This window comes from Leptodactylus fuscus, chromosome 6, assembly GCF_031893055.1.
Source record: "Leptodactylus fuscus isolate aLepFus1 chromosome 6, aLepFus1.hap2, whole genome shotgun sequence".
NCBI classification, from domain to species: Eukaryota; Metazoa; Chordata; class Amphibia; order Anura; family Leptodactylidae; genus Leptodactylus; species Leptodactylus fuscus.
In genome coordinates this window covers 522,926-595,014 of record NC_134270.1, presented here as the reverse complement: position 1 = coordinate 595,014, position 72,089 = coordinate 522,926, and the positions used below count along the sequence as shown (strand labels likewise).

General features: G+C 46.7%; 2 non-coding genes and 1 pseudogene across 2 annotated transcripts; all 3 read left to right on the top strand.

Annotated features, from left to right (window-relative positions):
• Positions 1–33,989: 33,989 nt before the first annotated feature.
• LOC142210888 (U2 spliceosomal RNA) lies at positions 33,990–34,183 on the top strand. Its single transcript, XR_012717018.1, has one exon. It is a non-coding gene; the product is annotated as a U2 spliceosomal RNA (small nuclear RNA).
• A 7,806-nt stretch (positions 34,184–41,989) lies between these two features.
• LOC142210879 (U2 spliceosomal RNA) lies at positions 41,990–42,164 on the top strand (annotated as a pseudogene).
• An 11,269-nt stretch (positions 42,165–53,433) lies between these two features.
• On the top strand, positions 53,434–53,619 carry LOC142210908 (U2 spliceosomal RNA). The gene has a single exon (XR_012717033.1). It is a non-coding gene; the product is annotated as a U2 spliceosomal RNA (small nuclear RNA).
• Positions 53,620–72,089: the final 18,470 nt, after the last annotated feature.

Here is a 72,089-nt window from a genome sequence, read left to right as displayed (position 1 = left end):
TTTGTGAGTCTGAAAGTGATGTGAGGAGGGTAAGATTGTTGGTGAATGTGTTTTGTTTGGTTTCGTGCTTTAAGGTTAATTGGGAGAAATCCGAGTACAAGGGTTTCTTTTTTCCTAGCCGGATAGCGGATGATGACTTAAAAGATGCAGGGGAGGATATCAAAATACTGGGAGTGAGGTTCGACCCCGAATTAAAGGGGCGTAAAACGTGGGAGGAGATTGGAGGTAGAATAGGGAAAAAATTGGGGTTATGGCGGCTGAGAGATCTCACGTACAGGGGGAGGTTGCTAGTAGTCAAAAGTGTAATACTCCCGATAATTCTGTACGCGGCATTAGTTTTCCCGCCGAGTGACAGAGTGGTTAGCAAACTTATAAGGGTTCTATGTATCTTCTTCTGGGGGAGTGCAATAGAGAAGGCGAGGAGGGATGTTTTATACAGGGACAGAAAACTGGGCGGACAAGGTTTTCCTGACCTTAGGGTCTTTATAGGGACAAATTTGATGTTCTTTTGGTTACATATGGTTGAAAGGCAGACGAAAGTGGGTTACATGGTGCGATACTTGTCCGGATCCTGTCTGAGAAGGATGGGATGGTGGACAGGGGATGCGAGTAGGCCTGTCGCCTTTGTGAGCGCGCCATGGTATCTGGGTGTGGAGAAATTTATGGCAGAACGTGGTTTGTGCGTGCTTGGAAAAGACGCGTGTGCCAAAAATAAAAAACTGGTAAAACAACATTGCAGTGTTCGGATCATGTGCTCGATCGATGGGCTGAACGCGGAGAAAATCAAAAAAGCGTGGTATGAGGTGGAGAAACCTGGGCCTAGAAATAGGCAACGCGACTTGAATTGGATGGCTGCACATAACATCGTACCAGTAAGAAGTGTGCAGTACAGAAAGGGTCTGGTGCCGTCCGCCCAGTGCCCTTATGCGGGGTGTGGTGGGAATGAAGACCTAAAGCACATGCTGTGGGGATGCATGAAAGCACGAGCAGTATGGACAAAGGTAAACAAGTTGTGTAAGAAATTGGCTGGTGTGGAGTGCGTGTCTTTTATGTTTGTCTTGTTCGGACTAGTGAGTGTGGGAGGTGTGAATGATAGAGTATTGTGGTTGTTGTTGTGTTGCGTGAAAGAGGTGCTGTGGGATGTGAGGAACTTGTATGTGTACCGGCAAGAAGATGTGAGTGTGGATGATTGCATAAATATGATTTTGGACAAACTAAACTTCTACTACTTAGTTGACGGACGAAACGGTCTAGATGCCGAGGGGGTTTGGAAACGCCTGAAATGGCGTGACTGGCTGGAATAAAAGCTTGCGTTTCTTTTGCAACATGTACTGACTTATTTAAGTTGTAACCCCCTGAAATAATAAAGATTATTATATGCACATTCAGCAATGATGGAGACTGATGCCTCATTTTATGAGGTACATTGAGTGTTATTGGTCTGAGCTGACTTGTTTAAAAAAAAAAAAAAAAAAAAAAAAATTACTATTATTATATCTTACTATACTATACTATTACTATTGCAGTATCTCCAGGACCGGTGCACCCCTCCTAATTCAGTTGAAAAATAGAAAAAAACTTATTCTTTCCTTGTGCTGCTTGCTGGCATTTCAATGTCTTGCAACAAATAAGAAGAATTACATGAGAGTTCTTTTTTATTTAATTTTTTTTTTCTTTCAAGAATTTGTCATTTTTCCTTTTTTTTTTCAAATTTAATTTATTTTTTTTGTTTCCTCCTCTTCTTATTTCGCAGTGCTTGTTGCCCTCTTGTGGCTGCCTGCTTGCTCCGGAGACAGACTGACATGCAGGCAGGGTTTATGCAGATTTGCAGCAAGCGCTGTGCATCGCTGAGTGACAGTAGTGGCAACTGGATTTGATCTGTTTCGCTATACAAGAGGAACATTCTTCGTACGGTTTCGGAAATTCTCTCCGTCTAGCATTTTTTGGACTTGCTTCGATGACGACAAAAATGTACCAAGCAGACAGCGATGTACTGAGAAGTGTAGAGGTGGGGCCGTGGGCCCTACTGTGATGCCAAACCCGTTGGCTATCACCCTGTTCACCTTTTGGTGCAGACCTCACACACCAGAGGGGATGCCGGGTGACTGGAGCGGAGGGCGGATCGTAATACCGGAGGGAGGATCAACGGAGTAGGGGGCTCGCCCCTACATCTACACACGCTTCAAAAACGCAAGTAGTGCCTTGGGCACATTTGAATAGAAAATGGAATACAGAAGGTTCACAATTAGATTCACCTTTACGAAGGAGTATGTTGTGCCTGAATTAGCTCTTGAACATGTGGTAGAAAAAATCCTGCTGGGACTATCAGAAGTTGACTTGGAACAAGTGTTTTGTATCCAGAATTTCATTAAGAGCATGAAAAGCATTGATGTTTCTTTCTACTACGAGCCATATTGTTTAAAGATTTACCAAAGGTTGATTGCTAAGGACAACAGCCCCCATTTTCGGGACATTATCATGAAGCCTCTATTTTCTCAAGGGGACAAGCTCATCACTGTTATGTTGTACAACCCATTTGTGCCAGTTGAGATTGTTAAAGCTTTCCTGGGCCGGTACTGTTCCAAAGTAAAACCTGTGAATGTGGCCAGGAACAAATATAAAATTTATGATGGCTTTGCGAAGTATCGCTGCACGCTGAGAGGGGACCCCCAAGGGATAGGGGGCGTAAAACACCCCCCTGCGAACTTCTCCGTAGGTGGAAATGGGGGCTACTTATTCTACCAGGGGATGCCGGAATACTGTAGGCAGTGTGGCGACTATGGCCATATCAAGGAAAACTGCACCAGTCCGGTGCGATGCCGCAACTGCGGAGAAAGCGGCCACGTGGCGGGGTCCTGCCCTGCGGGCAGACGGTGTGACATCTGTGGGTCAGCAACGCACACCGTTCGCAAATGCCCTAAAACCAACGAGGATGTCGTGGCAGGACTGGCGGAGGGCGTGGACGTCTTTGTTCCGGAGGCCGCTCCCAAAACATATGCCGCGGCTGTCCGGGTAAGGAGCGGGTTGGCAGTGGAGACCCCGGATTTCCCGGAACTGGACGATGAGGCCCTGGCGCTCCAGGGGATATCTGATATGCTTACAGAGCCGGGAACATCTGGCGCGGTGGTCGCGCAGCCCAGGGGGCAGGCTCCTGTGGCGGTCCCAGAGGCGGAGCCAGCAGCAGGGCCGAAAGCCAAGCGTAAGGGGAAGGCGGCACCCAAAGTGCTGGAGGTGGAGCCGGCGAAAGAGCCGGAGGGTCAGTCATTTGTCACTGCGGACGCTATGGCGGCTTTGGAAGCGGCAGTGGCAGAGGTCCCTGAGACCCCGTCGGGGGAACGGCCTGGTGCCCCTACTGACTGGGCAGAAATGTCCGCCAGTTTGCAAATTGGAGAAGTGCTCAGCCCGATGAGCATGTGTGACACCTCAGAATCCCAGGTGATAATGGACATGACATCGTCCCCAGAGCCTGGAGGGGCCGGAATGGCCGGGGTGAAAACAAATGAGGGAAAAGGGAGGAGCAACGCGTGCAGAGGCCGTGCCAGCAAATGCCCAAGACTGGACCCTGGAAGTGTAAGGGTGGGTCCGGAGGTGCCCACCATTGCCAACCCTTTTGACGTGCAAAGTCCCCGGGGGGACGTCAGCCCTCTGCTGATATCAGGGTCGCCGGTGGCAGAGAGCTACCTGGAGGACGCTCAGGTGTCCGAACTGGGGAAGATTACCCAGTATCAGGGTGATCCAACATGAGAATGTTTTTTTTCTGTTTTTTTGTTGTGTGTCATTTAAGAGTGTGAATAGGCACATAATATGGGTCAAATATTATGGTACATAACATTCTTTCCTAAATTATGATGGGGGTTCCTCTGAAAATCATTTCTCACAATGTGAGAAGCATTGGATCAAAATACAGGAGGGCTGCGGTACTAGAAAACCTTGCACAGGAGGGAGGTGACTTAATACTAGTACAAGAGTGTTGCCTTTCGGGGACCCCAAAAAAGAGTGAATGGGGGGGAGAATCCTTCTGGTCCCACTCTGACATGAATCGGAATGACGGGGTGGGCGCATTAGTAGTTAATCCTAATTTAAAAGTTATTTCCTTTTCTGTTATTGAAGTTGGGAGGGTTATATGTTTAATTTGTGATTTTGTGGGTTTTGTGTTCAAAGTTATTAGTGTATACGCGCCAGTAGAGAAAAACGCGCGGATTGCGCTCTTTGAAAAATTAAAATTTAATTTGGTGGGGGGTATCCCCACAATCCTGGGCGGCGATTTCAACGCCATTGTTGAAAGGGGGGGCAGGGCAGGAACCACTGAGGATAGAATGGATGCCTCGGGCCAAGTCCTCAAGAAGTTATTGGGGATCTTTGGTTTAAAAGACGCGGTCACGCAAAAACCAGCACCGCACACATATTTTTCTGACAGGGGGGCGGTGTCATCTAGGATTGACTTTTTTTTCTACACGGGAAATTTAATAAGTAAGGTGAATGTGAAGTATGAAAGAAAAGGGTATTCGGATCACGTATGTATGAAGGGTGAATTTACACTGGGTGATGTTGTGTATGGGAGGGGTGTGTGGCGTATGAATGTTAGTATGTTAAGGGATGAATGGGTTAAAAATTTATTTATAAGAAAGTATGAGAGGTGGAGGGGAATGAAAGGGGTTTTTTTGAATTTATTTGAATGGTGGGTGTGGGTGAAGGGGATGGTGGGGGAGTTCTTCAAAAAAATAGGTCGCTTACAGGCCTCAAAAAGAAGGTGGATTCAAAAACAGTATGGTATTAGACTTGACTATTTATTGAAAATGAAAAATATGGGTCACAACGTGGAGCAACAAATTAAAGACACCAGGGAAAAACTGGATGGTGCCCTGGTGGATAAGGGAAAAAATATTATATTCAGGTCAAGAGTTGAAAATTATGAAAAGGGTGAAAAATGCTCTAACTTTTTCTTTAAAAAGGTAAGAGGTGACAAAAGAGTGATTGAGGAGTTGACTGACGAGCGGCTGGGAAAGGTGAGTGGTGTGGGTGTGCTGAATGTGGTGCATGACTTTTATAGAAAGCTGTATGACAGGAAACAGTGTGAATTGGGTGCAAGTGAGGATGTGCTGAATGCAATGCGAACGGGTGTGCCTGGGGAGTTGGCTGAAGGGTTGATTGAGGAGTTGACTGACAGTGAGATTGAAGGTGTGGTGAGAAAGTTGAACAAGAATAAATGTCCGGGTATGGATGGTTTGGCGAATGAGTTTTACATGGAGTATTGGGGGGTGATTGGTGCAGACGTGTGTGAAGTGATGAAAAAGTTGTTTTGTGGTGAAAGAATGCCTGATGTAATGAAAGTGGGTCTGATTGTGTTGTTGTACAAAAAAGGGGATAAAAGCCAACTTAAAAACTGGCGCCCCATTTCGCTGCTGAATAGCGATTATAAGTTGTTTGCGAAGTTGCTAGCGAATAGGATGCGTGAAGTGGTTGGATGTGTATTGAATGAGGATCAAGTGTGTGCGGTGCCTGAAAGGAGAATACATGAAAGTGTGGTTGGAGTACGTGATTTGTTGTATGACTGTAAAGAACGCAAGAAGGGGATTATTGTGGTTTCGTTGGATTTCGATAAAGCTTTTGATAGGGTGTCGCATGACTTTTTATTTTTGGTGTTGGAGAGGATGGGTTTTGGGAGTAAGTTTGTCAGTTTGCTGCGTGGACTGTATGAGGGTGCATGTAGTGTGGTGAATGTGAATGGGTGTTTAACTGAAAGCTTTTGTGTGATGTCTGGTGTGAGGCAGGGCTGCCCACTGAGCCCTATGTTGTTTTGTTGCGTGATTGAGCCGTTGTTGTGTATGATTAGGAGTGATAAGGTGGTGAAAGGGTTTCTAGTGCCTGGATGTGGTGGGAATGTTATGAAAGTGAGAGGTTATATGGATGATGTGTGTGTGTTCTGTGAAACTGAATGTGATGTAAGGAGGGTGAGACTGTTGGTTGAATGTTTCTGTGTGGTGTCCGCGTTTAAGATCAATTGGGACAAATCAATGGTTAAGCCTTTCTATTTCGAAAGGGAAATTTTGGTGGAGGGGATAAAAAATTCGGGGGATAACATCAAAATATTGGGGATCCATTTTGACGCTGAGCTCAAGGGGAGTGTCAATTGGGAGGAGGTGGGAAACAAAGTAAGTCGCAAGCTGGGCCTCTGGAGGATAAGAGACCTGTCCTTTACGGGGAAAATCCTCATTCTAAAAAGTGTGATCTTACCAATCATATTATACGTTGCAATAGTATTTCCACCCAATAATAGGGTTGTCAACAAATTGTTAAGAAGCATGTGTGTTTTCTTTTGGGGGGGTGCGATTGAGAAGTTGAAAAGGGACATATTATTTAAGGATAAAAGTTTGGGTGGGTTGGGATTTCCTGATTTAAGGGTATTCATTGGAATTAATTTATTGGTTTTTTATTTAAAACTTTTGGATAAAAATAATAAAGTAGGGGGGCTTTGCAGGTACTCCTGCGGCTCGGTAGTTAGGAGGTTGGGGTGGCTAACCCAAGATGGGAGGAGACCAATCGCATTCACTTGTGCGCCTTGGTATCTGGAGTTGGAGCGCTTTGTCAAAAAACACCACCTGAATATATACGCAAAAAATGTGTGCGCTAGCAACAAAAAGTTATTGAAAAAAGTGTGCGGGTCCACAGATTTATGCCCAATAAGTGGGCTGGATACTGATAAAACAAAAAAGGCATGGAAGGAAGTATCCAGATATGGCCCAACTAACAAGCAGCGTGACCTGGCCTGGTTGGCTGCACAGGACGCAGTTCCTGTAAGGAGCATTTTGCATCGCAAGGGGTTAACGCCGTCCGCCCGGTGCCCATATAGAGAATGTGGCGGTGACGAGGACCTGCGCCACTTGCTGTGGGGGTGTGGCAGGGCAAAGGCTTTCTGGGGGAGGATGAATGGGTTGTTTAAAGGGCTGTTGGGTATTGAATGTAAAACTTTTCTTTTTGTACTATTTGGGATGGTGAGCTTGGGTGGTGTGAATGACAGGGTGTTGTGGTTAGTTTTATGTTGTGCGCGTGAGACAATTTGGAATGCAAGGAATCTTTATACTTTTAGGCATGAGTGGGACCTGAATGTGGATGACTGGATAGGGATGTGTTTGGATAAAATTAATTTCTTTTATTTGCTGGACCAGTACAAAGGGCAAGATGCAGAAGGAGTCTGGAAAAGGCTCAAATGGAGGGACTGGACCAGATAAAGTGTATTTATAATTGTAAAACTCTGTGGTTAAATAAAAGAATTCGGTGAAAATTATAATGATGACGGCAGTGCGCTCGTTTTACGGGCTGCGTTCTGTTTGAGCTGATATAATTTTCTAAAAAAAAAAAAAAAATTACTATTATATGTTACTATACTATTACTATTATTATATATTACTATACTATACTATTACTATTGCAGTATCTCCAGGACCGGTGCACCCCTCCTAATTCAGTTGAAAAATAGAAAAAAACTTATTCTTTCCTTGTGCTGCTTGCTGGCATTTCAATGTCTTGCAACAAATAAGAAGAATTACATGAGAGTTCTTCTTTTTTATTTAATTTTTTTTTTCTTTCAAGAATTTTTTGTCATTTTTCCTTTTTTTTTCAAATTTAATTTATTTTTTTTCTTTCCTCCTCTTCTTATTTCACAGTGCTTGTTGCCCTCTTGTGGCTGCCTGCTTGCTCTGGAGACAGACTGACATGCAGGCAGGGTTTATGCAGATTTGCAGCAAGCGCTGTGCATCGCTGAGTGACAGTAGTGGTGACTGGATTTGATCTGTTTCGCTGTACAAGAGGAACATTCTTCGTACGGTTTCAGAAATTTTCTCCGTCTAGCATTTTTTGGACTTGCTTCGATGACGACAAAAATGTACCAAGCAGACAGCGATGTGCTGAGAAGTGTAGAGGTGGGGCCGTGGGCCCTACTGTGATGCCAAACCCGTTGGCTATCACCCTGTTCACCTTTTGGTGCAGACCTGGCGTGATGACGGATTGCCGGTCAGAGAGGAGTGAACCAAGCCAAGGGAGATACTTCGAGTAGGGGACCCCCCCTGCTTCACTGCGGATCCTCACCAGGAAGCCGTAAGTAGTGCCACCGGGCACGATTATACCAGGAGTTATGGAAAGTAAGAGATTTACGATTTGTTTCATTTGCACCAAGGTGAATGTACCCAATGAGATGGCGTTAGACCACATAGTGGAGAACTTACTGCTGAAGCAAGCACAGGTGGATTTAATTTATGTTTTCTGCATTCAGGACTTTTTGAGGAGCAGTCGCTCAGTTGATGTGTCTTTTTTTACGGAGGACTATTGTTTAAGAGTGTATCAGCTACTACGGGAGGCGGAGGAGAGGGGGCACCCCCACTTTCGGGACTATGAAGTTAAACCCTTGTTTTCTGTGGCGGAAAAAATGTTGACGGTGTGCATGTACAACCCGTACACCCCAGTGAATACGGTCAAAGCCTTCCTGGGGAGATACAGTAAAAAGGTGAGGGAAGGGGTCCCCAATAGGAACAAGTGGCGAGTCTTCAATGGACATGTGCGCTATTGGTGTACTCTGAGGGAAGACCCTACGGGGGTTGGAGGAGTTAAAACCCCCCCGGCTAATTTCTCGCTAGGTGGTAATAGAGGGTATCTGTACTATTCTGGCATGCCCTCCTATTGCCGGAGGTGTGGGGAGTATGGCCACACCCAGGATGAATGCCAGAACGAAATGAGATGCCGCAACTGTGGAGAAACGGGGCATGCGGCGGCTGGGTGCAACAGCAAGCGAAAGTGCGATATCTGCAGCTCCAGCGCCCATGTTGTCAGGAACTGCCCCAGGGCGACAGAAGCTGCTATAAGCGGCCTGCAGGCGGGAGTTGATGGTGATTGGGGAGAGGAGGAGGAGGAACAGAGACCAGCAAGAGGGCGGTCTTATGCTGATGTGGCGGCCACTGGCCCCTCTGACCCAGTAGCTGCTGCAAACTTCTTGGGGTTTGAAGGTCTGCCTGAGCCTGAGCGCCTGGAGTGGGATGAAAGCTCCGTTGCCCTAAGGGATGTTGAACAGCTGTTGGGGTCTGAAGATACGTCTGTCCCTTCACAGGAGGCGGCCCCACAGGTCCCAGGGGCGGCTCGGGAGGAGGGGCTACCTGCTCGAAAGAAATCTAAAAAGAGCGGAGGAAAGGAGGTCGGGGTGAAGGCGATCCAGGGGGCGGCGCCAGGAGGCGTGTCCACTGCCCAGCCCGATGCCTTGGCCGGAGCCGTATCTGAAAGTATGGAAGGAGCAGAGGAGCCTGGTGATGTGACAGCAAAAAGCGCTCCTACAGCCGAGCCTGCTGTCAGGGCTAGAAAGGAGTCTGTAGCGGCGGCGGAGGGAGAGGCGGTCCAGGGGGCGGAGCCAGGAGGCGTGCCCGCAGCCGAGCCTTCTGCTGCTCAGAGAGCAGAACTAGCGAGAGATGGGGCGGAGCCAAAGCGGGGCGATGTGCCCGGAGCTGAACGTACCAGAGATGGTGAAATAACCGCGGAGCTGGAGCGAGACACAGAAGGTGTCAGTGCGGCTGCGGTTGAGGTGCTGCGGAGGGCTGCTCTGGCGGCTGGTCAGCAGACAGCGGAGGAGCAAAGGTCACCTGGAGTCCCAGCTGATGCGCCTACTGCCGGGGCTGCTGCAGAGGCAGAAATTGGTATGTCCGAAGAGGGCAGTGATGCTGAAATGTACGTGGTGCCAGAAACCGCGTCTGGAGACATGCCTAGCGTGTCATGGGCTACTGTGCCGGCGGGGATGAGTCCAATACAAGGTCCCTTGAGCCCAATAGGGGAGGTGACCGCCTCACAGTACATCTCGGAGGCGTCCTTTCCTGATGTGGCGCGCAAAGTGGCAACTAAGATGGAAAAAGTGAAACCGCAGGACATTGAGTCAATGGCGGGGGTGTACCATTCCGCTTTCAAGAAAGGTTGCGGAATGAGGGGAAAAGAGATAAAAAGGCTGGATGTAAGTCTGGAAAGGGGGAAGGAGGAGAAAGAGGAAAAAAACGAAAAGTGAAAGTATGAGCAAGGACTTACCTGAGGTGTCGGGCCAGTATATGGATATTCCCGTAGCCCCGAACCCCTTTGAAATGCTGAGTCCAACTCCGGAGGAGAGCCAGATCGCCCAGGCGGGTTCCCCAATGGAGTCGCGGTACTTGGAGGAGGGATCGGTGGAGCAGTGGGCAAAGATGACCCAGTTTAAGAAATGAAATGTTTTGTTATGCTATAAAGTCATGCGTGATGCATAAGTGCATAAATATTATGCTTTCTTTCTTTTTCCACTTTTCATAGCATGGGGGTACCTCTAAGGCTGATATCCCAGAATGTCAGGCGGTTTGACAATAAAAACAGGAGAGCTGCCATATTTGAATCATTATCCCAAGAAGGTGGGGATATTTTTTGTTTGCAGGAGTGTGGCCTGACCAGAACCCCGGACAAGAGAGAGTGGGAGGGGGACTCCTACTGGTCGTATTCTCTAGAAAATAAAAATGACGGGGTAGGGATATTGGTGAAGAATCCCAACATAAAGGCTGGTTCGTTTTATGAGGTGGAAAAAGGGAGGTGTATTATTTTTAATTTTGACTTCTATGGGTATAGAATAAAGTTAATAAATATTTACGCTCACGCAGATAAAAATGCAAGAATAGGGCTTTTTGAAAAATTAAAATTACATCTAACTGGGGGGACACCCACAATATTGTGTGGCGATCTGAACACAATAATTGATAAAAATGATAGAGCAGGGTCTGGTGAGACCAGAATAGATGCCTCAGGTCAATTATTAAAAAGAATTTTGGCAAACTTTAATTTAAAAGATGCGGTGGTGGCCAAACCAGCGCCGCATACTTATTATTCTGACCGTTTCGTCTAGGATTGATTTTTATTTCTATTCAGGGAATTTGTTTTCTAGTGTGAATGTGTCTCAAGTAAGAATGGGGTTCTCGGACCATGAGTGCATGAAGGGGGTTTTCACTTTGGGGGAGGTTGTGTATGGGAGGGGTGTATGGAGGCTGAATGCAAGGTTGCTTGAGGATGAATGGGTTAAGAATAAATTCATTAGAATGTATGAAGGTGGCGGGGAAAGAAAGGACACTTTACAAATTATTTTGATTGGTGGGTGTGGGTGAAGGGGGAGGTGGCGGGGTTCTTCAAAAAAGCCGGTGTGTTAAAGGCCGGTTTCAAAAAGGCGCAACTAAGGCGCATCAGCTATAGGCTGGGATTTCTAAAAAGAATTAAAAGAAAGTATGGGTATAATGTTGGCCATTTAATACAGAGTGCGAAAAAGGAGCTGGATGAGTGTATGTGGGAAAAGGGGAGGTCTGTGATTTTTAGATCAAGAGTTAAAATATATGAGAAAGGTGAGAAATGTACAGATTTTTTCTTTAAAAAACTGAAGAATGGGAAAAGGCTGATTGAGGGATTGCATGATGAGAGCATGAGAAAGGTGAATGGAAGGGACGTGGTGGGTGTGGTGCATGGATTCTACAAAAAGTTGTATGAGAGAAAGCAGTGTGAACAAGGGGCGAGTGAGGAGGTGTTAGATGCATTGGATATGCGAGTGCCTGAGGAGATGGCTGCGGGTATGCTTGATAGTTTGACTGATGATGAAATTTTGAATGTGGTACGAAAGTTGAATAGGAATAAAAGTCCGGGTGTGGATGGGTTGGTGAATGAGTTCTATGTGAAGTACTGGGATGTGATTGGTGAGGATGTGTGTGAGGTAATGAAGCGGTTGTTTGCGGGTGAGAGAATGCCTGACAGGATGAAAGAAGGGCTGATTGTATTGCTTTATAAGAAGGGAGACAAAGAATCTTTAAAAAATTGGCGCCCAATATCCCTTCTAAACTGCGACTATAAATTATTTGCAAAACTGTTAGCGAACAGAATGAGAGAGGTGATTGGGTGTGTGTTAGAAGAGGAGCAAGTGTGCGCGGTGCCCGAGAGAAGAATACATGAGAGCGTGATTGGGGTGCGTGATTTACTGTATGATTGTCGGGAGAGAAAGAAGGGGCTGATTGTGCTTTCTTTAGATTTCGAGAAAGCATTTGATAGGATGGCGCATGCGTTCTTGTTTAAAGTGTTGGAGAGGATGGGGTTCTGAGTGGGTTCGTGAAGCTGTTGCGTGGGCTGTATGAAGGTGCATGTAGTAGGGTGAGTGTGAATGGGGTCCTAACGGAAGAGTTTGAGGTTCTGTCTGGAGTACGTCAGGGGTGCCCATTAAGCCCGATGCTTTTTTGTTGTGTGATTGAACCGCTGTTATGCATGATTAGGAAGGATAAGGTTGTGAAAGGATTTCTGGTGCCTGGATGTGGTGGGAAGAGAATGAAGGTGCGTGGATATATGGATGACGTGTGCGTGTTTTGTGAGTCGGAGTGTGATATGTGAGGGTGAGATTGTTGGTGAATGTGTTCTGTCTGGTATCGTGTTTTAAAGTCAACTGGGATAAATCTGAGTATAAGGTTTTTTTTTTCCCCCGTCAGATAGTAGATGATAATTTAAAAGACGCAGGGGAGAACATTAAAATTTTGGGGGTGAGGTTTGACCCTGAATTAAAAGGGCGTAAAACCTGGGAGGAAGTAGGAAGTAAGATTGGGAAAAAGTTGGGATTATGGAGGTTAAGGGACCTCACGTACAGAGGGAGGCTACTGGTAATTAAGAGCGTGATACTCCCTATAATTTTGTATGCCACGCTCGTTTTTCCGCCTAATGAAAGGGTGGTCAGTAAATTAATAAGGGTACTGTGCATTTTTTCTGGGGGAGTGCGATAGAAAAGGCGAGGAGGGACATCTTATATAGGGATAGGAAACTGGGGGGACAGGGCTTCCCAGACCTCAGGATTTTTATAGGAACGAACCTGATGTTTTTTTGGCTGAGTTTGGTCGAAAGACAAACGAAAGTGGGGTGCATGGTCCGATATTTGTCTGGGTCTTGTTTGAGGAGAATGGGATGGTGGACGGGGGATGCAAGCAGACCGGTTGCGTTTGTCAGTGCGCCATGGTATTTAAAAATGGAAAAATTTATGATGGAACGTGGGTTGCGTGCGCTAGGGAAGGATGCTTGCGCCAAAAATAAAAAATTGGTCAAAAAACATTGTGGTACGCAGGTCATGTGCCCAATTGACGGGTTGAATGCTGAGAAGGTGAAAAAGGCGTGGCATGAAGTGGAGAAGCCTGGGCCTAGGAATAGGCAGCGTGTTCTAAACTGGATGGCTGCGCATAATATTGTGCCGGTGAGAAGTGTGCAATACAGAAAGGGACCGGCACCATCTGCCCAGTGCCCTTACATAGGTTGTGGAGGCGATGAAGATTTAAAACACATGTTGTGGGGGTGTAAGAAAGCGCGAGCGGTGTGGATGAGGGTAAATAAGCTGTGTAAAAAACTAACGGGTGTGGAGTGTATGTCCTTTATGTTTGTCATGTTCGGATTGGTGAGTCTGGGTGGGGTGAATGATAGTGTTGTGGTTATTGTTGTGTTGTGTGAAAGAAGTGTTATGGGATGTGAGGAACTTGTATGTGTATCGTCAGGAGGATGTGAGTGAAGATGACTGCATTAATATGATTATGGACAAATTTAATTTTTATTATTTAGTAGATAGACGAAACGGTCTGGACGCTGAAGGGGTCTGGAAGCGCATGAAATGGCGCGACTGGCTGACAAAGGCCTGTTTTTCTTCTGTGTTATGTATTGACTGAATTAAGTTGTAATTCCCTGAATAAAAAGTATAATTATGGATGATTTTCGGCTATGATGGAGACTGATACCTTACTTTTGTAAGGTATAACGGGCGTTATCGGTCTGAGCTGATTTTCTAAAAAAAAAATAAAAAATTTGTACTAAGCTGAATGTTCCAAGTGAGATGGCCTTAGACCACATTGTGGAGAATTTATTGTTGAAAGCAGCGCAGGTGGATCTGATTTATGTGTTTTGTATACAAGACTTTCTTAAGAGCAGTCGCTCTGTGGACGTTTCTTTTTTCACGGAAAACTATTGCCTGAGAGTTTACCAGTTATTGCGGGAGGAGGCGGAGAGGGGACACCCTCACTTCAGAGATTACGAGGTTAAACCTCTGTTTTCAGCGATGTTGGAAAGTTCTTTTCCCCTGCCAGTCCGGAATACACCTGGAGAAGTTCACGTTACCAGTCTAGGATTGATTACATCCTCGTCTCTTCCAGTTTCAGACCTGATTCTTTTGTTTTGAAGGACTGTGTCTTTTCCGATCACAGGTGGCTAATCGCAACCTTGCGTCTTGGCTCTTCTCAGAAAGGACCTGGGATCTGGAAACTCAACGTCCAATTGCTGGAGGACGTGAAGGTTCGCACTGCTTTCCACCGCCTCTATGACAAGCTGCGGGGGCGCCAACACCTCTTCCCTTGCCTGATGGCTTGGTGGGAGCACACCAAGCTCGAATGCTGCCTATTTTTCAGACTGTATACAGATACTTATAGCAGGATCCTGATCAATGGCTCTCTATCTGATGCGGTCCCCTTGTGCTCTGGGGTAAAGCAAGGCTGTCCGCTCAGCCCCATCCTGTTTATTTGTGCACTAGAACCTTTGCTTTGCAGCATCAGAAGTGACGCTTTGATCTAAGGTGTACCAGTCCCCGGGAACCGGGGGGTGCCGGTGAAGGTCAAAGCGTATATGGATGATGTGTCAATCCTGTGTGACTCTGAGGCGTCCCTGAGAAGGGCCCTCCAGACTACTTCGTATTTCTGCACAGCTTCGGGGTTTTGCCTCAATATGGAAAAGTCTGACCGCCTCACACTGGGTCGGTGGAAAAATGCTGACCTTACTATGTTGCCTCCACCCAGCGCAGAAGTTAAGATCTTGGGAGTCTACTTTAGCACAGCAAATTATGGTGCCACCAGTTGGGACATAGTGAGGTCCAAAGTGCAGAAACGTGTGGACTTCTGGCGGTTACGAAAACTCTCCCTTGAGGGTAGGAAGTTGATTATCAAATCGGTTCTGCTCCCCCTGCTCCTCTACTTGAACATGGTATACCCTCCAGCTGGTTCTGGATTCCATGGGCCTGCCAACTCCTTTTCTGAAGGTCCTTTCCTTGTTGTATAAAGAAACTTATAGCAGGATCATAATTAATGGTTCTCTGTCGGCAGCGGTCCCCCTGTGCTCTGGTGTTATGCAAGGCTGTCCGCTGAGCCCCATTTTGTTTGTACCGGGGGGTGCCGGTAAAGGTCAAGGCATATATGGACGATGTGTCGATTTTGTGCGACTCAGAGACATCCCTGAGGAGAGCTCTACAGACCACATTGCATTTTTGCACGGCTTCCGGGTTTCGTCTCAACATGGACAAAACTGACCGTCTTACGCTAGGGCTATGGAATGATGCAGACCTTACCATGTTGCCCCCGCCCAGCGCAGAAGTTAAAATCTTAGGTGTGTACTTCAGTGCTGCGAATGACGGTGCCACTAGCTGGGACATCGTCAAGTCCAAAGTACAGAAACGAGTGGACTTCTGGCGGCTGCGTAACCTATCCTTCGAAGGTAGGAAATTAGTTATCAAGTCTGTTCTGCTGTCCCTGCTCCTGTATCTGAACATGGTGTATCCACCGACGGAGGCTACCCTTAAGAAACTCCAGAGGATGCTTTTTAAGTTCTTCTGGGGTTCTAGCTATGAAAAGATTTGTCAAGAGGTCTGTTACAAATCGATGGATAAGGGTGGAAAGGGAGTTCCGAACTTGAAGCACATTCTGTCAGTCAACCTCTTTTCATTAATCTTCCGGGCTATGGACTTGGACATTTCATGGTCACATTTCTTAAGGTATGCAGTGGGCCATGTCTTCCGGAAAAATGGTTGGCTGAAACTCCCCCTGACGTCCCCAGCCGTGTTGTCCTGCCCCACTCATTATACCTTTCTCCAAAGGATTATTGTTTCATACGGACTAAAGGACAGGTGCCCTGACATTCTACGGAGTCTGAAACGCATGTCGAAAAAACTTTCAGACTTGGACACGGTTCCTGTTGATCGTTTTTCCTATTCAAATTGCCAAAAAATTTGGTCCAGAACGTCTGCTCCTTACCTGGCCAATGGCCTCAAGGACTTAGCATGATTGATCGTGCATGGAGCCCTACCCACATGCGCTTTCCAGCACGCAAGGAGGCTTAGTAACACTTCCTTGTGCCCCAGATGTGGCGGTGAGGAGACTTTGCTTCACCTACTATGGAACTGTGGTTATGCGCAGACCGTTTGGAAGTCAGCAGGTGAGCTTTTGAAGTTCACTACGGGGTTGCGCCGGCTGGACTATAATGTTGTTGTATACGGCATGTTCATGGACTTACCATCTGATAAAGAAAGGGTGTGTTGGACTTTCCTGAACTCTCTGAAACAAGCCTTATAGTCGGTCCGAAATATCCTGCTTTTTCAAAGAGACTTAATTTCTAAAAGAGACTGTGTCAAGTTAGCCCTTTCAGACCTTTATGTGTACTATTTACTAGACGTCAAGCGGCTAGGCCGTAAAGTGCCAACGCTGCTTGGAACTTTCATCTGTGGAACACTTTGTTCTGAGTTCCTTGTTTTCCTATCCTGCATATATCGTTTGTTACTGTTCTTTGCATATGCCTATGTCTCTGCCTTGCATATACCTCTCCTCTCTACATTTTAGCACATACCTTTTGACCGTTTCTTGCATATATCTTTGCTTTGCTTAGACTGTACCATTCTTATTATACTTTAGCATATACCGTCTGCCTGATTTCGATGTATGGCTGTACGTTTACGTTAAATGTTCACTTGTTTTATTATATTTTTGATGATAAAGTAAAAAAAAATAAAAAAATCTGTTCTTATCAGAAGCAGAACCTACGTGAAACCGCCTGAGGTCCATGGGGTAAAGGCGGGAGTAGACCGAAATCTGTGGAGGTAGGAATGAGAGAACCACTTTGGGCATGTTGCCGGGGGACGCAGTTAGTAATCGGTTCCGCCACTGGTTTTGGCTGGGGGGGACGCAGGTCTATTGGTCTGGGTCCGGGAGTAACCTTGGTGGTGGCAGCCCTAGGTGAAACCGGACTAAGGTCAGCTCGTAGTGCCCTGGGTGGTGGCAGCCCCAAGGGGAAAAGGGCAGTTGAGGGCTTTCGGCTTCGGCTGTTAGCCCACTGGTACTCGACTCCGCACGGCTCCTTTTGGACCTTGTGGGGGAGAGTTAGTCGGGAACCCCCCCTCTCTCCTTTTGGGGAGGGTAAGGGTACGTTTTTGACTGATAGCATCCTGGGCACGTTTTTTTTTTAGTGGCACCCCACTTTTTTCGTTCACTTGGTGTTTACGTTGGTACTGTTTGAGGCCTTCGATAAAAAATAAAAAAAATGTCTTCTCAGTGGCAGTGTTATCTGAGACTAGCCAAAGCTTTAGGTTCCCTTGGGTACCCTCCCCCTCGGCCTGGTGGGATTGCCCAGGTTTATAGCCCGGGTTTATAGCCTGCTGCTATTGGGGGGGGGGGGAAGCCTAGTCCCTGGGGAAACGAGAGGGGGTCCCCCCAGGAGTACTCTACTCTAGTCCTTGAGACAGTGAGCGAGTTGAGTGAGAACGCAGCGGAGCGTTCAGCAAACCGCAATATCAAGATGGCGGAAATGGGGTCTGTGCCCGAGTGGGCAAGGCTCAAAAACACTCTGAGAATCTGTCTCAATAGTGCGGACAAGCGCAACAATGTAAAATTCGTAATAGAGCACATTGTTGAGAAACTTATTGGGGTGCCATCGTTCCTGCTCTTAGCAGTCCAAGACTACCCCAAACGTGGGGATTACGACGTAACCATAAGAGACAATTATGTATATAAGGCGGCCTTCGCTAAGGCCATACATCAGGACCTTGCTAAGCAGGGTATTATCCTAAAAAAACATATGGATAATAAGGAGGTACTTACTGTTAAAATTTATTCCTCATTCATTTCAGATGTAGAAGCAGACACCTTTGTTCGCTATTTTTTTGATGATGTGGAGCCAGAAGGAAAAATCCAAAATATATGCAATGTATGGACCTGCAAGCGAAAATATATAGCTGGGATCTGGAGGGATGTGAATGACAGACCAATCCTACCACCAGCGCGCTTCAGGCTTGGCACTGCGAACGGCGACTTCTTTTACAACGGGATGCCGGACTTCTGCAGGAAGTGCGGCAAATACGGACATCGACCGAACTAGTGTAATAGTAAGTGCCGGAACTGTGGTAGCCCCCATCATGATTTTAAATACTGTCCTCTCCCTAGAAAATGCAACTTCTGTCAGAAAACGGACCACACATACAGGGACTGTAAAGCCCACCGTGGCGCTGGTGATGACGAAGAGCAATTTTCTGGCTGTGACTTTGAAGACCCCGAACAAGAAGGGAGAAAAGGCAGACTTAAAAAACTGGCAGCCAATCACCCTACTTAATACGGATTACAAAATTTTAGCAAAAGTATGTGCAAACCGCTTAAAGGCAGTGGCGCACGAGATCATACACACAAATCAGGTCTGCGCCATCCCAGGGCGGAATGTGTGGGACAGCCTGGTTTTAATCCGCAATATTATAGAAAACGCTAAGGCCAAGAAAAATCAGCTAGCCATTTTATCCCTTGATTTTGAAAAGGCTTTTGACAGGGTGTCCCACTTATCTATCCAAAGTCTTAGAGAGGATGGGGATACCGGAAGGTTTTTTATTGTCTCTTACAATGTTTTATAATAACTGCACCAGCCGTATTTTAGTGAATGGTTTTAAGACACGGGAAGTAGTTTTAAATTTGGGGGTAAAACAGGGGTGTCCCTTGTCCCCACTGCTTTTCATATGTGCCCTAGAACCATTTTTATGTACCTTAAGAAAAGACAAAGTCATCAGAGGAGTCCCCCTCCCCGGTGGAGGGGGGCTAGAGGCGAAAGCAGTGGGGTACATGGATGACGTGGCAATATTCTGCAGGGACACCCCTTCAATTCATCGTACTCTAAAACAACTGGATTTTTATTGCTGTGCCTCCGGCTTCAAAGTTAATTTAAATAAGAGTAGTATTTTAAATGTTGGAGGATTTTACTGATGTTCCCGTGTCTACCTCTGATGCAATCACCATTTTAGGAGTCTTCTTCAGTGGGTCCAATGACGGTCTTAACAGTTGGAATGCAGTGGCTGACAAGGTAAATAAGAAATTCTGTATGTGGAACCTGAGGAAATTAACAATGGAAGGGAAAGTTTTAATACTGAAGATGGTGATTTTACCGATTTTATTGTATTTAAGTATTGTCTTCACTCCCCCTACAGTGCTTTTAAGGAAAATCAACAAAGCCTGTTTTACTTTCTTTTGGGGGTCGCGGGCGGAGAATTTAGAGAGAGAAGTGGTGGTAAGGGGGAAGAAGAGGGGAGGGAAGGACTTCCCCGATATTCCCAGGTTCCATTTAATTAAGCATTTTTGTTACGGTTTTAACACTCTTTTTAAAGACAACTTTTTATCATATTTTGCCTGTTATAACCTAGGGGGTTTTTATGAGGCGTTTTAAGTGGTATGAGATTAATCTTAGTTCACTGTATGCTTTTACACTGCCTCCACATTATTTAATATATGATAAAATTGTTAGTCTTTTTAAATTGCAGACAGTGTGACAGAGCTAAAGAACAGTAAAAAATTAATTAAAGCAATGAGACAGAGGGAGATTACTTGTGGGATTAAGAATTTTAATGAAGAGAAGTGTCTAACCATTTGGAATTTTATTAACGGTCCATACCTTTATAACTCACAGAAAGACCTGGCCTGGAGCAGCGTCCATGGGTGCCTTCCATGCCGAGCTTTCCAATACCGGAGGGGCTACGCGAGGTCCGCCGCCTGTCCGAGGGGCTGCCACATGATGAGACAGCAGAACATCTACTATGGGACTGCGTTTTTGCACAGACAGTATGGAACAAGATCTTACCGCTGTTGAGGAAGATGGCGGACCTCAGAGAACTGACAAAGGACGCTGTTTTCTATGGACTATACAGCAGCCGCTCCCGGAAGCAACACGCAATGGCATGGAAGGCCATCAACTGTATAAAGGACGCGCTCTGGAGGGCCAGGAACATTTTATTATTTAAGAAGGACATTTTATCTCCCGAGGACGTTTTAGGCGTTGTTTTTAGTCAGCTTTATATTTATTATCTTTTAGACAAAAATGCTAAATCTCATGTTTTAAAGAAATGGTATCAGAGGGAGTGGAACTCTTGTATTTGAAACAACTGCATTGCCACTTTTATGTTTTTAAACCTGTTTTTAACCCAATGTATCTGGTTTTGATTACTGTTTTTTGAATCCATGTATGTATAAATGTGTCAATAAAAAAAAACCCGTATTGGGGGAAGTGATTCAAAAAAAAATTCTGTTCTTACCTGTGAACTTAGTGCTGTCAAGGATCTTAGTCGAAGGTGCCCCGGGTACCCTCCGCTCGGCCCTGCCGGATCATCCAGGTTCATAGCCTGGACTTCACTGGCTTGCTGCTATTTGGGCGTGAGGATTAGTTCCAGGGCAACAAGGAGCGATCGCACCCAAATCCGTTATGGTGCAGGGGTGTAACCTGCTTTGTGGTAGCAGAGTTATTTGCGCTTAGCCCTTGTAACCCCAAACCAAGCAACCTCTGTGACGAAGTGGGCAGGGGTTGTCGCTGGTGAAAAAAGGGGGAAGGAGAGCCTATTGAGTCTGGTAACCGTGGTGGTTACATAAGGGCTATAGTGCAGGCCCTTGGTAGCATGGCAAGGTTCAAAATTCTGAAACCTGAGACCTCCAAACCAAGCCGTGGGTGTGCCAAGTTGGGTACCCAGTGAGAGCTCTGGTGAGAAAAGGGGGAATAACTGGTTGGCTCCAGCAAAATAGCTGGTTATAGCTTAAGCTATTTTGGAGGACTGAGGTGCAAGTCCCTCCTTTTGTGCTGCGTGACAAGCAGCAGGAAAAGTGGGGCCCTGAAAAACCCTTGAACCGGGGTGGGTGCTGTGCAAGTTGGCGGTACCTTGCCCTTGGTGGAGAAAAAGGGATAGGGGAGTGAAACACCCAACCGAGAGAAATAATGGCATTTTCAGTAACTTGAGTGCCGGGGCAACAGCCCCTTAATCTATAAAAATTGAGGCGTCAGAAGAAGCAAAGGTGCGATTGAACCTCTTCTATCTCGTTCACTTTGTGTTCGAAAAATTGTAAGTGAAGAGGGAAGAGGTGTTGTGCATTAAAGAAACAAGAAGGTACTTTATAGTGTCCTTCACTAAGAAATAAGCGTACGATAATGTATGGCTGATGCTGAACAAAATAGATCAGTCTGATCTGGACCGGAAAATTTGCCTATCAGGTCCAATTCATGAGCGCTGGGCCTGATGAGGAGGGGGCTTTCGCTACCCCCCACAGTCCTTTTTCCTCGGGAGAAACAATGGTTATATGTATTGGCCGCAGATGCCACGGCACGGCATGGGATGCGCTGTAGCTTGACTGCAAACTTGCTCCCCAGCTGCAGTTCTACACCCCGTCCTCCTCCACGTCCCATTGCGCTAGATTACGCATTTTGAGATGTATATAAATGCTAATTTTATGGTGTCTACACCGAGGAAAACTAGATTGAGCGTATATGTCCTGATGCATTTGCTGTGTATACCACTTAGGTTTTTGGGGGGTAGACACCGAGGAAAGCTGGAATGACCTATATGGCCTGACTGATTTGCTGTATACCACTTAGGTTATTGGGGGGGTATATACTGAGGAAAGCTGGATTGAGTGTACATGGACTCCTCTCCCTGCAGTATAGCTCTATAGCTGTTGTTGTTCTTCAGATTTCCTGCCTAGCCGAAGCTAATCCCTCTCTCGCCCTCAGCAGATCTCTCTCCCTATCTCTCCAAGCCGCAAATGAGACAAAGATGGCTGACACTATTCTTATGAATCCGAGGTCACCTGATTTCGGCAGCCAATGGCTTTTTCCTATTTTTTTTTCACTGCCCCCATTGTTGTAGTTCCTATCCCACCTCCCCTGCAGTTATTGGTGCAAAAAAAGGGAAGGTGGGAGGGGATACGAATTTTTACTGCATTTGCCGCATGGTATTCGATTCTAATCGAATATCTTGAATAGCCTGATATTCGATGGAACGCTGTTCGCTCATCTCTATTAACCATTTGTTATTGCCATATCGCGGAGCACCTGTAGATGGTTCGCGGAGCACTTGGTTTTCTCCGGAGCACAGTTTGGGAAACTCTGGTCTATGGGGCCATTATAGTCTATGAGGTCCGTGTGCTCTTATTGCTCACTGTTTGTCAATGTGCTCGGTGTTCTGTTTGAGGTTTCCCTATGCAGACTCCCTGAACGGAGATAAGAAATTTGGAGATGGAACCATTTTGCAGTCACGTTTTCTCAGTGAATATCACAGATAATACTACACCGCTCAGACAGCATGTAGACTGATGTGCAAAGAACCACCGGCCACTATTAACTCATTTGTGTCAAAAAGTGGAGATAGAACCTTCCAGATATAACGCGGCGATATGTTAAAGAGATGAGATAGGGCCGAAGTAAGGACTACAGTGTGTTTGGGGATGTGACTGGATCGGGTGGAGTGCAGGAGATGAGGTGGGATTTACAGATTAGGCTGGAGAGCTTTTCATCAGTGACAGAGGAGGAACAGGTTAAAGCTGAAGAACAGCGAGCAGTTGGGTTCTTGATAATTTCAGTGCCCAAAGGTGTTCAGTGTTGCCGAACAATCCTCAGCAACCATTCACAACCTGCCTGTAAGTGCGGGTATTCCTGCAGGGGGCGCTATATTATTATTATCCAGATCATTCACAAAACTGGAATTAAAACAAACATCCTATAAAGACTATTCTTAGAGAATAAACGTCTTGACATTTAGAATTTACAATCTTGGCATCTTCTATTGTATAGTGAGTGCCAAACAGGTGCGGAAGATGTCAGTGTGCGCCGTGTCCTAGTATTACATATGGTACGGCCTCACCCGATGCAGGTATATACTGTATCCTGTATACATAGTGCGGCATCACCCGGTGCAGGTATATACTGTATCCTGTATACATAGTGCGGCATCACCCGGTGCAGGTATATACACCTGAGCTGAGATTATTCCGGTGAAGACTTCACCCCAGTCATTCCCACCATGAAGGCGGCCGCTCTTCTCCTCCTTGTGCTCCTCTCCAGCCTCTATGGTAAGTGCAGACGTTATTCTTAGAATCTCCTTCTAGTACATGGTCAGTCACTCAGCTTTTCTAGGCTCCAGAATGGTCTCATTATACAGTGATATGTCTTTTCTGTATAGCTGGATCTTTTGGTAGATTTGCTATTCTGGATTATATATAAGTTATGTTTCTATTCCAAGGGAGAAGTTATAAAAGCCAAATTAGTTGTCACTGATCATAGAGACAGAAGTGACTGGAAACTTTACAACTCTGAATATATTTCTGATTTATTTTTTTTCCCCTATTTAGCAGTTGTTTCTCAAGATTTACACACCCCTCCAGGCACCACAGAGACTCCTCCAGGCTCCACAGAGACTCCTCCAGGCACCACAAAGATCCCTCCAGTCTCCACACAGATCCCTCCAGTCTCCACACAGACCCCTCCAGTCTCCACACAGACCCCTCCAGGCTCCACAGCGACCCCTCCAGGCACCACAGAGACTCCTCCAGGCACCACAGAGACTCCTCCAGGCACCACAGAGACTCCTCCAGTCTCCACAAAGATCCCTCCAGTCTCCACACAGACCCCTCCAGGCTCCACAAAGATCCCTCCAGTCTCCACACAGACCCCTCCAGTCTCCACACAGACCCCTCCAGGCACCACAGAGACTCCTCCAGGCTCCACAAAGATCCCTCCAGTCTCCACAAAGATCCCTCCAGTCTCCACAAAGATCCCTCCAGTCTCCACACAGACCCCTCCAGTCTCCACACAAACCCCTCCAGGCTCCACAAAGACCCCTCCAGGCACCACAGAGACTCCTCCAGGCACCACAAAGATCCCTCCAGTCTCCACAGAGACCCCTCCAGTCTCCACCAAGACCCCTCCAGTCTCCACAGAGATCCCTCCAGTCTCCACAGAGATCCCTCCAGTCTCCACAGAGACCCCTCCAGTCTCCACCAAGACCCCTCCAGTCTCCACAGAGATCCCTCCAGTCTCCACAGAGACCCCTCTAGGCTTCGCAGACGCCTCTTCTCAAGTCTCTCCTCCAAGTGACCCCACTGATGGAGCTTCTACCAGCCCTCCAAGGGTAAGTGTCCATACTGTCCTACTAATACACACCAAGGCAGGGGGACTAATAATACTAGTTTGGGTCAGTGCACACTGTACAGATTTATATGCAGTTACCTCCCCCTAGTGGTGGACACCTGTAGCCACAATTCATCATGTAACTATCTCTACTGTATGTAATGGGGATCAGTAAATCTCCCCTCCCCCCTATACAGATATATAGTGTAGAGCGGCTTCTGGTACCACAAATCCCCGGCCGGCCCAAATCTCTCCTCACACTCCCATCTGATGACTAGACCACAATGGCTGACGTTGTATCTATAGTGTATTCATCCATAGGATGGTCGGCTGTCACATCCCATCATCATTCCTGGCCCTAGGGTCACCCTGTTGTCCAGCTCTCCCTCCTATCCTGGGATGGGGGTAGCGGGAGCTTCTGTACCTAGTGCTTTAGTAGTCAGACATTGGGGGGTCACAGTCACTTGTGCCAGATGACAAACTCAGCTCTGCTATGTGACTACAACTCCTCTGTATATAGTGTGGTGTCCATGGTGGGAGTCTAATACTAGATATTGTTTGTATATATACAGGACTATAATAATTATGGATCTGGAGAATCTACTAAAGGATCAGGATGTGGCAACGAATGTAAGGAACTTCTTCTTCATCGTCGCTCTCATCGTCGTCCTCGTCCTACTCCTCCTCCTCCTCCCTCAGAATGTTCTGGTGAAGGAGAATGTAATCCCTAACATCCTGCAGAATTCCAGGTAAAATCTGAAGATTTCTTTGCAGTTTTCTTCTTAGAAATGTTGGATATGAATAGAAGTAAAATGTTGTAGAATATAAAGGCTCAGTGTGGGCAGCATGGTGGGTACAGCTCTAATCCAGGCTCAACAACCCCAAATGTAAGAACTTGTCTTTATCCTCTAATCCAGCCATGTCCTTAATTTATTGGGCACCTTACTCTCCCCTCGCCCCAGGTCACCTATATCCTCCCTATATACAGCGGCACCTTATTCTACATGTGGTCTTATCAGTGATTTGTATAGAGGTGATATCCCCAAATCTTATCCAGAAGTAGTATATCAGCCCGAGGATTTATATAATACAGAAATGTAGAACTTGTTCACTCAGAACTTTACATTTATTCACATTAACACTTGTCTGTCATTTCTCTGCCCAAGTGTCTAATGTCCCCGAATCCCCCTGTAATATTACACTATATCCTCCTCTGTGATATTACACTATATCCTCCTCTGTGATATTACACTATATCCTCCTCTGTGATATTACACTATATCCTCCTATATAATACTACACTATATCCTACTCTGTGATATTACACTATATCCTCCTATATATTACACTATATCCTCCTCTGTAATATTACACTATATCCTCCTATATATTACACTATATCCTCCTCTGTAATATTACACTATCCTCCTATATATTACGCTATATCCTCCTCTGTAATATTACACTATATCCTCCTATATATTACACTATATCCTCCTCTGTAATATTACACTATATCCTCCTATATATTACACTATATCCTCCTCTGTAATATTACACTATATCCTCCTATATATTACACTATATCCTCCCCTGTGATATTACACTATATCCTCCTCTGTAATATTACACTATATCCTCCTCTGTAATATTACACTATATCCTCCTCTGTAATATTACACTATATCCTCCTCTGTGATATTACACTATATCCTCCTCTGTGATATTACACTATATCCTCCTCTGTGATATTACACTATATCCTCCTATATATTACACTATCCTCCTATATATTACACTATATCCTCCTCTGTAATATTACACTATATCCTCCTATATATTACACTATATCCTCCTGTGATATTACACTATATCCTCCTCTGTAATGTAACAAACACCCCCCTATTAGTATTGTATTATTCTTTACCCCCCCTTTACCTCTTTAGGGGTCTCGTATTGCGTCTGTATTAGATGAGCTGTTGTAGGGTCTCTATTAGGGAGCCTGGGATAATGTGTATATATATGTATGTGTCTGTATACTATAGGGGGTCTGGAGTGTGTATGCTATGCCCCCTGTACTCAGACACTGCTGACCTTAGACGTCTCCTCTGCACCACAGAATAGTCCAGCTTTCCTGTAGATGGATAGGATGGAAGCTTCTCCTCTCCTGGCCCTATGGGCCCCTGTGTAGCAGCGTCACCCCCTGTAATATAATATGGCGTCATCATACCGGGCACCATCCCGCTCAAGCCTCGCCCTGCTCATAGTCATGGGGGGCACATACTTCTATATGGATTTGCTCACAAATATATAGATCCCCATTAGCCACACCCACAATAATACGTTTTTTTTCACACATTTTAATAGTAAATAAATGACATTTTCCTCTTTTTCTCTTCTAGACGCGGCGATGGATTCCTGACCAGGCTATCACGAGTCCTCGGACTGATTTCCCCCCGATGATTTTGCCCCTCCTCCTCCTCTTCCATGAATCAGCATATTCTCTGTCAGTGATGTCACTTCCTTCCATGTCTCACAATCAATAAAGTAGAATAGATCAGCACATGGCGTATTGTGTTCCATTATCTTATAGAAATAAGCAGGTTAAGTAATAAGAAAAACCTGGCTGCTTTCTCTCAGTAACAGTGCCTCCACCTTTCTAATGGTTGTGTCGGGTATTACAGTTTTCCTTCACTACAGCGGTGCTGAGCTGTAATACCAGACAGGACATGTAGACAGGAAGGACAAACATTAGAAAGGGTTAATCCTATCTAATGTATTTATGGCGTGTCCATAGTATTAGAAGAGTCAGGCAGAAAAGTTTTCTTTCTATCGTTGACTACAAACTCTTACAAATCTGAAGAACAGAAAATCTTGAGTGGAAGTGACATGTTAAGCAAATATCTGTAACAGGACTCCGCACCTACCAAATGCCATATATAATACTGGGGTCTTCTTATGTAACATGGGGCCATCTTCATAGTGACCAGATCCTCATGGGCGGTCCTACATTTGCTGTCCCCGCCTCTAATCAGCAGTAGCTCCAATGAAAGTCAATCACTCAGGATATTACTGGATGTAATCTTTCCCTACATCTGAGCTGGGGTAAGGGCAGACACATCTGTATGTTCCTGTATACATGACAGGGCACCAGACACCAGTTACCCCTTCTTGGCCATTCTCTACTATAATTCACAGCACAAAATCTGTAGTTTGGAGTTAAATGCAGGAAAATAAGGGCCATCATTTATGGCGACGTCGTCCTCTGTTCCTTGTGCTGAGCAGAGATATCAGCGCTTGTCTTGGAAGATATATATGGGGCCTCATGTGGCTGTTCACATTTATCTTCAGAGAGAAGAGGGGACAGCAGAGGAAAGTCATAGAGTTACTACTGACTAGCGTCTGGTACTAAGTGGCGGCACTATGTGGCTGGCAGTGTTATGTGGGGTCCTCTAGTAGAGAGCCACAAGGGGGCTAATATTACTGTCACGTCTTAGATTGGACATGAGGCGATGATGTTTCGCAATCTGACTGTTAAGATGGACCTTCAGGCTCTCAGCTTCAGTAATTCTTCTTGTGCAGCGGTTTTCTATGTGCCCGGGGAACTGTCCGATCAACACCCTGCAGTTTAGTCATTTACTACAGGCCCGGGGAGCTGTCCGCTCAGCACTACTCGCTCCGACATCCTGAGGGAGCCTTCACACACAGTTACGCTGCGCTCATTCTGAACGTAAACACACTTGAATGGGAGTCGGCATACGTGCGCTCCCCACTGAAATCAATGCGAGGCTTTTTTCCTTATTGCTTTCAATGTATTACGCGCATGTGACGGCTCCCTGATAGCGCCTGGACAGCTTTACATTGCAGACGGGAGAGACCACTTCAGTATTTTTGGTGCCTGATCTCTTGTACTAAGCGGGGGGTGCAGTAAGACCTGTGCTGCTTCAGTTAGATTGTAATGTATTGTCTTTCTGTGACATCATTTCATAGACATAAGTGTGTGACTTGATCTCTCCGAGCTATGACTTAGCCTTGATCTCTGGCACTGAAGTTGCTATATGTTGCCTTGTGTGACTATTGCACATTGCAGGGTCTTAGGATCTAGTCCCTGTCATTCTCCATTATTACTGTCTGATCCTCCATCTCCTGCCTTCATGTTTCTGCACTGACTGCATTACTTTATATTTGCAGCTATTAGTATTATGGTCTCTTCTTATTGCTCCTATTTCTCTGTATGTCTTGTATGTACCTGACATTGCCGTGTTCCCTTCTCAGTACTGAATCTTCTCCTTCTTTCCTCATGTTATACTGCTATAATACTTGTGCAGGACGGTGTTTGGTCGGGTCCCTTTGTGATCAGGACGTTACTCCAACCCCACATATTCCACCAATTCCTACATTTGGAGGGGTATTTGGTATCTTTGTGTGGTTTGGTATCGGTGGACGCACAGATGTAACCCCCTGGTCCTGGTGTCACTTGTCTCTGTTGTACTCTCTGACATTCCCTTTCTTCCTTTTCTTTTTCTGCTTCGGTGAATTTTCTTTCTAGTTTTTTCTTTATCCGCCTTCTTTGCTCAGTTGTGATACTTTATTATCCGGACTCCTGTCCAGTGTTCTGCAGATTGTACAACTATGACATCCCTGACGTGTAGGACGCTTAATACTAAGGGTCTAATCTCCCCTGTCAGCAGCGGATTAACCAGCACCCAGTCTCACGTGAGCAGCAGACAATGTGTGTTTATTCAGCACAACAACAAACAGCTTACAACTTGTTATAGCATCTAGTTCTGTGGAGACTCTGCAGCAGCCTGTGCAGCCATGACATGTGCAGGGAGAGAGAGACACAGGAAGAAGGGGAGGAGCTTCCTATCTGAGTGTCTTTTTTTTTTTTTTCAGGAGAACTTTGTTAACAACTTAACAATATGAACAGACAGAATGTCTCCTCATACACTCACCGGCCTTTTTATTAGGTACACCTGTCCAACTGCTCGTTAACACTTAATTTCTAATCAGCCAATCACATGGCGGCAACTCAGTGCATTTAGGCATGTAGACATGGTCAAGACAATCTCCTGCAGTTCAAACCGAGCATCAGTATGGGGAAGAAAGGTGATTTGAGTGCCTTTGAACGTGGCATGGTTGTTGGTGCCAGAAGGGCTGGTCTGAGTATTTCAGAAACTGCTGATCTACTGGGATTTTCACGCACAACCATCTCTAGGGTTTACAGAGAATGGTCCGAAAAAGAAAAAACATCCAGTGAGCGGCAGTTCTGTGGGGGGCGGAAATGCGTTGTTGATGCCAGAGGTCAGAGGAGAATGGCCAGACTGGTTCGAGCTGATAGAAAGGCAACAGTGACTCAAATAGCCACCCGTTACAACCAAGGTAGCCAGAAGAGCATCTCTGAACGCCGCACAGTACGTCCAACTTTGAGGCTACAGATGGGCTACAGCAGCAGAAGACCACACCGGGTGCCACTCCTTTCAGCTAAGAACAGGAAACTGAGGCTACAATTTTCACAAGCTCATCGAAATTGGACAATTGAAGATTGGAAAAACGTTGCCTGGTCTGATGAGTCTCGATTTCTGCTGCGACATTCGGATGGTAGGGTCAGAATTTGGCGTCAACAACATGAAAGCATGGATCCATCCTGCCTTGTATCGGTAACGGTTCAGGCTGGTGGTGGTGGTGTCATGGTGTGGGGAATATTTTCTTGGCACTCTTTGGGCCCCTTGGTACCAATTGAGCATCGTTGCAACGCCAAAGCCTACCTGAGTATTGTTGCTGACCATGTCCATCCCTTTATGACCACAATGTACCCAACATCTGATGGCTACTTTCAGCAGGATAATGCAATGCCATGTCATAAAGCTGGAATCATCTCAGACTGGTTTCTTGAACATGACAATGAGTTCACTGTACTCCAATGGCCTCCACAGTCACCAGATCTCAATCCAATAGAGGAGCATCTTTGGGATGTGGTGGAACGGGAGATTCGCATCATGGATGTGCAGCCGACAAATCTGCGACTGCAACTGTGTGATGCCATCATGTCAATATGGACCAAAATCTCTGAGGAATGCTTCCAGCACCTTGTTGTATCTATGCCACGAAGAATTGAGGCAGTTCTGAAGGCAAAAGGGGGTCCAACCCGTTACTAGCATGGTGTACCTAATAAAGTGGCCGGTGAGTGTATAATAGAGCAGCTTTATTATACAAAGGATCTTACAGCAAGGTGATGATAAAGGGTTTTTTCACTGCTGCTATATTTTTACAGTCCAGTGTCAAGCAAGGATGCCCAATGAGCCCGATCCTTTTTGTCTGCGCAATTGAACCCTTAGGGCCCCTTCACACAGAGTAAATGCGCATGTATTTTTGCAAAATACACGTGTAAAAATAAGACTCCCATTGACTTCAATTACATTTTTAGAGGCGTATTTTTACTTCACACGCGCGTTTACTCCGTGTGAAGGCTCCCTTACTGACCAGCATCAGGTATGACAAACTAATAAGAGGCGTTCCCCTACCAGGAGGTGGCGGTGGTGAAGTAAAAGTTAAGGCGTACATGGAGGACGTCTCAATCCTGTGCAGTACTGAAACAGCCCTTAGGAGGGCGATACAAACCACATTATATTTTTGTAATGCATCCGGGTTTAAGTTGAATATCAATAAATCAGAACATTTCTCTTTAGGAGACTGGAGCAACGTTGACTTACAAATGCTGCCGAGCGCTGGAACCGAGGTAAAAATACTCAGAGTGATTTTTGACTCAGAAAACAAAGGTACAAAGAGCTGGGACATAGTAAAGGAGAAGGCACAAAAGAAAAGAAATTACTGGCAGCTGGGCAAGCTTTCACTTAAAGGGAAAAAGTTAATAATCAAGTCAGTACTAATCCCACTCTTACTATAGTTAAATGCGGTATTCCCACCATCAGAAAGTATGCGGAAAAAACTGCAGAAAATTTTTTTCAAATTTTTCTGGGGGGTCAAGCTCAGAAAAAAATAAAATGTGACATCTGTTATAAAGGGATTGAAAAGGGCAGAAAAGGAGTGCGAAATATAAAGCGAATTCTCTGTATTAACTTCTTCTCGCTTGTTTTTAGGAACATGGAGTCAGACACATCTTGGTTGTATTTTTTGCGATACGCCGCAGGTAACATCTTTCGGAGATATAAGTGGCTTCATGTACCGCTAACGTCTCCTGTTTTGTTATCCAGTCCTGTACACGACAATATACTATGGAGGACAATCAATCAGCCGAGAAGAAGGGACGTACTGTCCCGAAACGCATCGCCCATTATACGCACAGGCAAGGCCCCAGTTACAATGTAACTGTTTTAACGTGACAATAAAAGTTACATTTTAACACCGCGGATTTCCGTCTTCATCTACCTCCTGGTAGCAGCTGGCATCTTTTACCTTCATGTCGGACATTCTATTAGCAGGTTGAAGTTCACCTGCATGCCGTGCTCTCCAAGGACTGAGGTTCAAGCTGCATAGGGTGAGCTGATACATTTTTTTTTTCTCTTTTTTTTCACCTATGTGAATACTGCCTTATGTCACCTAATCTTTTTTCATTATGCCTGTCCCTTTAAGAATCTGCTCTCAAAATGTGAAGGTGTTTACTGCTGCTGGGAGGAGGACTGCTATCCTGGATTATCTTGCTTCAAAACAGAGAGACATTGTATGTGTCCAGGAATGCGGCCTCAACCGTATGCCGCGCAAAAGTGAATGGAGTGGAGTCGCTAAGTGGTAACAAAAATTACCGGCTTGTAAATTTTTATGCACCGACCTGTAAGAATAACAGGCTGGCACTTTTTGAAAAGTTAACCACTTCAGTACCGGCCAATTTGTGGTCCAGGACCAGACACATTTTAGGTTTATTTTGTATGTGCGGTTTTGAGGTCTGTAAAATTTTTCTCGTATGTCTTAGTCAACTAATTTTTGCGTCTTTTTCGGGGACACATAGGGCTTTATTTTTATGTTATTTTTATTTTCAAATGTGTTTTAATTTTTTTTATATCCAGGAAAATATAAACAAAATAGGAGGGAAATTGTGTCTGGTTTTCAATTTATAATTTTTTTTATACACACAAAGTGTCACTGAAAAACTTTATAATATAGTTTTTCCTCTCCGTTACGGTAATTTTTATTTTGTATGGTGTCGTCGGGGGTGGGGCTATAACCTTTAATAACGGCGTTTTATTAGCGTATTTATTTATTTTTTATTATTATTTTATTTACTTTTTTTAACTTTTTTTTATTATATTTTTATTTTATTTTTTTCCCAGATTGTGTCCCCATAAGGTGATAAGAGACCTTTGGGGACATCTGATCACTTTTTTTTTTTGTACTTGAGGCTGATTTCTCCTATAACTGGGGCTGGTACATTTAACCTCAGTTACAGGAGGAATACAGCCTCCTGCACACTGTATACACAGCTTACTGAGCTGATCTGAGTCCTGTAGGACCCAGCAGCTCTGGCAGGACACTGCTCCCGGCATATCACGTGTCCGCCGGGTCAGAGGGCAGCTGAATTATGGCTGCGTCCATAGCTGTGTATACACAGCGATCGAGATAGCAGAGGAGGTAATAAATCTTCCCTGCTATCTCTCTGGGAGCTCTGGCTGAAGTTACAGCCGGCTCCTAGTGAAAGCAGCTACACGATCTCCGTACAGGTACGTCCTGGCAGAACTAGGCAACCACTTCCCGGACGTATATAGTCTATGGGCGGTCCGGAAGTGGTTAAAGTTTTATTTACAGGGCACCGCTCCTACTATTGTGTGCGGGGACATGAACTGCATGATGGAGAAGGTGAGCAGAGGCTGTGCCACACAACATAATGTGGATTCAACAGGTAATAAGTTAAAATGAATTCGGTCTTAAAGATGTGGGCAGTGAGAAAAACACTGGTAACACTTCTCAGACAGTGGGAAAACATCAACAACAAAAGGAGTGCCAAATCTAAAGAGAATTCTCTGTATTAACTTCTTCTCACTTGTTTTTACGCACATGGAGTCAGACACCTCTTGGTCGTATTTTTTGCGATACGCCGCAGGTAACATCTTTCGGAGATATAAGTGGCTTCATGTACCTCTAACTTCTCCTGTTTTGTTATCCAGTCCTGTACAAGACAATATACTATGGAGGACAATCAATCAGTACCAGCTGGCGCAACTAAGCAGCTCCCAAAAGATCCCGTGCAGGAATCTCCAAAAAGGATGAGATGACACAAATTGGGAACCTCTCGTACAGTAACTGCAGCAAGGTCTGGAAAAGAGCGCATGCGGTTTATCTCAGCAACCATTTAAAAGACCTGGCATGGATGGCGGTACATGAGGCCCTGCCCACAAGAGCTTTCCAACATGTCAGAAGGATGTCCAAAATGCGGTAAAGAAGAAACTATCCACATCCTATGGAACTACCCATTCGCACAGAGAGTATGGCATCAAGTCGGGAACTTGCTAAAGTTTACCACACATCTGGATCGCCTTGGTTATAATGTTATTTGTTATGGACTGTGTATAAACCTAACAGTAGAAAAAGAAAGAGTCTGCTGGACATTTATTAATTGCATTAAAGACTCATTATGGAAAGTGAGGAATATTTTTATTTTCCAGAAAGATGCAAATACTGAGGTGGACTGTAATAAACTGGCAATATCTGAAGTCTACATTTATTATATGGTTGATATGAGAAAATATGGCCGTAAAAGAGCAAATGAAATATGGAACTATAGTTTATGGAACATGTTCTGATGAAGATCTTTGAAATTGTTTGTTGTTTGGTTATTTTGTTATTCTGCTATAATAAAGTAAAAAAAAAAAAATCTGTTCTTATCAGTTTAATATCTGATACGTCCCCTATCTGGGGACCATATATTAAATGGATTTTTGGAACAGGGAGCTGGAAATAGAGCTTGCTCTGTCCACTCCACGCATTGACCTGGTATTGCATTACTTCCAGGACCGGTGCACCCCTCTTAATTCAGTTGAAAAATAGAAAATAATTTCTTCCTTCCTTCTGCTGCTTGCTGGCATTTCAATGTCTTGCAACAAATCAGAAGAATTACATGAGAATTCATGTCTTTTTTTTAAATATTTTTTTCTTATTTTTCCTCTTTCCAAATTTAATTATTTGTGTCTTCATTTTGTTTCAGATTTCGCTGCTGACTTGAAACCTTTTTCTCGTGAAATAAAATGGAATGTTTTAATTTCTGAGGAAAGAAAAATGTCTTTGCACTTGTCCCTGAATTTTGCACAACTTGACGCTGCTGCTGTTGTCATCGTCCTCCTCTTCTCATTTTGCAGAGCTTGTTGCCCTCTTGTGGCTGCCTGCTTGCTCCGGAGACAGACTGACATGCAGGCAGGGTTTATGCAGATTTGCAGCAAGCGCTGTGCATCGCTGAGTGACAGTAGTGGCAACTGGATTTGATCTGTTTTTTCAATGCAACAGGAACATTCTTCCTAAGGTCTCGGAAACTCTGTCTGGCTAGCATTTGTCGGACTCTCTTCGATGACAACAAAAATGTACCACCAGTCAGCGATGTGGTGAGAAGTGTAGAGTTGGGGCCGCGGGCCATATCTCACTGAAAATCCCATTTGGGTCATTCTCTGATAGCCTTTTGGCACAGGCACCATGACAGCCGCTTCTCGGCCTTTTGGCTAAGACCATGTGGGGAGGCTGACAGTTGGACCAGAAGCATCGGAGAAGGCGATCCTGGACAGCGGTGAAAAGCAACAATACGATGGCTGGATCTCTGCCCAACACGACCTGTAGGTGCGCTTCAGAACATGACTTAAAAATTAAGAACGCGGTACGCATTGACGTGGCATCAGCAGCTAAGGAGCATTTTACCAGGCAATACCTAGTGCAGGAAGTTCTTTTCAAGACTTTGGAAGTACCTAAACTGGCTATACTGGCTCTTCAGGAGACATATGGGAGCTTTACACTCTCCTTCATCTCAGACCACGCCTTCCAGCTATTCCAGCAAAAGGTCAGACAATCCTTACAGCGTGCTAATCTTAAGGGACTGTCCTTTGTGTTTCTGTATGAGGAGGAGGTGGTGGTGGTAGTGTCTATGAGGAGCCCTCATGTTCATCTTTTGGATGTGAAAACTTTCTTAAAGATGTATGTGGACATTTCCAGATGTGGTCCCCAAAGGGATGCAGATGGGATCTGGACTGGCAAATTTTTATTTTGGGTGAAATTCCGCCCAGATGATTCCCCAGCTAGCTATAAAGGGGTATTACACCCTCCTTCCAGATTCCGTATTGGCAAGGAAATTGGTCGTTTGTTTTATAATCAGATGCCGGATTTCTGTTTTAACTGTCTGCAATTTGGGCATTGGAACTCTAGTTGTAAAAACCAGGAGGTGTGTCGCAAGTGCGGCCAATCAGGGCAGGGCGCTTCCTCCTGCACCAACACCATTGTCTGCAATGTTTGCAAAGGGTCAGATCATCTGTATAAAGACTGTCCAACCCGGAGACAGACCTATGCAGATGCCGCAAGGAATGATGGTCCGGTTCAAGATCTCGCACCTGGAATTATAGCCTCCATTTTTCTCCAGGACGACTCGGACGCAGCACCTGACCCTGACCTTGAGGAAGGTGAGCCAGCTGACCAGCCTGTTTTGGAGACTTCTTTGGTGGCCCCCACCATGCCTGCTCAGAAGCCTCTCCCTGAGGTGTCAGAGGAGGAGATCACACAGCCTGTTGCCCTTGCCTCTGGAAATCTTCAATCAGCTTCTTCTGGTGCTGTGGTCCAGTGGGGAGACACTTTTGATGTTATTGCTTATCGGCCATTTGGCTAAGATCAAGTGTAGTATGTGTTCTTATCAGAAGTAGAGAGTAGGCGAAACTGCTGGTGAGCCAGGTCTGCGACCAGTCACAGCAGGAGTAAATCGAAAGCTATGGAGATCTGAACGGAGAACCACTTGAGGCATTGTCAATGGGGGATGTGGTTAGTACGCCGGCTCCGCCAGCGGAGGTGTTGGACCCACTGCAGGTGGCTGGCAGAACACCACTGACGCTGTCGACACGACCACCAAGGGGGACAGGATGCTCCCTTGGGGATCTTACCATGGGCCGGTGAAGCGCTCGAAGGTCTCTGGTGTCGTGCCCTGCGGGTTGAGTGGCCCCCAGGGTGCCTTAAGTCACTGGGCGTGGGAAACCCACTGATTTGGGCACTATCGCGTGGCACTGGATCACACCTCTTGAGCACCCCACTCCTTAATGCCTGGTTTACCAGCATTGGAGTAATTTTTATAGATCCGGCGGTAAACCAGGCTCGTACAGAGCACTTTACCACTTATGTAGATGTTTTTTCTCACTTTTTTTTTTATTTTCACTCTGTCACCTTTTTGTGTCGACGAAGGGATGCTGTACCCTTATGGGACGCTTCCTGACGGTGTCTGGGGATGAGGCCTGTAATGGGTCTCTCCACTCTTTCAGCTGACCTGTCCTGGGGAACCAGGGCAGGCGCAGACCTCTTTGCCTGAGCCAAGGAGTATCTCTGGTGGTGGCAGCACGGAGAGAAACTTGGCGACTGGTAATCCTGAGTACCCTTGGTGGTGGCAGCCCGAGGGGAAAACGGATGTTGGTAGGGCCATCCTGCTCCGGCAGATGGCCCTTTCGGATACTCGACCCCACTCGGTCACCTTTTGGTCCTTGTGGGGAAGAGTTTGAGTCAGGAACCTCTCTCCCCTTTAGGGGAAGGGTGCGTTTTTTGGCGAGCATCCTGGGCACGTTTTTTTAGTGTGGCACCCACACTTTTTTCGTGCACTTGGTGTTGTTGATTGGCACATTCGGAGACCTTCGATCCTGATGGGGTGTCTCTCACTACAGTGGGGGAGACACCTGTGGAGGAGAAGGGGGAAACCTCTGTTTTCGCCATGGGTGAGGACTCCATGGACTGGACAACTGTTTCCAAAAAAAAGTGGAAGGATGCTGCAGCTAGTAGGCGTAACCTCAAAAGATGTCAGCCCCATGCCTCGCCCCATCCTCCTGAGGTGGGGGAAGCTGCTCCTATGGTAACTTCAGCCCTGGTCCCCTCTGCTACCAGCATAAGCTCTGGCTCCTCCCAGAGCACCTGGATTGGTTCAGGACCTCGTGGACGTTCTCAAACTTGATTTCTCCCAATGGCTACCTTACGCATTGCCTCCGTAAATATTAGAGGCTTCATGAGCCCTGTAAAACGGGCTGCTGTATATGAGTGTGTGACTCTAGAGAACTATGACTTGGTTTTTCTCCAAGAATGTGACATCCCTCATGATGTTAATTACAACACCTTTCGCAGAGGTTGGACCCGCGGTTTTTCCATATGGTCGGGAGACAACTCCAACCGTAACTCCGGAGTGTGTATCCTGTGTGCTAACCCTGCCATTAAGCTCTGCTCTTTTCAGGAACTGATTCCGGGCAGGTGTCTGCTTGCCACTGTATCCCTGTATGGCTCCCTCTTCAGGCTGTTTAATGTATATGCTCACCCGACAGTCAATGAACGAGCTGAGCTCTTGGATGTGCTGCAACATTTTCTGCCTGGCGCTATGCCTGTACTAATTGCCGGAGACTTTAATTGCCTTCTACCGGACGAGACTCGTTTTAGAGGTGCTGATACAGTCCGGGTTGACAAAACGAGACAAGTGCTGCAGGATATGATTGCAGATCAAAGACTTTGTGATGTTGGGAAAACCTTCTCCCCCGCCTGCCCGGACTACACCTGGAGAAGTTCCCGCTACAGGTCAAGGATTGACTACATCCTAGTCTCTTCAAGTTTCACAGCCGAATCCTTTGTCTTAAAGGACTGCATCTTTTCTGACCACCGGTGGCTAATCGCGACCTTACGCCTGGGCTCTTCTCCAAAAGGCCCAGGGGTTTGGAAACTCAATGTCCAGTTGCTGGAGGACGCAGCGGTTCGTACCGCCTTTCACCGCCTTTATGACAAACTGCGGGGGCGTCAACACCGCTTCCCTTGCCTGACGGCTTGGTGGGAGTACGCCAAGCTCGAATGTCGCCGGTTTTTCAAGAGAGAAGGAGTTAAGGCGGCGAAGCGACGGAAATCGCTCTATCGCCGGCTGCAGACCCAATTGCAAACTTTGCACCAGCTAGCTGATCTGGGGGTTGACGTTACCAGTGCCGTCTCAACGGTGAAAAGGCAGATTCAGGAGGCTGTGGCACAGCATGGTAAAGAGATCATTTTCCTGTCTAAAGTCCGCAACCTGGAAGAAAATGAGGCGTGTTCCCGCTTCTTCTTCAAAACTGTTTCTGGCTCTAAGGAACCCATTGTGGCTCTGGAGGGTGAAACGGAGACCTCTGGGATGTTGACTAAAGCCCGGGACTACTATCAGTCCCTCTTCGCCACCAAAGACATTGATCCTTCTAACTTGCAGACTGTCCTGCGTTCCCTAGGGGCGCAGCTCCAACCTGGAGACTGTACGACGTTGCTTACCCCCATCTCCCCGCAAGAGTTGTCCTCTGCGGTCCGCAGCTTCTCCCCTGGTAAGTCGCCAGGTTCAGATGGCCTGCCCGCGGAGTTTTACACCACTTTCTGGCCTATTCTACAACAGGACTTGTTGGGTGTCTTCAGGGAAGTTTTTCTGGTGGACTGTTTGCCCCAAACATGGAGAGAGGGCATTGTCGTCCTTCTGTACAAGAAGGGTGATAAATCCGCTCTGGCTAACTGGAGACCAATCACGCTGCTGAACTTAGACTATAAACTGTTCTCCAAGCTTTTAGTTGGGCGGTTTAAGACAATCCTTGCTCGTCTCATTCATCCGGATCAGACCTGTTCTGTGCCGGGCAGAGGGATCTGGGCCAACCTAAACTGCTTGAAGGACGTCATTTGGTACCAGAAAGAGAGAGGCCAGAAACTGTCAGTGCTCAGCCTTGACTTCCAGAAAGCGTTCGATCGCGTTTCACATGAGTACCTCTGGACGGTTCTGGAAGCCATGGGGTTGCTGTCCCCCTTCCGGAAAGTTCTTTCTCTACTATACACAGACGTCCACAGCAGGATTCTGATCAATGGCTCGTTGTCAGAGGCGATTCCGCTGTGCTCAGGGGTTAAGCAAGGCTGCCCGCTTAGCCCCATCCTGTTTATCTGCGCACTGGAGCCCTTGCTATGCTGCATCAGATGTGATGACCTGATCCAGGGGGTGCCTGTCCCTGGGAATCGAGGAGTGCCGGTGAAAGTTAAGGCCTATATGGACGATGTCTCCATCTTGTGTAGTTCCGAGGCGTCCCTGCACAGGGCCCTACATACGAATTTGTACTTTTGCTCCGCGTCTGGGTTCCGCTTAAACATGGACAAGTCGGAACGCCTGGACATTGGAATGATGCTGACCTGCAAATGCTGCCTCCACCCAGCGCGGAAGTAAAGATCTTGGGCGTTTGCTTCAGCGCAGCAAACGACGGAGCCACTAGTTGGGACTTAGTGCGGTCCAAAGTGAAGAAGCGCGTTGACTTTTGGAAGCTGAGGAAACTCTCCTTTGAGGGCAAAAAGCTGGGTATAAAATCCGTCCTGCTGCCCCTGCTTCTTTACCTGAACCTGGTATATCCTCCCCCAGATGCCATCCTCAAAAAGATCCAGCGGATTTTCTTCACGTTTTTCTGGGGTTCTGGATTTGAAAAGATACGTCGGGAGGTCTGCTTTAAGCCCATGGCTAAAGGTGGGAAGGGACTCCCGAATTTAAAGACCTTCCTATCCATTCACCTCTTTTCCTTACTTTTCCAAGCTATGGACTTGGATATAACATGGTCAAGCTTTCTGAGATATGCAGTGGGGCACGTTTTCCGCAAACATGGCTGGCTTCATCTCCCACTGACGTCCCCGACGATGTTGTCCTGTCCCGCACATTACCGCTTTCTACTGCGGACTATTGCCTCCAATAGCCTGGCTGGCTGGAGCCCGGACGTTCTGAGGCACCAGAGGCGCATCCTACATGCTCTTTCTGAATTGGACACTCTGGTCCCGGTCGACCGTTTCTCCTTCACTAACTGCAGTGCCATCTGGGCCAGAGTTTCAGCGCCTTACTTGGCTAATAGTTTAAAAGACTTGAACTGGCTGATTGTGCATGGCGCCCTCCCCACCCGTGCCTTCCAATATGCTAGGCGGCTTAGCAATACCTCTTTATGTCCACGGTGTGGTAATGAGGAGACGCTCCTCCACCTCCTCTGGAACTGTACCTATGCACAGACTGGAGACTTTTTGAAATTCACCACGGGTCTCAGGCGTTTGGATTACACTGTGGTATCCTATGGACTGTTTATGGACTTACCGCCTGAGCGGGAAAGGGTTTGTTGGACTTTTCTGAGTGCCTTGAAACAAGCCTTGTGGTCAGTCCGTAATGTTCTGATCTTCCAGAGGGATTTAATCTCAGAGAAAGACTGTGTCCGTTTGGCCCTTGCCGACCTGTATATATATTATTTGTTGGATGTTAAAAAGTTAGGCCGTAAAAGTGCCAATGCTATCTGGAATTTTCAGTTGTGGAATGTCCTGTTCTGAATTGTATGCTTTTAACGCATATATCATTTGAATCCTTCTTGCATATACCACTGTTTTTCCATCTTTTCCTGCTTCTCTACCCTTATAGCATATACAACTTGTTTGCATTTCATTTGCATGTACCTGCGTTGATTTAGGTAATACCACCTTTTTCTAGTTTTGCATATACCTTGCTGTTCTGTATCTTGCATATACCTTATTGTATAATTTCCTATTGTACGGTTTTGTTTTATTGTACATGTTTCTTGTATGTTTTATTATATTTTTCTAATAAAAACGTAAAAAAAAAAAAAAAAAAAAAAAAAAATCAGTTCTTATCAGAAGTAGTTAGTAGGGGAAACTGCTGGAGAGCGCGGTCCGGGACCGGCCACAGCAGGAGTAGGCCGAAAGCTATGGAGATCTGAACGGAGAACCACTTGAGGCGTTGTTGATGGGGGACGTGGTTAGTACGCCGGCTCCGCCAGTGGAGGTGATGGCACCACTGCAGGGAGCTGGCAGAACGCCACTGACGCTGTCAACACGACCACCAAGGGGGACAGGACGCTCCCTTGGGGATCTTACCATGGGTCGGTGAAGCGCTCGAAGGTCTCTGGTGTCGTGCCCTGCGGGTTGAGTGGCCCCCAGGGTGCCTTAAGTCACTGGGCGTGGGAAACCCACTGATTTAGGCACTATTGCGTGGCACTAGATTACACCCTTTTGAGCACACCACTCCTTAATGCCTGGTTTACCAGCATTGGAGTAATTTTTATAGATCTGGCGGTAAACCAGGCTCGTACAGAGCACTTTACCACTTATATAGATGTTTTTCTCACTTTTTTATTTTCACTCTGTCACCTTTTTGTGTGTCAACGAAGGGATGCTGTACCCTTTTGGGACGCTTCCTGACGGTGTCTGGGGATGAGGCCTGTAATGGGTCTCTCCCCTCTGTCAGTCGACCTGTCCTGGGGAACCGGGGCAGGCGCAGACTTCTTTGCCTGAGTCAAGGAGTATCTCTGGTGGTGGCAGCCCGGAGAGAAACTTGGCGACTGGTAATCCTGAGTACCCTTGGTGGTGGCAGCCCGAGGGGAAAACGGATGTGTTGGTAGGGCCATCCTGCTCCGGCAGATGGCACTTTCGGATACTCGACTCCACTCGGTCACCTTTTGGTCCTTGTGGGGAAGAGTTTGAGTCAGGAACTTCTCTCCCCTTTAGGGGAAGGGTGCGTTTTTTGGCAAGCATCCTGGGCACGTTTTTTTTAGTGTGGCACCCACACTTTTTTCGTGCACTTGGTGTTTTTGATTGGCACTTGCGGAAACCTTCGATAAAAAAAAAAATCTGTTCTTATCAGTTTAATATCTGATACGTCCCCTATCTGGGGACCATATATTAAATGGATTTTTAGAACAGGGAGCTGGAATCGGAGCTTGCTCTGTCCACTCCACGCATTGACCTGGTATTGCATTACTTCCAGGATCGGTGCACCCCTTTCCAATTCAGTTGAAAGAAAGACAGAGGATTGACCAACCAATAGAGGAGAAGAAGAAGATTGCTGCACCTGGCAAGCTAGCAAAGAGAAACCTGACAGTTGGACTTGGCCTGTGCTTGTTGCTGATGATGCTGTGACTGACTCTACCCTCTGCCAATGCATTCAAGTGCCTGAAAGGTAATTCATTAATTAATTTCTTTGATTGGTTAATTGATTGATTGAAAATGACATTACTGCTGCAAAGTGTCTGATTTGCTGCAATTTTATTCCATTTTAAATTCAGTGAATTCTTTGAAAAATTTTTGCCATAAATTTATTTCCGAACTTGCACTTGACCGGACACTTGAATGGGTGTGGTCAAGCGGTGGAAGTGGTTTATGCAGATTCGCAAACTTCGGCAAAATCCGTTGGCGTCACAAGATAACGTTTGCACATCACTTTGCCTTGCACAAAAGTTTTTCTTTTCTTTTTTTTTCACTTTTGGTGGCAGGTAGGGAAAACCTGCACAAGCTAATTGGTTTCTACTTCATTAAGGGAAAGGAAAAAAAAAAAAATCGAAATAGGGCTGCAACAGCCTGGTGCACACCTTGAGCGGTGCACAGTGAACACGGAAGGGCGCCGGAACAGGTGCCGAGCGCTTGCCATCGCTTCTCGGCCTTTTGGCTCGATCAAGTGCAGTTGTAATAGATTGTACTTGGTGGAAAGTCTTAAGGTGGCAGAAGGGGTACCCACCGCTTGGCCTTGGAGGATCGCTTGGGAGCACTGCCCAGGCTAAACCTCCTTGCTGCTTTCGGGCTGGTGGATTAGTCCCCGGAAACCTTTTTGAGTTGCGATCGCACTGGGGAAGGCCTTGGCCCAACCGAGTGTATATAAAGCGGAAAAGCTGCGATTGTGGTTGCGTTTTTTGGAATAGTGCGGACAAGGACTAAAGACCTCAGCTGTCCTTCGGGATAGGTCCAGACCTAAAAAAGGGCGGTGGTTGGCGGAAGGCAACCATTTCTCCCCTCCATTGGTCAAAGTGACCTTAAGAATTCTCCCTAGCTGAGAATAAAGATCCAAGCTGAATATGGTCTACATTGTACAAAATCATGGGGAACCCCCATTAAAACAGTCCATCCGGATTGTGGTTGCGGAAAAGAGCCTGGCTTCGAAGGACCTCCCATACATTTATCGGGAGATTTTGCTAAGAAGGCTCGGAGTACAGAAAGAGGAGATCCTGTGCCTCAAAAGCACTAAGGATGGAGGCATAGTGTCTTTCAATCAGAGAAGCACGTATTATAATGTGTGGAAAGCCTTGAAAGAGGCTAGAGAGGACGACGAGATCCTGAGGGGTTTCGTGTTCAAATTTTTGGGCGACTACGAGAAAGCCCAGGTAGTGGTCAACATGTACAGCCCATTCCTGGACTCGTCACAGATAGTTACATTCCTGAAGAGGTATTGTAGCGAGGTGGCGGGTCCGGCGCAGGTTGCCAATGTCCGAGGTGTAGAAGCCTGGTCGGGCAAATATAAATTTGATGTCAAATTCCGGCCCGCCCCTGCCGCAGAAGGGGGAATTTGTGGATTTATTCACCCACCCCAAGTCTTTTACATTGGACGCGAAAGGGGTTCGCTGTACTTTAACGGCATGGAGGTTCATTTTTGCCGAAGGTGCAAAAAATATGGGCACCTTAAGGAACAGTGCGTGGCTAAGATCTGTAACAAATGTGGTGACACTGGCCACGAAGGGCCAGAATGCAAGAACGGCTGGCGTTGTAACATGTGCGGAGAGCTTGGACACAAGTTCTTTGACTGTCCGAAAAAGGCAAAAAAGGCTGGGCCTTCCAATGATAGCGGCGAAGGTAGCTCCGGTGGTAGTGGCGCGGTGCCTACTACAGGAGGTAACGTGGCCTCGTCCGGAGGCACGCAGGGGAGCCAAGAACAGACCCCCAAAACCGCTGCCCCGGCAGCAACTGGAACTAAGGCTACTGAGCCTGTTAAAACCGGAAAGCCGGCAGTCGCACAGGGTGGCACCTTTAAGGCTCCCCCATCCGCAGGGAGCGGGGCTAAGGCCCCTGAGCCTAGCAGTCAAAAAACTGGCTCAAAGGGTGTCCCCTTTTCGAAAGGTGCGACGAAAGGCGAAAGTAAAGGGGGTGCGTCTGGGGATACCCCCCAGAAGGGGAGTCCCGCGGAGCACCCGCCTGACAAACATTGCGTCCCTAGTAAGGAGTCTACACCTGCTACCGTACCGGAGACCCCCGTGGCTGGATCCAAAGACCAAAGGCCTGGGACGGCGGCGGTGGAGGAGATGGATTCCACACAGTCAGCGAAAAGAGGTCGAGCGTCATCTGGGTCCGTGGATGGAGAGGAGGAGGATCCAAGCCTGCGACCCCCGAAGTTGCTTACTTGGCGTCCTGGAAGATCTACGTCTTGCTCTGGCTCTGATATCGAGACTCCAAGGAGGGATCCCGACTGGGCATCGGAGGGAGACAGTGGAGGGACGCAACATATTTCCGAGTTCTCTGGTGATTCCGAGACCTGATGGGGATCCCAATAACCATCGCCTCACTTAATGTGAGATCCCTAAAGGGCCCCATCAGGCGGGCTGCTTTATTTCAGTATTTGGAAACTGTTTCTTTTGATTTTTGTTTACTCCAGGAATGTAACATCCAAAATGGGTTGGACTATGGACACTTGGAGAAATCCTGGAAACATGGACCCTCAATCTGGTCCGGAGGGAATGACAGCAAATCCTCCGGTATTGGAATTTTATGTAAAGGGACTCATGTGGACATTATTTCAACAGAGGAAATTGTACCCGGGAGAATGTTGCTGTTAAATGTTTTATTCAAGGGTATAAAATTGCAAATTATCAATATTTATTGTTCCCCAAACAAACAAGAGCGGATAGAATTATTAGGTATGTTGCCTTTCTTCTGCCCAGCTTCCTCGCCCCTCATTGTTGGGGGGGATTTTAATTGTGTTCTTATGGGGGAGCGTAGGAGTGGAGGGAGGGCTAACACTAAAGACCGCTCATCGGGTATTTTATCGAATTTTGTAACTGATTTTAACCTTGTAGACTGTTGGCAGAAATTGCGACCTGGGGATCCTGGACCGACCTGGACCAGCCGAGGAATCTCATCTCGAATTGATTTTATCTTTGTTTCTAAAAATTTTTTACCTGTAGGTTTTAATTTGCATAATAATGTTTTTTCTGACCATATGCTGCTACTTTCCTCCCTGGAACTTGAAGGTGAACCTAAAACACAAAGAGGGCCATGGAGGTTAAGCGTACCCTTGCTGCAGGACCCTGGGGTAAGATCTGCTTTCTTACAAATATACAAGCATTGGCAGGGACAGCGAGGGGTTAACGATAGCATGTTAGAATGGTGGGAACAAACAAAAATTAAGATGAGAGCTTTCTTTGTTATGATGGGAAAAAAGAAGGCAGCCGAAAGAAGGAATAGCTTCCTCATTCTCAATAAAAGACTACAGGTTCTGCTTAAGCTTAAAGAGATAGGGGTGGACGTAAAAGGGGACATCCTAGTCTTAAGAGCAGAAATAGATAGAATCATTGATGAGAGAGGGAAACAAATTATACATAATGCCCGGGTAAAAGACTTAGAGGAGGGGGAGAAATGCTCCCGATATTTTTTTAAAATCGCCAACGAAAGGAAAGAGGTTATAAACAGTTTAGAGGGGAAGGAGACAATAAAAGAAATGCTTGAGGTGACCTTTGAGTTTTATAAAAATCTTTTTGACACTAAGTCAATAGATAACTCTTGTAAAGTTTTTTTAAATAGCCTTATAACTCGCAAACTAGATCACCATGACCAAGAGAGGCTAGCAGTAGACATAACGCAAGAAGAATTATTTTCAATCATTAAAAGTTTTTCAACAGGGAAAGTTCCTGGGACTGACGGGTTTCCCATAGAATTTTACTTGCAGTTCTGGGACATTTTAAAAGAGGATTTATTAGCGATTTTTAAAGAGGTTTTTAATGTCGAAATTTTACCCCCCTCCTGGAGGGAGGGGCTAGTATCTTTGCTTTTTAAAAAAAGAGGTGAAAAGGGGCTTTTAAAAAATTGGCGCCCCATTACTCTTTTAAACGTTGATTATAAAATTTTAGCAAAGATTTTAGTAACTCGTTTAAAACCTTTTATCGCTAAGTTAATACACCCAAGTCAAGTTTGTGGTGTCCCTGGTCGAAGCATAGCTGAGTCATTAAACCTGCTTAGAGATTTAATATGGTACCAAAAGGAAAGGGGTCAGGGCTTAGCCATCATGTCGCTTGACTTTGAAAAAGCCTTTGACCGAGTGTCCCATGAATATCTTTTTAGCATTTTATCCACAATGAATATTCCTGTTTTTATTTTATCTAAAGTGAAACTTTTATACCGCTCCTGTTTTAGTAAAGTATCTATTAATGGTTTTTTAACTAGGGGGGTTCCTTTATCCTCAGGTGTAAAGCAGGGGTGCCCACTGTCCCCGCTTTTATTTATTTGCGCCATAGAACCCCTCTTAATACTCCTTCGAAAAGATAAAATTATACGTGGTGTGCCCATTCCTGGGGGTAGGGGGAAAAATGTAAAAATACTAGCTTACATGGACGATGTTACTATTGCATGTACCGACTCCCCATCCCTGAGGAGGGCGCTTTTAAACACACAGATATTTTGTACAGGTTCCGGTTTTAAAGTAAATGTGGAGAAGTGCGACTGTTTTTATTTTGATCCTTGGGACTCTTCAAAAGTGGATGGTATTGTTATGCAAAAGAATAGTATTAAAGTGTTGGGTATAGTTTTTAATTTTATCAATGACGGTATTTTAAGCTGGGATGCAGTAATCACTAGGGCCGAAAGGAAAATCTCCTTTTGGGGACTGCGGAAACTTACCATGGAGGGAAAGATTCTAATCGTGAAAAGTGTAATCATCCCAATGCTATTATATGTAGCGATGGTCTTTCCCCCCTCAATTTTATATATAAAAAAGATAACCAAAATGTGCTTTTATTTTATATGGGGATCCAAAATGGAAAAGCTGAGAAGAGAGGTTATGTATAAAAGTAGAGAAAATGGAGGGAGAGATGTCCCTGATTTTTTTAAATTCTTTTATATAAAATATCTTAGCTTTTGCTTTAAATGTTTTAACACAGACAGTGCTTTTAGTTCCTTTCTTAGATATGCTTGCGGTATGGTTTTTAAAAGGTGGGCCAGGGTTTCCCTGAGCTCCCCGGTTTTATTATGCCCACCAAAGCATTACGCAGTTTTAGAAAGGACAATAAGACTTTTAAAGCTCCAACAAATCGACCCCAATATTTTAAAAGAACAGAAAAAATTAACAGTTTTTAGCAGAAAGGAAGAAATTTGTGAAAGGGTAAGTGGGTTCACAGAGGGCAGAGCCCGAAAAGTATGGAGAAATGTTTTTGGTAAATTTTTAGCGAACAGCCATAAAGACTTAGCCTGGTCAGTTGTGCACCAGTGCCTCCCTACAAGAGAATTCCAATGTAGGAGGGGTCTGGTAGCATCAGCTAGATGCATGAGGTGTGGAAATGATGAGTCCGTACTGCACACTATGTGGAACTGTGGGTTCTCGCAGGAGGTATGGAGGAAGGCGGGGCCTATTTTAAAAGAGGTGTGCGGTCTTAGGGAACTCAATTATTCTTATGTATTTTATGGTCTTTTTAGCTGTACTGATCCTATTAAGCATGAAATATGCTGGTCTTTTATCTGCTGTTTTAAAAGTGCTTTATGGAAAGTCCGAAACATTTTATTATTTAACAGAGAAAAAATTGATGTAGAAAACTGTTGTAACTTAGCTTTAAGTGAAGCTTATGTATATTACTTAAGAGATGTGAACCGCTTTGGCAAGAGGGAGGCTGTATCTCGATGGAGGCCTTCCTCTTGGAATTCTTTCTGGTGAATTTTAACTGTATAAGTACCTTGTCATTGTGCTATGTATATGGATGTCAGTTTATAATTTTGTAAAAAATTCTACGGTTTTTTATCTGTATATGTGAAACTTTCAAATTCAATAAAGTAGATTGTTTAACCGTAGCTTGGTCGGGACCTGTTGCTGGAGTGATCGAGGGACCGCCTCTACATCGTTGGACGGAGGAACCTTTTTTTTCGTGCCTTGGGCAATCTTCGTTTTTGTGATGGATCCAGGAAATTCTACCGGTGGAAGGCATACCATCCGCTTCATTGTGGCCAGACCGTGTTCCGGAGATGAGGTACTCATACACCTAATGGACAAAGTCCTTGTGGAGTTATGCAAAGTAGAACTGACCAAGGTATTTTGCATACAGCAATTTTCTGTAAAACGCACGTTTGATGTGTCCTTCTACGAAGGCGGATGTTGCCTGCACACATATGAGACACTTAAGAAACACCTTAAGCACGAATACCTGAAGGAGATACGTGTTGAACCTTTCTTCTCCACAATGGAGAAATTAGTAACAGTACAAATGTACAACCCCTACTGTCCCAGAGAGTTGGTAAAAGCATTTTTGTCACGGTACTGTGATAGTGTACGACTTGGTATGGGCAACACAAATTGTAGGGGGGTGTACACTGGCTATGCAAAATACTGGTGTAGGTTCACTCCGGATAAAACTGGCATAGGGGGGGGGTTAAAAACCCTCCAGCCAACTTCTCTATAGGAGGTAACAACGGATTCCTATTTTACCCTGGTATGCCGGAGTATTGCCGGAGATGTTTGAGATTCGGCCATACGCAGGGTTCTTGTGAGAATGAGCCAGCCTGTAGGGGATGCGGCGAATCGGGGCACGTCGCCAGTGAGTGCCCAAATGTCGCAACCTGCGACCTCTGCGGCTCCAAGAAGCACATGGTACGCAGATGCCCAAAGGCTGGTTACAGAGCAGGTGGGAAAACCAGCGAAAGGAAAAGCTATGCAGAGGCCGCGGCGTCACGCCCATCAGAAGCGGCTAGCAGCAGTCTCAATGCTGAAGTGGCAGCTGGCGAGATGGAAGACCAGGAGGTCAGTGATCCGGATGTGGTGGAACCGGGTGTGGTGGAGGAGACTCCAATGGAGGCATCCGGATTAATATTAATGCAGGAGGAGGTGGATGCGTTACCAGCGGCTACCCAGGGTGATAAAGGCACTGGACTGCCAGCTAGCGCCACTATTGAGCAATTTAGTAGTCCTGGCTCAGGAGAGGAGGAAGCTACCACCTCCAAAAAAGGGGGGAAGGAGGGGCCGGAGCGTAAGATTGGCGCTGTCAGAAAAGTGGCAGAAGGTGGCATGGCTATAAAAAAAGCAAAAAAGCAGGGGCCACACGGTGGCTCAGTGGTTAGCACTGCAGCCTTGCAGCGCTGGTGTCCTGGTGTTCAAATCCCACCATGGGCAAAAAACCATCTGCAAGGAGTTTGTATGTTCTCCCCGTGTTTGCATGGATTTCCATCCCATGTTCCAAAAAAGACATACTGATAGGGAAAAATGTACATTGTGAGCTCTATGTGGGGCTCACAATCTACATTTAAAAAAAAAAAAAAAAAAAGCAAAAGGATAAAGAAAGGGAAATCGCTAAAAGTGCATTCCTAGTGCTGGATGAGTTGGGGTATACTGGCTTTAGCCCCAAGCCTCTACAGGCACCTATGTCCCCCATAGACGTCAGCTATTTGGAGGAGAGCCAGGTGGCGAGCTTTGAGGGGGTAACCCACTTCGCCTTGGAGCCTGGAACTTCTCTGCCATCTCCTGGGCAACCAGGGACGTGAAAAATGTTTTTGCATTTAACCCCTTTTTTTTTCCGGTAAAAAATGGTGTTGCAGCTGAAAATTATTTCTCAAAATGTCAGGGTATTTAATTCTGCTTACAGGAGGATTGCTATCCTAGATTTTCTATCTGCAAGGAACCCAGACATCGTATGTGTCCAGGAATGTGGTATATCCAGAACGCCCCCTAAAAAGGAGTGGCGTGGTAAGACTTTCTGGTCCTACACTGGCAGCAACCAGAATGATGGTATAGGGGTCTTAATTAAAAACGAAAATGTGTTGGTTAAAAATGTACAGGTTATAGCACCTGGGCGGTGCATTATGCTCACCCTTGAATACATGGGGTGGAGATTTAAGTTGTTTAATGTATATGCAACCGTCTGCAAGAATGAGCGTCTTGCTCTTTTTGAAAATTTGAATTTCTTTCTACAGGGGCAAACGCCTATCATCCTGTGTGGGGACTTAAACTGTGCGGTGGAGAAAACCGCAAGGGGGGGATCTGTGGTAAATACGGTGGATGTAACCGGTAACAGATTCAAGTTCCTTATGAATGAATTTTGTTTACAGGATGTGGGAAAAAAGCACGGCAGTCATGACACTTATTGTGCAGACAGCGGGCGCACTAGCTCGCGTATAGATTATGTGTTATGTTCTGATAAGTCTGTTTCTGTGTCTTTTTTTTCGCAGGAAAGAGTTGCCTTTTCCGACCATGACTGTCTTATTACAGTATTTGGAGTCGGTAATATAATTTATGGCAGAGGGGTATGGAGACTCAATACCCGGTTATTGCGGAATCCGCAAATAAAACAAAAATTTATTTTGCAATATGCAAGGTGGAGGAGGAGGAGGAAAGATTTTGCAACAATTGTCAACTGGTGGACATGGGTAAAAAAACATGTCGCATCCTTCTTTAAAATGGAGGGAAAAAAACAGGCCAAGCAGCGCAGAGTTATTTACCAATGGCGCTGTAAGAGGCTGCTATACCTAGCCCGGTGTAAGCAACTGGGATATAATGTGCAAGCGGCACCTACAAAAGAAAAAAACCTGGTGGATAAGTGGTTTACTGACAGGGGTAAAGAAATTAAGTTTAGGGCCAAGGTTAAGTACGCCGAACACGGCGAAAAATGTACAAGTTATTTCTTTAAAAAAATGTGTGGGGGTAAGGATGTGATGAATGAATTGTATGGTGTGAATGGTGACTTAGTGAATGGGGAGAGAATGTTGGGTGTGGTGCATGATTTTTATGAAAGGTTGTTTGAAAGGAAGGTGTGTGATCTTGGGGTGGATGAAGATTTCTTTGAGGTGGTGAAAAACAGAGTGCCTGAGAGTGAATGTGATGGGCTGATAGGAGAAGTGACTGCGAGCGAGATCAGTGACATAATTAAAAAATTGAGCCGGAATAAAGCGCCTGGTTTAGATGGGTTGATGAATGAGTTTTATACTTTATTTTGGGATGTTGTGGGCGAGGATGTGGTGGATGTGATGAAATGCCTGTTTGAGGGACAGAGGATGCCTGGATGTATGAAAAGGGGGATGGTGAAGCTGATCTTCAAAAAAGGAGAAAAAGAGAATATTGCGAACTGGAGGCCCATAACCCTTATGAACGCCGACTACAAAATTTTTGCGAAGGTGTTGGCGAACAGAATGAGAGATGTGGTGAAGTATGTGATTGCGGAAGAACAAGTGTGTGCGGTGCCTGGACGAAGCATGACTGAGAATGTAGTATGTATGAGAGATGTGCTTGTGGACTGTAAGGGTAGAGGGAAAGGTTTGATAGTGAGCGTGCTCGATTTTGAGAAAGCTTTTGACCGAGTGGGGCATGTGTATTTATTTAAGTTATTGGAGAGAATGGGATTCCCTGTGAAGTTTGTAAGGTTGCTGCATGGTTTGTATGAGAAGGCTGAGAGTAGTGTGTTGGTGAATGGGTTAATGACTGAGGTATTTGTAATCCAGTGTGGTGTGCGGCAGGGATGCCCCCTGTCGCCTATGCTATTTATTTGTGCCATAGAGCCGCTATTACAACTAATACGGGATGACAAAGTCATTAAAAGGGGTATTCATCCCAGGATCTGGGGGAAGGAACATGAAATACCTAGGATATATGGATGATGTGGTGGTGTTGTGTGATAGTATGCGTGATCTGAGGCGGGTGAAGTTGTGTGTGAGTGTTTTTTGTGTGGCGTCTGGGTTCAAAATAAATTGGAACAAGAGTGAATTTAAAACGTTTAATTTTGTAGGGGAAGTGAATGAAGTGGAAATGAAGCAAGTGAGTGAGGAAATACGGATGCTGGGTGTGTGGTTTGATGAGAGGTTGAGCGGTCAAAAAAACTGGGAACCGTTGCAGGAAAAACTGGTTAAAAAATTCTCCCTCTGGAGACTCAGGGAGCTCACTTTTACTGGAAAGATACTGGTCAGCAAAAACATAATACTGCCAATGATTTTATTTGTGGCCATGGTGTTCCCACCCGATGATAGGGTGGAAAGAAAGCTAAATCGCATGTTGCATGTCTTCTTTTGGGGAAGCCCAATTGAGAAAGCCAAAAGGGAAGTACTGGTAAAAAAGCGTAAACTGGGTGGCCTGGACTTCCCAGACCTAAAGGTTTTCATTGGGCTTAATTATGTGCGCGGAGTAGCGCAAAGTGTGGTTAAAAATACAATGGCAAGCTGCCTGGTAAGGTATCTGGCGGGTACGGTCCTTAAAAGGCTGAAATGGCCGGTGGAGTTCCGGGGGCGACCGTACGCCTTCGACTGTCCTAAAGGGTACATGTACGTGGAAAAATTCATTAATTGCTTTCATTTGCAGAATATCAAGATGGAAGAGTTCCTGACATGCAAAAAACGTCTTAAAAATTTGTGTCAAAATCAAGTGGTCTGCCCTATCAGGGGTCTAACGTCTGTGGAAGCAGGTGAGGTGTGGCGGAAGATGCATCAATCGGACATAAGTAACAAACAAAAAGACTTAGTATGGATGAGTGCGCATAATGTGTTGCCTGTGAGAGTGGTGCAGAATAGAAGAGGGTTAAATGCGAGTGAAATATGTCCGAGAGAAAGGTGTGCGGGTGATGAGAGTCTGGAGCATGTGTTTTGGGGGTGTGGCTATGCAAAGAGAGTGTGGGGAAGGCTGGGAGGTGTGTGTAAGGATATAACTGGAGTGGATGTGCTAACATTTAAAATTGTGATGTATGGGTTAGTAAGTGTGGAAGGGGTAAATAAGAGATTGTTGTGGCTGGTGTGTGCGTGTATAAAAGAAGTGTTATGGAATAGTCGTAATTTGTATATATATCGCGAAGAATGCATCGAGACAGAAGATGCAATAAGGATGGTTCTTGATAAGCTATACTTTCATTATCAGTCAGACCTAAGGAAAGGTTTGGACAGAGAAGGTCTTTGGAAATTCCGAAAGTGGAAAAAATTGCTAAATTAAGTTAAGTTGTAATTGTAAAATTTGGTTTATTTTTTGTGTCTGAATTAAAATTATCAAAAAAAATAAAAGTTCATGCTTATGATGAGTGGCGTTGTTGGCTAGAATACGGTACAGACTGGTAACGGCCAATGATAGCCATACCTGAATGGTATGACAAAAAAAAAAAAAAAAAATCTGTACTTAGTTTAATATCTGATACGTCCCCTATCTGGGGACCATATATTAAATGGATTTTTAGAACAGGGAGCTGGAATCGGAGCTTGCTCTGTCCACTCCACGCATTGACCTGGTATTGCATTACTTCCAGGATCGGTGCACCGCTTTCCAATTCAGTTGAAAGAAAGAGACAGAGGACTGACCGACCAACAGAGAAGATTGCTGCACCTGGCAAGCTAGCAAAGAGAAACCTGACAGTTGGACTTGGCCTGTGCTTGTTGCTGATGATGCTGTGACTGACTCTACCCTCTGTCAATGCATTCAAGCACCAGAAAGGTAATTCATTAATTAATTTCTTTGATTGGTTGGTTAATTGATTGATTGATTGCAAATGACATTACTGCTGCAAAGTGTCTGATTTGCTGCAATTTTATTCAATTTTTAATTCATTGAATTCTTTGAAAAATTTTTGGCATAAATTTATTTCTGAACTTGCACTTGACCGGACACTTGAATGGGTGTGGTCAAGCGGTGGGAGTGGTTTATGCAGATTCGCAAACTTCGGCAAAATCCGTTGGCGTCACAAAATAACATTTGCACATGTCACTTTGCCTTGCACAAAAGTTATTCTTTTCTTTTTTTTTCACTTTTGGTGGCAGGTAGGGAAAACCTGCACAAGCTAATTGGTTTCTACTTCATTAAGGGAAAGGAAAAAAAAAATACATCGAAATAGGGCTGCAGCAGCCTGGTGCACACCTTGAGCGGTGCACAGTGAACACGGAAGGGCGCCGGAACAAGTGCCGAGCACTCGCCATCGCTTCTCGGCCTTTTGGCTAAGACCATGTGGGGAGGCTGACAGTTGGACTAGAAGCTTTGGAGAAGGCGATCCTGGACTACGGTGAAAGCATCAATATGATGGCTGGATCTCTGCAAAACGCGACCTGCAGGTGTGCTTCGGAACACGACTTTAAAATCAAGAATGCGGTGCGCATTGACGTGGCATCAGCAGCTAAGGAGCAGATTACCAGGCAATATCTAGTGAGTGAAGTCCTTTTCAAGACCTTGGAAGTCCCTAAACTGGCTATACTGGCTCTCCAGGAGATATATGGGAGTTATACACTCTCCTTCATCTCAGACCACGCCTTCCAGCTATTCCAGCAAAAGGTCAGACAATCCTTACAGCATGCTAATCTTAAGGGACTGTCTTTTGTATTCCTGTATGAGGAGGAGGTGGTAGTGGTGGTGTCTATGAGGAGCCCTCATGTTCATCTTTTGGATGTTAAGACTTTCTTGAAAATGTATGTGGACATTTCCAGATGCGGTCCCCAGAGGGATGCAGATGGGATTTGGACTGGCAAGTTTTTGTTTTGGGTGAAATTCCGCCCAGATGATTCCCCAGCTAGCTACAAAGGGGTATTACACCCTCCTTCCAGATTTCGTATTGGCAAGGAAGTCGGTCGTTTGTTTTATAACCAGATGCCGGATTTCTGTTTTAACTGTCTGCAGTTTGGACACTGGAACTCTAGTTGTAAAAACCAGGAGGTGTGTCGCAAGTGCGGCCAATCAGGGCACGGCGCTTCCTCCTGCACCAACTCCATTGTCTGCAATGTTTGCAAAGGGTCAGATCATCTGTATAAAGACTGTCCAACCCGGAGACAGACCTATGCAGATGCCGCAAGGAATGATGGTCTGGTTCAAGATCTCGCACCTGGAATTATAGCCTCCATTTTTCTCCAGGACGACTCGGACACAGCACCTGACCCTGACCTTGAGGAAGGTGAGCCAGCTGACCAGCCTCTCCCTGAGGTGTCAGAGGAGGAGATCACACAGCCTGTTGCCCTTGCCTCTGGAAATCTTCAATCAGCTTCTTCTGGGGCTGTGGTCCAGTGGGGAGACACTCCTGATGGTGTGTCTCTCACTACTGTGGGGGAGACACCTGTGCAGGAGCAGGGGGAAACCTCTGTTTTTGCCACGGGTGAGGACTCCATGGACTGAACAACTGTTTCCAAAAAAAAGCGGAAGGATGCTGCAGCTAGAAGGCGTGACCTCAAAAGACGTCAGCCCCATGCCTTGCCCCATCCTCCTGAGTTGGGGGATGCTGCTTCTATGGTAACTTCAGCCCTGGTCTCCTCTGCTACCAGTATAAGCTCTGGCTCCTCTCAGAGCACCTGGATTGGTTCAGGACCTCGTGGACGTTCTCAAACTTGATTTCTCTCAATGGCTACCTTACGCATTGCCTCCGTAAATATTAGAGGCTTCATGAGCCCTGTCAAAAGGGCTGCTGTATATGACTGTGTGACTCTAGAGAACTATGACTTGGTTTTCCTCCAAGAATGTGGCATCCCTCATGATGTCAATTACAACACCTTTCGCAGAGGTTGGACCCGCGGTTTTTCCATATGGTCGGGAGACAACTCCAACCGCAACTCTGGAGTATGTATTCTATGTGCTAATCCTGCTATTAAGCTCTGCTCCTTTCAAGAACTCATCCCTGGCAGGTGTCTGCTTGCCACTGTATCCCTGTATGGCTCCCTCTTCAGGCTGTGCAATGTCTATGCGCACCCGACAGTTAATGAACGAGCTGAGCTCTTGGATGTGCTGCAACATTTTCTGCCTGGCGCTACGCCTGTGTTAATTGCTGGTGACTTTAATTGCCTTCTACCGGACGAAACCTGGTTTGGCGGTGCTGATACAGTCAGAGTTGATAAGACGAGACAAGTGCTGCAGGACTTGATTGCAGATCAACGTCTTTGTGATGTTGGGAAAACTTTCTCCCCCGCCTGCCCAGACTACACCTGGAGAAGTTCCCGCTACAGATCACGAATTGACTACATCCTAGTCTCGTCAAGCTTCACTGCCGACTCTTTCATCTTAAAAGACTGCATTTTTTCTGACCATCGGTGGCTCATCGCGACCTTGCGCTTGGGCTCTTCTCCAAAGGGTCCAGGGGTCTGGAAGCTCAATGTCCAGTTGCTGGAGGACATGGCAGTTCGTACCTCTTTTCACCGCCTTTATGACAAACTGAAGGGGCGTCAGCACCGCTTCCCTTGCCTGACAGCTTGGTGGGAGTATGCCAAGCTCGAATGTCGCCGGTTTTTCCAGAAAGAAGGGGTGAAAGCGGCACGGCGACGGAAATTGCTCTACCGCCAGCTGCAGACTCAATTGCAAACCTTGCACCAGCTAGCTGATCTGGGGGTTGACGTGACTAGTGCCATCTCCACGGTCAAACGGCAAATTCAAGAGGCTGTGGCACAGCGTGGTAAAGAGATCATTTTCCAGTCCAAGGTTCGTCACCTGGAAGAAAATGAAGCTTGTTCCCGCTATTTTTTCAAAACAGTTGCTGGTTCTAAAGAACCCATTGTGGCTCTGGAAGGTGAAACTGAGACCTCTGGGATGCTGACTAAGGTGCGGGATTACTATCGGTCTCTTTTCGCCACCAAGGACATTGAACTCGCCAACTTGCAGACTGTTCTCCGCTCCCTAGGGGAGCAGCTCCACCCTGAGGACTGTACGACCTTGCTTACCCCCATCTCCCCACAAGAATTGTCTTCTGCGGTCCGCAGCTTCTCCCCTGGGAAGTCACCAGGTTCTGATGGCCTGCCCGCGGAGTTTTACACCACCTTCTGGCCTATTCTACAGCAGGACTTGTTGGGGGTCTTCAGAGAAGTTTTTCTGATGGACTGTCTGCCCCAGACATGGAGAGAGGGCATTGTCATTCTTCTGTACAAAAAGGGTGACAAATCTGCTCTAGCTAATTGGAGGCCAATCACACTGTTGAATTTGGACTATAAACTGTTTTCCAAACTTTTAGTTGGGCGCTTCAAGACTATCCTTGCTCATCTCATCCATCCGGATCAGACCTGTTCTGTGCCGGGCAGGGGGATCTGGGCCAACCTCAACTGTTTGAAGGATGTCATTTGGTACCAGAAGGAGAGGGGCCAGAAACTATCCGTGCTTAGCCTCCACTTCCAGAAGGCGTTTGATCGCGTCTCCCATGAATACCTCTGGATGGTTCTGGAAGCCATGGGGTTGCCGTCCCCCTTCCGGAAAGTTCTGTCTCTGCTGTACACAGACGTCCACAGCCGGATTTTGATCAATGGTTCGTTGTCGGAAGCGATTCCGCTGTGCTCCGGGGTTAAGCAAGGCTGTCCGCTTAGCCCCATCCTGTTCATCTGCGCACTGGAGCCCTTGCTATGCAGCATCCGCTGTGATGACCTGATCCAGGGAGTGCCTGTTCCTGGGAATCGAGGAATACCGGTAAAAGTTAAAGCCTATATGGATGACGTCTCAATCTTGTGCAGTTCAGAGGCATCTTTGTGCAGGGCCCTGCACACCACTTTGTTCTTTTGCTCCGCGTCTGGCTTCCGTTTAAACATGGACAAATCGGAGCGCCTGGTCCTTGGACATTGGAACAATGCTGACCTGCAAATGCTGCCCCCGCCCAGCGCGGAAGTGAAGATTTTAGGCGTCTGCTTCAGTGCAGAAAATAATGGAGCCACTAGTTGGGACTCAGTGCGGTCCAAAGTAAAGAAACGGGTGGACTTTTGGAAACTGAGGAAACTCTCCTTTGAGGGCAAAAAGCTGGTCATGAAATCCGTCCTACTGCCCCTGCTTCTTTACCTGAACTTGGTATATCCTCCCCCAGATGCTATCCTCAAAAAGATCCAACGGATTTTCTTTACTTTCTTCTGGGGGTCTGGATATGAAAAGGTACGCCGGGATGTCTGTTTCAAGGCCGTGGCCAAAGGTGGGAAGGGTCTCCCGAACCTAAGGACCTTCCTATCCATCCACCTCTTCTCCTTGCTTTTCCGGGCTATAGACATGGACATCACTTGGGCTAGCTTTCTGAGGTATGCGGTAGGGCACGTTTTCCGCAAACATGGCTGGCTTCATCTCCCACTGACGTCCCCGACGCTGCTGTCTTGTCCTGCCCACTACCGTTTTATGTTGCAGACTATTGCCTCCTATGGCCTGGCGGGCTGGAGCCCGGACGTTCTGAGGTGCCCCAGGCGCATCCTAAAGGCTCTTTCTGGACTGGACACTCTGGTCCCGGTTGACCGTTTTTCCTTTGCTAACTGCAGTGCCATCTGGACCAGAGTTTCGGCGCCTTACTTAGCTAATACTTTAAAAGACTTGAACTAGCTGATCGTACATGGCGCCCTTTCCACCCGAGCCTTCCAATATGCCAGGAGACTCAGCAACACTTCCTTATGTCCACGGTGTGGTAATGAGGAGACACTACTCCACCTCCTCTGGAACTGTACCTATGCGCAGACTGTGTGGCGGTCGGTGGGAGACTTTTGAAATTTGCCACAGGTCTCAGGCATTTGGATTATACTGTGGTATCCTATGGACTATTTATGGACTTACCGCCTGAGCGGGAAAGGGTCTGCTGGACTTTTCTGAGTGCCTTGAAGCAGGCCTTGTGGTCAGTCCGAAATGTTCTCATTTTCCAGAGGGATTTAATCTCTGAGAAAGACTGTGTCCGTTTGGCCCTTGCCGATGTGTATATCTATTATTTGTTGGATATTAAAAAGTTAGGCTGTAAAAGCGCCAATGCCATCTGGAATTTTCAGTTGTGAAATGTAATGTTCTGAACTGTGTGCTTGTCCTGCATATCTCATCTGCTTCTTTCTTGCATATACCACTGTTTTCTTCATCTTTTACCTGCCTCTCTCTCCTTATAGCATATACCACTTGTTTGCATTTCTCTTGCATATACCTGCTTTGATTCAGGTAATACCACCTTTTTCCTAGGTTAGCACATACCTTGCTGTTATGTATCTTGCATATACCTTATTGTATCTTTCCTTATTGTACGATTCTGTTGTATTGTACATGTTCCTTGTCTGTTTTATTATATTTTTATAATAAAAACGTAAAAAAAATATCAAAAAAAAAATTTGTTCTTATCAGAAGTAGTTAGTAGGCGAAACTGCTGGTGAGCCGGGTCCGCGACCAGTCACAGCAGGAGTAGGCCGAAAGCTATGGAGATCTGAACGGAGAACCACTTGAGGCGTTGTTGATGGGGGATGTGGCTATTACGCCGGCTCCGCCAGTGGTTTTAGCGGCGGACCACTGCAGGGAGCTGGCAGAACGCCACTGACGCTATCAACACGACCACCAAAGGGGGACAGGATGCTCCCTTGGGGATCTTACCATGGGTCGGTGAAGCGCTCGAAGGTCTCTGGTGTCGTGCCCTGGGGGTTGAGTGGCCCCCAGGGTGCCTTAAGTCACTGGGCGTGGGAAACCCACTGATTTGGGCACTATTGCGTGGCACTGGATCACACCATTTGAGCACCCCACTCCTTAATGCCTGGTTTACCAGCATTGGAGTAATTTTTATAGATCCGGCGGTAAACCGGGCTCTGAAAGGGCACTTTACCACTTATTAAGTGTTTTTCTCACGTTTTTTTATTTTCACTCTGTCACCTTTTTGTGTGTCGACGAAGGGATGCTGTACCCTTTTGGGACGCTTCCTGACGGTGTCTGGGGATGAGGCCTGTAATGGGTCTCTCCCCACTTTTTTCGTGCACTTGGTGTTTTGATTGGCACAGACGGAGACCTTCAAAAAAAAAAAAAAGCTGGGTCTGGGTATAGGAGCTGATGTGATCGGGGGTCCGCCCTTACCTTCCATGAGAGGATCAGAGCCATTTTTTCGTGCCTTGGGCATTACCTTCCAATTGGAAACCATGACGTCTGAACGCCACACAATACGGTTCGTCTGCAACAGAAGTATCACTGGGGAGTCTGGCTTGAAGCATCTTATTGAAAAGGTTCTGGAGGAGCTTCTGCAAGTTGACATTAAGCAGGTATACTGCATCCAGCAGTTCAACCATATAAAAACGTTTGATGTATCGTTTTTTGAAGGTGGACACTGCCTCAATGCTTTTGAGAATACCAAGAAATTTTCCAGTCATATTTACTTGAAGGATTACACTGTGATACCTTTGTTTTCTCAATTCGAGAAAGTAGTGACGGTCCAAATGTACAACCCGTATCTGGAGAGGAAGCTGGTAAAGGCCTTCCTGGGACACTGTAAGGGGAGCGGTGGATCAAAAAAATTATAGAGGGGTGTACACCGGGTTCTCAAAATACTGGGTTAAGTTTAAGCCCGACCCAAGTGGAATTGGGGGTGTCATGCACCCTCCAGCAAATTTTACACTGGCTGGAGAGAGGGGATTTCTAAGCTATCCTGGCCAACCCCAGTATTGTAGAACTTGTCACCGCTTTGGCCATACCAAAGAAACCTGTGATGTCGGTGAAGCATGCAGGAATTGTGGGGCTGCTGGACATAGGGCTGACAAGTGTACAGAGGTGCGCAAATGTGATATCTGTGGAGCAACGGGACATACATGCAGGAGGTGTCCAGAGGCCTCTGAGGACGTCCTATTCAGGCTCAAAATGGAGGGTCAGATGGGCAGAAGCTTCGAGTGGCGAAGTTACGCCAATGTGGTGAGCACTCCCGCGGTTGGGGGTGCCGCTGCGGCGGTAACAGACCCGCCGGACTATGCCGAGTCCGACATTATGGGAGAGGTGCAGGCTGCAGCGCTGAAGGGGTTAATGGGTGCTGCTGAAGCGTGCAGTTCAGCTACGGCTGTGGCTGTGGCAGAAGCGGTGCTTGTGGCCCCGCCCGACCAGACAGTAGTACCTGAGACTCCTGTAACTGCCTCTGTACGTGACCCTATGGATGTACTGGACTCTGCCTTGGAGGAGATGGTGGAGGAGGTGGTGTCCCCCAGTGTCAGTGGGGTGCCTCCCTCCCAAAACATTGAATCCATGGAGTTGTCTGAGGTGATTCCACCAACCCAGGCTGCAAAACCAGCTGCAGCAGTGAAAGTGTTAAAAACAAAGCTGCCAGATGGATCTGTTGCAAAGAAGCAGAAAGTAGACCCAGTGCATGCTGGGAGGTCTGCTTCTGGAATACCTAGACCACCTGAAAAACCTGTATTTTTGGCTATGTCCCCTGCTTCCCCTGCCTCTCCAGTGTCCCCGGCGTCTTCTGTGGGGACGGGTTATCTGGAGGAGGGGGAAATCGCTGATTTGAAGCGTATTACGCAATACCGGTCAGGTACCTGATAATGTGAACACTGCTGATATCCACTAACATCTTTCCATTATGCCTGTCTCACTTAAAATCTGCTCACAAAATGTGAGAGTTTTTTCAGCTGCCGGGAGGAGATCTGCTATCCTGGACTACTTGGCCACCAAGCAATGCGATATCATATGCGTTCAGGAGTGCGGCCTAGAGAGCCCTGTACTGCCTAAGGAGAGGGCTCTGGACTCCTTGGCTTAAGGGGTTAAGTTGCCCAGTGACAGGGGACGTAGTGTTTCTCTGCCTGGAGATAAGTGAAGTATTTTGTTTACATAAGGAGGGGTTATATGGGCTATATAATAAGGGGCAGTAGGGGGGTGTCTTACCTTCTGCCAAAATCGTGGTGAGAGGAACACCCTCCCACCCTGCCCTCTTGGTTTTTGCTGCCCATGGTCTGGTTGGTGTTTTGGCTTTCTCTCTTTGTTTTTCAGGAATTCGTTGTCACAGCTTGGCGGGAGTCCATGCCAGGATATACGTGTAAAGTATTAGACCTACATGCCCGCTGTCCCACAGCGGGGCGTCCGGGAGGAAGAGAAGTGCCGGAAGTTGGGCATGGACATGCTTAAATTGATTGTTTACATGTTTGTTCGTGTATTGGTAAATAAAGCTGTGGCCTACCCCACAATTCCATAAAAGCTGGTGAATACTGGTATTTTCTTTAAAGGGGTTTTTCTCTTCATAGCAACGTAGTCACCTAATTTGGTTATAACATTAATGGGTCCAAGGAGTCTAAACCGCATGCCGCGGAAAAATGAATGGGATGGTATTGCAAAGTGGTCATATACTAGCAGTAATAAGAATGATGGGGTGGGGGTGTTATTACATAACCCTGATATTTTGGTTAAGAATTTTGTAGTTATTGAACCCGGCAGGTGCATTATGCTGGGATTATCGTACCTAGGCTGGGAATTCCGGCTTATAAACATGTATGCTCCTACCTGTAAAAATAACAGGTTGGCGTTGTTGGAAAAATTAAGTTTTTATTTGCAGGGTACAACCCCGATTATTATGTGCGGTGACTAGAGATGAGCGAACACTAAAATGTTCGAGGTTCGAAATTCGATTCGAACAGCCGCTCAATGTTCGTGTGTTCGAACGGGTTTCGAACCCCATTATAGTCTATGGGGAACAGATACTCGTTAAGGGGGAAACCCAAATCTGTGTCTGGAGGGTCACCAAGTCCACTATGACACCACAGGAAATGATGCCAACACCTCTGGAATGACACTGGGACAGCAGGGGAAGCATGTCTGGGGGCATCTAACACACCAAAGACCCTCTATTACCCCAACATCACAGCCTAACAACTACACACTTTACACACTCAATACCACCTCTCTGACAGTAGGAAAACACCTTGAAACATGTGTATTTGGCACTTGCAGTGAGGAGAGCTTGTCACCAGCAGTGAATTTGGCCCTTGTAGTAAGTTGAGGTTGGCACCAACATTTGTTTTGAAAATCAGGGTGGATTGAGCCTCTAACCAGCAGAGTTTGGGCAAATTCATGGTGGAGGGAGCCTCTAAACACCCCAGTTTGGGCAAATTCATGGTGGAGGGAGCCTCTAAAAACCCCAGTTTGGACCAATTCATGGTGGAGGGAGCCTCTAACCAGCCCAGTGTGGGCAAATTCATGGTGGAGGGAGCCTCTAAAAAACCCAGTTTGGACCAATTCATGGTGGAGGGAGCCTCTAACCAGCCCAGTTTGGGCAAATTCATGGTGGAGGGAGCCTCTAAAAAACCCAGTTTGGACCAATTCATGGTGGAGGGAGCCTCTAACCAGCCCAGTTTGGGCAAATTCATGGTGGAGGGAGCCTCTAAAAAACCCAGTTTGGACCAATTCATGGTGGAGGGAGCCTCTAACCAGCCCAGTTTGGGCAAATTCATGGTGGAGGGAGCCTCTAAACAGCCCAGTTTGGGCAAATTCATGGTGGAGGGAGCCTCTAACCAGCCCAGTTTGGACCAATTAATGGTGCAGGGAGCCTCTAACCAGCCCAGTTTGGACCAATTAATGGTGGAGGGAGCCTCTAACCAGCCCAGTTTGGACCAATTAATGGTGGAGGGAGCCTCTAACCAGCCCAGTTTGGACCAATTAATGGTGGAGGGAGCCTCTAACCACCCCAGTTTGGACCAATTCATGGTGGAGGGAGCCTCTAAACAGCCAAGTTTGGACCAATTCATGGTGGAGGGAGCCTCTAAAAACCCCAGTTTGGACCAATTCATGGTGGAGGGAGCCTCTAACCAGCCCAGTTTGGGCAAATTCATGGTGGAGGGAGCCTCTAAACAGCCCAGTTTGGGCAAATTCATGGTGGAGGGAGCCTCTAACCAGCCCAGTTTGGACCAATTAATGGTGGAGGGAGCCTCTAAAAACCCCAGTTTGGACCAATTCATGGTGGAGGGAGCCTCTAAAAAACCCAGTTTGGACCAATTCATGGTGGAGGGAGCCTCTAACCAGCCCAGTTTGGACCAATTAATGGTGGAGGGAGCCTCTAAACAGCCAAGTTTGGACAAATTCATGGTGGAGGGAGCCTCTAAAAACCCCAGTTTGGACCAATTCATGGTGGAGGGAGCCTCTAACCAGCCCAGTTTGGGCAAATTCATGGTGGAGGGAGCCTCTAAACAGCCCAGTTTGGGCAAATTCATGGTGGAGGGAGCCTCTAAACAGCCCAGTTTGGGCAAATTCATGGTGGAGGGAGCCTCTAAAAACCCCAGTTTGGACCAATTCATGGTGGAGGGAGCCTCTAAAAACCCCAGTTTGGACCAATTCATGGTGGAGGGAGCCTCTAAAAAACCCAGTTTGGACCAATTCATGGTGGAGGGAGCCTCTAAACAGCCCAGTTTGGGCAAATTCATGGTGGAGGGAGCCTCTAAAAACCCCAGTTTGGACCAATTCATGGTGGAGGGAGCCTCTAAAAACCCCAGTTTGGACCAATTCATGGTGGAGGGAGCCTCTAAAAACCCCAGTTTGGACCAATTCATGGTGGAGGGAGCCTCTAAAAAACCCAGTTTGGACCAATTCATGGTGGAGGGAGTCTCTAACCAGCCCAGTTTGGACCAATTCATGGTGGAGGGAGCCTCTAAAAACCCCAGTTTGGACCAATTCATGGTGGAGGGAGCCTCTAAACAGCCCAGTTTGGACCAATTCATGGTGGAGGGAGCCTCTAAAACCCCCAATTTGGACCAATTTATGGTGGAGGGAGCCTCTAACCAGCCCAGTTTGGACCAATTCATGGTGGAGGGAGCCTCTAACCAGCCCAGTTTGGGCAAATTCATGGTGGAGGGAGCCTCTAAAAACCCCAATTTGGACCAATTCATGGTGGAGGGAGCCTCTAAACAGCCCAGTTTTGGCAAATTCATGGTGGAGGGAGCCTCTAAAAACCCCAGTTTGGACCAATTCATGGTGGAGGGAGCCTCTAACCAGCCCAGTTTGGGCAAATTCATGGTGGAGGGAGCCTCTAACCAGCAGAGTTGTGGGAAAGCAGGGTGGAGGGAGCCTCTAACCAGCAGAGTTGGTGGAAATCAGGGTGGAGGGAGCCTCTAACCAGCAGAGTTGGGGGAAATCATGTTGGAGGGAGCCTAGTATTAGCAGAATTGTGCAACGCTTATGGTGGATGAGTATGAGGATGCGGAGGAATTGGAGAGGTTGAGTACAGACATGGAGTTTCATGTTGGGGTGCTTTACACAGGTGGGCACAAAAATGAAGGCTCTATCCAGTGGTGGTTCATTTTTATCAAAGTGAGCCGGTCGGCACTCTCAGCTGACAGACGGGTGCGCTTGTCAGTGATGATGCCACCGGCTGCACTGAACACCCTCTCAGATAGGACGCTGGCGGCAGGACAGGACAGCACCTCCAAGGCATATAGGGCAAGTTCAAGCCACAGGTCCAACTTCGACACCCAATACGTGTAGGGCGCAGAGGGGTCGGAGAGGACAGGGCTGTGGTCGGAAAGGTATTCCCGCAACATGCGCCTATACTTCTCACGCCTGGTGACACTAGGACCCTCCGTGGCGGCACTTTGGCGAGGGGGTGCCATCAAGGTGTCCCAGACCTTAGACAGTGTGCCCCTCGTTTGTGTGGACCGGTGAGAACTTGATTGCCTACTGGAGGAACTGCCCTCCCTGCCGCCAACGTCACATGCTGGAAACATCTCCATCATATTCTGCACCAATTGCCTGTGGCAAGCATTGATGCGATTGGCCCTCCCCTCTACCGGAATAAAAGACGAGATGTTGTTTTTATCCCGGGGGTCAAGGATAGCAAAGATCCAGTACTGGTTGTCCTCCATGATTTTGACAATACGCTTGTCGGTTGTAAAGCACCCCAACATGAACTCAGCCATGTCTGCCACAGTGTTAGTTGGCATGACTCCTCTGGCCCCACCGGAAAGTTCAATCTCCATTTCCTCCTCATCCTCCATGTCTACCCATCCGCGCTGCAACAATGGGACGATTCGAAGTTGCCCGGAAGCCTCCTGTATCACCATCACATCATCGGACAACTCTTCTTCCTCCTCCTCCTCCTCCTCCATTAAACGCAGTGAAGCGGACAGATGTGTGGACCTACTCTCCAGCTGTGACGGATCGGATGCTATCCCTAACTCCTCTGTGTGATCTGAGTTATCCCTGATGTCAATCAGGGATTCTCTCAGAACACACAAGAGCGGGATTGTAAGGCTCACCATCGCATCCTCAGAGCTCACCCTCCTTGTGGACTCCTCAAAGACCCGTAGGATGTCACAAAGGTCTCTCATCCATGGCCACTCATGGATGTGAAACTGAGGCAGCTGACTTTGTGGCACCCTAGGGTTTTGTAGCTGGTATTCCATCAAAGGTCTCTGCTGCTCAACCACTCTATTCAACATCTGAAACGTTGAGTTCCAGCGTGTGGGGACGTCGCACAAAAGCCGGTGTTGTGGCACATGCAGGCGTTGCTGGAGAGATTTTAAGCTAGCAGCGGCTACTGTCGACTTGCGAAAGTGGGCGCACATGCGCCGCACTTTCACCAGTAGCTCTGGAACATTGGGGTAGCTCTTTAGGAAACGTTGCACCACTAGGTTGAAGACGTGGGCCAGGCATGGAACATGTTGGAGTCCGGCAAGCTCCAGAGCTGCTACCAGGTTCCGGCCGTTATCACAAACGACCATGCCTGGGCCCAAGTGCAGCGGCTCAAACCATATTGCCGTCTCATCGAGGAGGGCATCCCTCACCTCGGAGGCAGTGTGCTGTCTGTCCCCCAAGCTGATCAGCTTCAGCACAGCCTGCTGACGTCTACCAACGCCAGTGCTGCAACGTTTCCAACTCGTAGCTGGGGTCAATCTAACAGCGGAGGAGGAGGCGGTGGCGGAGGAGGAGGCGGTAGAGGAGGAGGAGGCGGTAGAGGAGGAGGAGGAGGGGGGTGTTCTTCTCGTGTCCCTGCCAGGAATGTTAGGCGGGGAGACGAGGTACACCGGGCCAGTTTGGGAAGCAGTCCCAGCCTCAACTACATTCACCCAGTGTGCCGTCAGTGAAATGTAGCGTCCCTGTCCGCATGCACTTGTCCACGCGTCGGTGGTCAAGTGGACCTTTGTGCAAAGCGCGGAACTAAGGGCCCGCCTGATGTTGAGTGACACGTGCTGGTGCAAGGCGGGGACGGCACACCGGGAGAAGTAGTGACGGCTAGGGACGGCATAGCGAGGTGCCGCAGTTGCCATCAGGTCCAGGAAGGCGGGAGTTTCAACAAGCCGGAACGCCAACATCTCCTGGGCCAGCAGTTTAGCGATGTTGGCGTTCAAGGCTTGCGCGTGTGGGTGGTTAGCAGTGTATTTCTGCCGCCGCTCCAATGTCTGAGAGATGGTGGGTTGTTGTAAAGAAACGCCTGATGGTGCCTTTGATGGTGCAGGAGAAGGAGATAAGACAGGACCAGGGGAGGATGAGGTAGAAGTCAACAAAGTGGCGGAGGCAGATGAAGTGGTGTCCTGGCTCGTCCTCTGGAGTGCATCGCCAGCACAGTCAGCAGTGGCAGTGGCAGAGGCAGAGGCAGTGGCAGAGGCAGTGGCAGTGGCGTGAACGGCAGGCGGCCTTTGTCCTGCCGTTGCTGCCTGCCACTGATTCCAGTGCTTGGATTCCAAATGACGGCGCATTGAAGTGGTGGACAGGTTGCTCTTCTCAGAGCCCCTAATCAATTTCGAGAGGCAAATTGTGCAGACAACACTATATCTGTCCTCGGCGCATTCCTTGAAAAAACTCCACACCTTCGAGAAACGTGCCCTCGAGGTGGGAGTTTTTCGGGGCTGGGTACGAACTGGAACATCTTGGGAGATTCCGGGTGTGGCCTGGCTTCGCCTAAGCTGCTGACCTCTGCCTCTGCCTCTAGCTACCCTTTTTGGTGCTGCACCTGCCTCAACATCCACACTACTTTCCCCGCTTGACATCCCCCCTGTCCAGGTCGGGTCAGTGTCCTCATCATCCACCACTTCCTCTTCCAACTCCTGTCTCATCTCCTCCTCCCGCACAATGCGCCGGTCAACTGGATGCCCTGACGGCAACTGCGTCACATCATCGTCGATGAGGGTGGGTTGCTGGTTATCCACCACCAAATCGAACGGAGATGGAGGAGACTCTAGTGTTTGAGCATCTGGACACAGATGCTCCTCTGTTAGGTTCGTGGAATCGTGACGTGGAGAGGCAGGTTGAGGGACAATGAAAGGAGCGGAGAACAGCTCTGGGGAGCAGGGACAGTTTGGGTTATTGTTCTGTAAAGCTTCGGAATTTTGGGAGGAAGGAAGACAAGACTGTTGGGTAATAGGAGGAGAGGAGGCAGAGTCTGACTGGCTGCTGGACAATGTGCTGTAAGCGTTCTCTGACAGCCATTGCAAGACCTGTTCCTGGTTCTCGGGCCTACTAAGGTTTGTACCCTGCAGTTTAGTTAATGTGGCAAGCAACCCTGGCACTGTGGAGTGGCGCAATGCTTGCTGCCCCACAGGAGTAGGCACGGGACGCCCTGTGGCTTCACTGCTACCTTGCTCCCCAGAACCATTCCCCCAACCTCGCCCACGGCCTCGTCCACGTCCCTTTCCGGGAGCCTTGCGCATTTTGAATTCCTAGTTAGAAATTGGCACTGTATACCAGTAGTAAAAATTGTGGGTGCACGTAACCCCAATATATTCTTTGAATTACCAGTCAGAAACTGGCACTATATGGCAGTAGCAAGAAATGAGGGTATTTGTATTCCCAATATATTCTTTGAATTCCCAGTCAGACACTGGCACTATATGGCAGTAGCAAGAAATGAGGGTATTTGTATTCCCAATATATTCTTTGAATTCCCAGTCAGACAATGGCACTGTATACCAGTAGTAAAAATTGTGGGTGCACGTAACCCCAATATATTCTTTGAATTACCAGTCAGAAACTGGCACTATATGGCAGTAGCAAGAAATGAGGGTATTTATAACCCCAATATATTCTTTGAATTCCCAGTCAGACAATGGCACTGTATACCAGTAGTAAAAATTGTGGGTGCACGTAACCCCAATATATTCTTTGAATTCCCAGTCAGACACTGGCACTATATGGCAGTAGCAAGAAATGAGGGTATTTGTATTCCCAATATATTCTTTGAATTCCCAGTCAGACAATGGCACTGTATACCAGTAGTAAAAATTGTGGGTGCACGTAACCCCAATATATTCTTTGAATTCCCAGTCAGACAATCGCACTGTATACCAGTAGTAAAAATTGTGGGTGTATATAGCCCCAATTCTATTGCTAGGGGACTTGCAGGGTATTTCTGGGGTGAAGGTGGGGGGGCACACCGTTGGAACGGGTATCGGGGTATATATCGGGTATACGGGAATACACTGACAGTGTATTCCATTCAGGATCCTGGGAAAGCTGGGTTGCGGCGATTGAGCCCGTCAGTGCCACGTTACACTGACAAGCTTCTCCCTGGAATTTAGCTCTTACAAGAGCTGTTGTGGTTGTCTTCTCCTTCCTATCCTAGCCTGTCCCTGCCTACCCAGAATCTAAGCCCTAGCTAGCTGGACGGAAACCTCCGTCCCCGGTGAATTGCAAGCTCAGAATGACGCGAACCTGGGCGGCGCTGTTCTTTTAAATTAGAGGTCACATGTTTTCGGCAGCCAATGGGTTTTGCCTACTTTTCTCAACGTCACCGGTGTCGTAGTTCCTGTCCCACCTACCCTGCGCTGTTATTGGAGCAAAAAAGGCGCCAGGGAAGGTGGGAGGGGAATCGAGTAATGGCGCACTTTACCACGCGGTGTTCGATTCGGTTCGAACATGCCGAACAGCCTAATATCCGATCGAACATGAGTTCGATAGAACACTGTTCGCTCATCTCTAGCGGTGACCTTAACTGCACTATTGAGAAAGTGAGTAGAGGCTGTGTCATGCAAAGCGGTATGGACGTCACAGGTAACAAACTAAAGTCTATACTGTGTGAATTCAGCTTAAAAGATGTAGGAGGTGAAAAAGGTGCGGGCGACACTTACTTTGCGGATAGCGGGAAAACCACGTCTCGCATTGATTATTTTTTCATATCAGGTAGATCCATAGAGTGTACAGACCTAATACAAGATCGGGTATGTTACTCTGACCATGTATGCATGGTTGCCACCTTCCAGGTGGGTCAAATTCAATATGGGCGAGGGTTATGGCGGTTAAACGCCCGGCTACTGTGTAACCCTGCAGTTAAAAAAAGATTTACAGTAAATTATAACTACTGGAAACAAAAAATTTGCTCTTTTCCTAATATTGTCGAATGGTGGTTGTGGGTCAAGAGGAAAATCTCTTCCTTTTTTAGGAGGGAGGGACGTAAGTGCGCCAAACAGCGGCGTTTAAAATATTATTGGCAGTGTAAGAGGCTGCTTTATTTGCAAAAAATTAAGGAGCTGGGCTATAATGTCCAAGCGGCCTTGAACAGAGAAAAACAACTGGTTAATAAATGGTTTATAAATAAAGGTAAAGAAATACAATTCAGGTCCAGGGTAAAACACAAGGAATTTAATGAAAAGTGTACGTCTTATTTCTTTAAAAAAATGTGTAGTGGAAAAGACGTTATGGAAGGTGTGTATGGTGTGAATGGGGCTGAAGTGAATGGTGAGGGGATGCTGGATGTGGTGCGTGATTTTTATGCTAAGTTGTTTGAAAGGAAGGTGTGTGATTTAGGGGTGGATGATGACTTTTTGGATGTGGTGGTGAATAAGGTGCCTGAGGGTGAGAGTGGGGTTCTGATAGAGGAGGTGACTGGAAGTGAGATTGGGGATGTGGTGAAGAAATTGAGTAAAAATAAAGCGCCTGGGTGTGATGGGTTGATAAATGAATTTTATGTATGGTACTGGGATGTGATTGGTGCGGAAGTAGCAAATGTGATGGTGAGGCTGTTTGAGGGACAGAGTATGCCTGAGGTAATGAAAAAAGGTACAGTGAAACTCCTATTTAAAAAAGGTGATAAGAAAAATGTGGCAAACTGGCGTCCCATCTCGCTGCTAAACGCAGACTACAAAATTTTCGCCAAGATTCTGGGTAATAGACTGCGACAAGTAATACACCATGTGATTCAGGAGGAACAAACTTGTGCTATACCTGGGAGAAGTATGCATGAAAACATTGTATGTATGAGAGATGTGTTGGTGGACTGCAAGGAGCGAGGGAAAGGGATGATAGTGTGTGCGTTAGACTTTGAAAAGGCATTTGATAGAGTGGGACACGAGTATTTGTTTAAATTATTAGAGCGGATGGGTTTGCCAGAGAGGTTTGTGCGGTTGTTGTATGGGTTGTATGAAGGTGCGAGGAGTTGCGTGTTGGTGAACGGAATGGTGAGTGGTGAGTTTGAGGTGTTGTCTGGGGTAAGGCAGGGTTGTCCCCTGTCCCCTATGCTGTTCGTCTGTGCTATGGAGCTGTTATTATCGATGATACGCAACGATAAAGTGATAAAAGGCGTATTCATTCCTGGTTCCAAGGGGTGTGCAATAAAGGTTTTGGCGTACATGGATGACGTGTGTGTGTTGTGTGAGAATTTGTGTGATATGCAGAGAGTGAAATTGTGTGTAAGTTTATTTTGTGTGGGTACAGGGTTTAAGATCAATTGGCAAAAGAGCGAATATAAGCCATTCTTTTTCAGCTCTGATATTACAGACCCGGACATGCAAAAGGTGTCAGGTGACATCAGGATTCTTGGAATAAAATATGGTGAAGACCTGAAAGGGTTAAAAAACTGGGAGGAACTCCAGACCAAAATACAAAATAAATTCAGCTTCTGGCGGTTAAGGGAGCTGACTTTTACCGGCAAACTGCTGGTCATTAAGAGCATAATATTACCCATGATCCTGTTTGTCGCTACAGTATTTCCACCTAATGACAGGTTTTTAAAAAAAGACCTGTAGGTTACTGTTTGTCTTCTTTTGGGGCAGTGCAGTGGAGAAGGCAAAAAGGGAGGTGTTATGCAAATCTAGGAAACTGGGGGGACAAAACTTCCCAGACCTCTCTGTGTTTATAGGGCTGAATTATGTCAAGTTTTTTGTACTTTCTCTGCAAAAAAACACTAAAG